General features: G+C 42.8%; 5 protein-coding genes and 1 long non-coding RNA gene across 9 annotated transcripts in view; 4 read left to right on the top strand and 2 right to left on the bottom strand.

Annotated features, from left to right (window-relative positions):
• Positions 1–4,780, top strand: part of sympk (symplekin) — a 20,600-nt gene extending 15,820 nt beyond the window's left edge. For both annotated transcript variants that reach the window (XM_015977310.3, XM_015977312.3), the window contains exons 14-27: positions 1,162–1,397; positions 1,475–1,556; positions 1,628–1,741; positions 1,822–1,969; positions 2,235–2,395; positions 2,533–2,641; positions 2,731–2,831; positions 2,913–3,003; positions 3,090–3,191; positions 3,291–3,478; positions 3,570–3,746; positions 3,832–3,921; positions 4,009–4,182; positions 4,464–4,780. In XM_015977310.3, coding sequence (XP_015832796.3) covers positions 1,162–1,397; positions 1,475–1,556; positions 1,628–1,741; positions 1,822–1,969; positions 2,235–2,395; positions 2,533–2,641; positions 2,731–2,831; positions 2,913–3,003; positions 3,090–3,191; positions 3,291–3,478; positions 3,570–3,746; positions 3,832–3,921; positions 4,009–4,182; positions 4,464–4,631 — 1,941 coding nt within the window. In that variant the 3' untranslated portion in view covers positions 4,632–4,780. The remainder of the gene's footprint in view (positions 1–1,161; positions 1,398–1,474; positions 1,557–1,627; positions 1,742–1,821; positions 1,970–2,234; positions 2,396–2,532; positions 2,642–2,730; positions 2,832–2,912; positions 3,004–3,089; positions 3,192–3,290; positions 3,479–3,569; positions 3,747–3,831; positions 3,922–4,008; positions 4,183–4,463) is intronic.
• Positions 4,781–5,193: 413 nt separating this feature from the next.
• On the top strand, positions 5,194–10,974 carry zgc:136439 (glucose-1-phosphate adenylyltransferase). 2 transcript variants are annotated; one of them, XM_054734323.2, is made up of 10 exons: positions 5,194–5,509; positions 7,380–7,469; positions 7,595–7,674; positions 7,741–7,856; positions 7,922–8,019; positions 8,419–8,487; positions 8,567–8,625; positions 8,710–9,221; positions 9,531–9,612; positions 9,717–10,974. In XM_054734323.2, the coding sequence occupies exons 1-8, from the start codon at positions 5,318–5,320 to the stop codon at positions 8,828–8,830; spliced, it is 825 nt and encodes a 274-aa protein (XP_054590298.1). In that variant the 5' UTR covers positions 5,194–5,317; the 3' UTR covers positions 8,831–9,221; positions 9,531–9,612; positions 9,717–10,974. The 2 variants fall into 2 exon arrangements, with proteins under 2 accessions (XP_054590298.1, XP_015832800.1); XM_015977314.3 differs by having other exon boundaries at positions 9,693–10,974.
• On the bottom strand, positions 8,501–20,193 carry asnsd1 (asparagine synthetase domain containing 1). 2 transcript variants are annotated; one of them, XM_070552923.1, is made up of 6 exons: positions 19,776–20,193; positions 19,573–19,626; positions 12,971–14,185; positions 11,469–12,902; positions 11,163–11,344; positions 8,501–9,231 (listed from the first exon to the last, which is right to left on the bottom strand). In XM_070552923.1, the coding sequence occupies exons 4-6, from the start codon at positions 12,849–12,851 to the stop codon at positions 8,985–8,987; spliced, it is 1,812 nt and encodes a 603-aa protein (XP_070409024.1). In that variant the 5' UTR covers positions 12,852–12,902; positions 12,971–14,185; positions 19,573–19,626; positions 19,776–20,193; the 3' UTR covers positions 8,501–8,984. The 2 variants fall into 2 exon arrangements, with proteins under 2 accessions (XP_070409024.1, XP_015832799.3); XM_015977313.3 differs by having other exon boundaries at positions 12,971–13,046.
• A 9,440-nt stretch (positions 20,194–29,633) lies between these two features.
• On the top strand, positions 29,634–34,397 carry slc40a1 (solute carrier family 40 member 1). Its single transcript, XM_015977316.3, has 8 exons — positions 29,634–29,900; positions 29,977–30,044; positions 30,333–30,492; positions 30,572–30,687; positions 32,231–32,357; positions 32,618–32,863; positions 32,951–33,571; positions 33,864–34,397. The coding sequence occupies exons 1-8, from the start codon at positions 29,867–29,869 to the stop codon at positions 34,178–34,180; spliced, it is 1,689 nt and encodes a 562-aa protein (XP_015832802.3). The 5' UTR covers positions 29,634–29,866; the 3' UTR covers positions 34,181–34,397.
• Positions 34,398–39,599: 5,202 nt separating this feature from the next.
• Positions 39,600–56,034, bottom strand: wdr75 (WD repeat domain 75). The gene is made up of 21 exons (XM_015977315.3): positions 55,916–56,034; positions 55,562–55,691; positions 54,923–54,988; positions 54,615–54,714; positions 54,365–54,489; positions 54,137–54,207; positions 50,994–51,110; positions 50,486–50,574; positions 50,238–50,396; positions 50,094–50,153; positions 49,639–49,754; positions 49,029–49,204; positions 48,785–48,942; positions 48,490–48,670; positions 46,081–46,175; positions 45,707–45,802; positions 45,128–45,297; positions 44,837–44,896; positions 42,100–42,231; positions 41,935–42,026; positions 39,600–40,014 (listed from the first exon to the last, which is right to left on the bottom strand). The coding sequence occupies exons 1-21, from the start codon at positions 55,999–56,001 to the stop codon at positions 39,795–39,797; spliced, it is 2,499 nt and encodes an 832-aa protein (XP_015832801.3). The 5' UTR covers positions 56,002–56,034; the 3' UTR covers positions 39,600–39,794.
• Positions 56,035–56,175: 141 nt separating this feature from the next.
• LOC139070650 (uncharacterized) lies at positions 56,176–58,664 on the top strand. The gene is made up of 4 exons (XR_011521135.1): positions 56,176–56,304; positions 57,338–57,395; positions 57,473–57,533; positions 58,473–58,664. It is a non-coding gene; the product is annotated as an uncharacterized lncRNA (long non-coding RNA).
• The last annotated feature ends 10,462 nt before the right edge of the window (positions 58,665–69,126 follow it).

Genomic DNA, 69,126 nt, shown 5'->3' with positions numbered 1-69,126 from the left:
AAGAGCTGTGGGGATGGGATCGAGCCCACCGGAGGATGGTTTGGATTTGAGGATGGGGGGGGGGGAGAGAGTTTATAAATAGTTGTTTTGATTAGAATTAATAAAATCAGAATAATGAGCAGATTTAGTAGATGAGAGGTGGTCCTTGTAGAGCATTTTGTGAGCCGAGTACGTTTCTACGTGTATGGTTAGTCCAGTTTTCTTTGACGTCCTTGGGCTTTGAGCTGGCGGAGGGCAGGGGTGAACCATGGTGACGAGCAGATGGATGAAACGGGTCTGGTCTTTAGGGGAGCGTGGGTATTCAGAATAGAGAAATTATTTTTAAAAGCCGATTAAAAAAATAAAATTAAATCGGTCACCTGTGTGGCCAACTGCCGCCACTACTAGACTGAGGAAAGGACCCAGTTTTTTATTTTATTTTTAAATGTTTTGAGTTTGTTTTATATTTGAAGTTCAATAAATATTAAGAGATTTATTGACTTATTTCATTTATATTGCACACAGTGAGTGTTCATTTGACTTTCACAGTTAAAGTGGTGCTAAAACGAATATATATCGGCCTTAATAATCAGATTTAGATTTCTGCTGCAAATTTCTTTAAAAATCGGTATTGGCATCAGCCTTAAAAAAACAAAAACCATATCGGTCGGCCTCTTAATTCAGAAGGTGGAGAGGTTGCTGGTGTAGCTGGAGACCAGGTCATCGGGTGAACTGTTGCTTTTGGGACTGGGAAGAGTTTTTGCTGGAAGAAAAGGTGTCAGCGTTTATTTTTTAATGTTGTGGAATAAAATAGTCCGAGGAACAATCATTTTGAACAGAGGGAGGTTGATATCAAAGGTGGCGAGTAAATGATCAGAGTACGGACAAGGTGAGAGTCTGGGGGTGATACCAGAGCAGCAGACCAGATCCAGGATATGACCTTTACAAAAAAAACCACAATTCCCTTTTCTATCAGCGCCCGTGTGGCACCATTTAACATGTCTCTGCTTGAATGAAACCAAAGAAACGATTAAGGCCAGAATGAATGTCTCCAGCTGATTAACTTTCAGAGTAGATGTCTTTAACCAGGTGAGTCTTACAGATAGCTAAAGTCTGAGGTGTTGGTCGACGAGTCGTCATGAAGTCTGAGCGATGACAGCGTGAGGTGTGTGCCTGGTGCAGGTCAGGGTGAAGCTGCTCTCCAGGCTCGTCACACAGTTTGACGGGATGATGAAGGGAGACGTCCTGGAGTTCATTCTGGATGACATCAGAACAAGAAGCGACCTGGCGTTTTCTCTCCTCTACCAAGAGTACAACACATACCTGAGCCAGCTGCCGTCAGGTCTGCTGGACAGCTACGACCACTGTCTCTACACGCTGCTGTCGGGCCTGCAGGAGAAGCCTGAGCAGAAGGACGGGTGAGAAAATGGATCCCTTCTGCTTTTAGCCGTTTAGCTGTTGGAACAGAAGGATTATGAGGTCGTCTGTCTTTCAGGCTGTTTACAAAGTTGGTTTTGGAGGCTCCCATCATCACAGAATCGGCTCTGGAAGTGATACGACGTTACTGTGAGGACGAGGTAAGACAACAAAAAACACGCTGCTGCTCAGATTCTGATTCCTGTAACTGCTCACCAGCCGTTTGTTTCAGTCTCGTGTTTATTTAGGCATGACGACGCTGAAGGAGCTCATCATCAAACGACCGTCCAGACAGTTTCAGTACCTTCATGTCCTTCTGGATCTCAGCTCACATGAAAAGGAAAAGGTGATGCTCCACACAGACAGCTGAAGAGCACGCCCGTTCCTGAGGAAGTTCTGTGCTGAAGCAGCTGTTGATTCTTTCAGGTGCGCACCACCGCACTGGCTTTCCTGAAACGCATGTATGAGAAGGACCATCTCAGAGACTACATCGAGAAGTTCGCCCTGAACTACCTGCAGCTACTGGTTCACCCCAACCCTCCCTCTCTGCTGTTTGGAGCCGATAAGGACACAGGTTCACACCACTGGGAAAGCGTCGATTTCACTGCAAACTGATGTTTTCTTTTCTTTTGGGGTTTTATGCGTTTTTCTCCAGTTTAGATATTTTGGAACCAGATGATGAAAAGTTTTAGGTCTTATATGGTCCACTACTTCCTGTTATGTTTCATTCAGTAGTGAAACTGGAGTTCCTGAAGGCCTCCTCTGTGCTGTTTTTGGTACCAAATCACATGAAAATCTCCTCTGTGACTTTCTGAGTGCTCTCCTGTTTCCACTAACAGAGGTGGCTGCTCCCTGGACCGAAGAAGACGTCAGACAGTGTCTCTTACTCTACTTGTCTCTGCTTCCTCTGAACCACCGGCTCGTCCACGAACTGGCTTCTGTTTACACCGAGGCCATAGCTGACATCAAACGTAGTGTGCTCCGCGCCATCGAGCAGCCCGTAAGTAGCTCTGATCGCATCTGTTCCGTTTGTTTTGCTTTTTGTTTCAATTCTGTTTATTCAACAATTTCCTTCAAACCAAGTTTAGATGGAAACTTGCATAAAAAATGCCGATTATCTGTATGTGTTTTGGGTAGATCCGTGGAATGGGGATGAACTCTCCTGAGCTGCTGCTTTTGGTTGAAAACTGCCCAAAAGGAGCAGAGACTCTGGTCACTCGCTGCCTGCACATTTTAACAGATAAAGGTGAAATGAAAGGCTGCTGCTGTGTGTTCTTCTGCACTTGTTTAACCAGAAGCACAAACTGACTCTTTTTTTTTTTTTTTTTCTTTTAGTGGCTCCATCACCAGAGCTGGTGGAGAGGGTCCGGGATCTGTACCACAAACGGGTCGCAGATGTTCGCTTCCTGATTCCGGTCATAAATGGTCTAGAAAAGGTGACGTTTTCTGTGCGTTTTGTCTTTATTATTCTTTTTGTCTACATTTCAGTAATATTTTTTTCCGTTTTTGCTCCTCAGGCTGAAGTCATTCAGGCTTTACCGAAACTGATCAAACTCAACCCGATCGTAGTGAAGGAGGTGTTCAACAGACTCCTGGGAACGCAGCACAGTACGAGCAGCTTTGTCCTTCAGTCTCGCACCATTTTTATTTAACCATCACTTCCTGTGGATGAAATATTCTAACTTTTGCTGCAGGTGAAGGAAGCTCGTCGGTGTCTCCTCTGACTCCAGGAGATCTGCTCATTGCTCTCCATAACATAGACTCGAGCAAACGTGACATGAGGTCAATCATTAAAGGTCTGTGTTGATGAAAGAAGAGGCTGAAAGTTTTCTATGTTGAATTTAAACCCGTCGTCGCTTCACATCAGCTCTGCTGTTTGATGTTTTTTCCAACAGCAACTAACCTTTGCTTTGCGGAGAAGAACGTGTACACATCGGAGGTTTTGGCGGTGGTGATGCAGCAGCTGATGGAGCAGAATCCACTCCCCATACTCCTCATGCGCACCGTCATCCAGTCGCTCACCATGTACCCCCGACTGATTTTATTTGTCATGAACATCCTGTCCCGCCTCATTGTCAAACAGGTCAGCCCGTCCATGAATACGTTTACAGAACTGCAGAAACTCACTCAGTAAAAGTGTTTATATACCTGTTAAATGATGTTCTGCCCTGCAGGTGTGGAAGTATCCGAAGGTGTGGGAGGGCTTTGTGAAGTGCTGCCAGAGGACCAAGCCTCAGTCTTTCGCTGTGCTCCTCCAGCTGCCTTCTGCTCAGCTAGAAAGTGTTTTTGAACGCTGCCCAGAGATGAGAGCTCCTCTTCTGCAGCACGTCCACTCCTTCAATCCTCACCAGGTCAGAGCTCAACCTTGTTTCTGTCTGAGCTTTTCACCTTCATGAACAGTTCCTCGTCATCCGATCGCTCTTTTTTCTACAACAGCAAGCTCACATACCCGCCTCCATTGTGGCCGTGTTGGAGGCAAATAAAACCCCAGAGCCAAAGCCAGAGGAACCAGCTGTGGAGGAAGAGGTAGCCTGTGGAGTTTCGTCTTCCTGTGGTAATGTCTGAGCGTTTAAATTCAGAAAGAGTTTTTTTATGTTCTGTTCGATGTTTCAGACGGACCAGGCTTTGGATACGCTGGTTGTTGAGGAGCCTGTTGTCAGGACACCAGCAGACCCAGACATCCCTTCACAACAAAATCTAATGATTACAAAAGTTGACGAGGAACCGATGGAGCAGGAAGAGGCCGACCACATAGCTCAGGAAAAAGCTCTTCGTGAAATATTACAGGTAACATGAACCTTCATGGAGCCACATGTAAAAGTAGATATTTTTTTCTCTGCTTTCTCAAAACTTGATAATTGCTTTATATTGATAATGTGCTGATATATCAGTTCTGTTATTGATAAACAATGCAGAAGTGATCAATTGCTTTATATTGATAATGTGCTGATATATCAGTTCTGTTATTGATAAACAATGCAGAAGTGATCAATTCTTATCTATGAAAACGAGATGCCTAAACACGGTTTGGTTTGTTTTTAATATCACTAAAACTGTGATTTTTACAGGTGGAATTGGAAAAGGCATCCGAAACATCTCACCCTGATCCAGACTCGGCTGAGGAACCGATGGAGGAAACCCAACCTGAACCATCTGATTACCAGAAATCAGTCAAGGATCCTGAAAGCAGCATCACAGAAGCTGAACCTGGAAGTGACAGCGAGGAAGTGGTGTGAACAAACATTTCTTTCCTCTGCAAATCTCACAGAATTTCAAACACATTTTCTTTCCTTTGTTAAACAGATTGTTGAGACACTTTTAAAGTATTTTGTCTTTATGTTGGAAATGAGTTGGAAAATTAAATAAAGACAGTGATTTGTGTGAATCTGAGTTTTATCCACCTTTATAACATGCAACAGATTTTTTAAAATCATGACTATTCTATTAACTTATTGTTTCAATTTCACTGTGCTGCTTAGTTTTAGTTAGAACCAATGAAATTATCTGCAATACCACGAAACCCCATTAAAACATCAAAATGTCCCAAGTAACTTTTATACAATAAATTTAGTGTTCAGCTGGAATCATATCAGCTAAATTTAGATCATTTCAATCTAATCAGTTGCTTGTTTAACAAAGAAAGACTGCCTGTTTTCTTTAAACAAAGTAATTATTAATCTAAACAAGATTAACATGGTGGAAACAGTTTGTTTTATGTAATGTCCAGTAGGGGGCAGCGTGGTTCCGCTACAGCCCAGTAGAAGGCACTGTAGTTTGTCTAGAAACCAATAGGCGGCAGTAACGCGCCTTTTAGCGGATGGAACCCAACAGAGAGCCTCAAAAGAAGAAGAACAACGTTGGAACAGCTGGTGGATTTCTGATTTCTCTGGTGTTTTTGAATTTTTTTATAATCTGAATTTAAATGAAAGCTGTAATCCTCGCCGCCGGATACGGAACCAGACTGCAGAGGGATGTCGCCTCCGACCGCAGCGGGAGGTTTGTTCACCTGGCGGGGATACCGAAGCCGCTGCTGCCCGTGGGCCGCTCGGCTCTCATATCCCTCTGGGTCCGGGCTCTGACACGCTCCGGTTCTGTGGACCGCATCTATGTGGTGGTACGGTCAGCAGTGACTGTTGCATTTATCTTCTGTTAGAACGTTTATTTAGTCGTGAACCGTTATAATTGGTAGGTTTCAAAGTTCGTCATAAAAAATGTTCGCTTAAACGAAGTTTGTCCAAAGTAGCTTACAATCAGTTTTTGTCAAAAACGTGAGTAAACACGTGGAGTATGGTAGCTGCTGATTGTTTTACTCTTTATGTAAATATGTAGCCGAACATGTTGCAGAGCGTTTGAGGTTAATGGTGGATTACTGCTGAAGACGAGGCTGAAGTTCGCTTCCGATTCGGGCTTTGGCTAAAGGGCAATTACACCAATTTTTTCCTCCCTTTTTCAACCTTTGCACGTGACGTCTCGCCACACATGTGACCGCCCCCTTCGCCATGATGGACGGCAAAAAGACCGTTTACACCCGTAGAAACTGAAATCATGTTTTCTGTAATCTGCTATTAGTCTAGAATAATCCAGTACAGCTGTTGTAGTTTTTGAGCTAGAGCAGATTAAAGACGGTCAGAGTAAAAGAAGATTTGGGTGTAATTGCTCCATTTGCTAAACTTCAGCCTCATTGCTTCTTGTAGAAAACACCAACCTAGAACAACAGTAGCAAAATATTTCTCTATGCAACCATCTGATATGATTACATGTATGTACAGGATGGCTTGCTAGGCTGACTATCATCATTCGTAAACATTGTTTTCCTACACAATAACGCTAAATGGAGTTTAGGTTACTTTATAAACTGTTAGTTTCCGGTGTGTGTAAAGGCATTTAGGTTGTTTGCGCTGAAAGTGCCTTATTTAATCAGGAAGATTAAACATGTTAAAGTCTTTTTCCGGAGTACTTCTCTTATCCGATGGGACCATCTAGTGGCTGACAAGCATATCACATAAAAAGTTTGTCACTCAGTTTTTTAACCCTCCCACTGTCCTAATGGGTGTGACCCTGTGAGGAAAGTTGATCATTGAGCAGGGTTGATGGTTTATCCCTTGGGTCCATGTGGCAGGGGTGAGGAGTGAGCACCACCTCACCCCTGCCAAGTGGACCTCACGTGGCAGGGGTGAGATCAGCCAAACCAGCTAAGATAAGGATAAGGAAACGCCATCAGGGGAGCCGTCCGCCCCGACAGCAGCAGCCGAGGCACCGACACAGAGCGCCCAGAGCAGGGACCCCCACCTCCACCCAGGCACACCTGGAAAGCATCCAGGCTGCCACAGCCGACCACCGCCCCCGGGGCAGAGGGCACCCACAGAGGAAGCACTGGAAAAAGGTTAAATTAAGATTAAAATAAGAGCTACAATGAGAGATGTAATTTAAAAAGTTATATAGATATTAAAATAATGTTGATCATAAATCTATGGTAAAAAAAAAACGGTTTAAAAATTGCACGTATAAAGAAAGAATACATAAAATAACCTAATTATTTTTTTAAGTGATAGTAAAAGCTAAGCTAAAAAGACAGGTCTTGAGCCTGTTTCTGAAAACATGAACGCTCTCTGCGGCCCTGAGGTCTCCTGGCAGCTCGTTCCAGAGGCGAGGACTGTAGTCCTGGAAGGACGCCTCGCCGTGAAATGTGTCCTGACTTTAGGGAAGACAAGGAGACGGCTGCCAGAGGAGCGCAGAGACCACCTGGGTTCATACGGTATAAGCAGTTCTGGAAGATAAGAAGGCCCAAGACCGTTAAGACACTTAAAATCCGTTAAGTGTTTTCCTGAAACATGCGGGAAGCCAATGCAGTGATTCTGAAACTGGAGTGATGTGCTCCCGCCTCCTGGTCTTCATCAGGACGCGTGCTGCTGAGTTCTGTAGAAGTTGTAGACCTGAGGTGCTCTTTTTAGGAAGAGCAGAAAAATTCTGTTTCTCCTCCACAGACCAACGCTCTTTACCTGGAGGCGTTTGAAGAATGGGCCTCAGATTTTACAAACGTTCAGATTCTCAGCGACCAAACAAAAACCAATGAGGTAAATAAAACTTTGACCTCCACTAGTTCTCCAGATCAGCCTGTAAATAACCTCCATGAGAGACCTTTAGTGTTTCCACATTTTGGGTCAGGATGAGTTTGACCTTTAACCTGTGTTCATCTCAGGAGCGTCTCGGCGCCGTCGCCTGCCTGCAGCTGGCCGTCAAACACTTTAGCATCCAGGACCATGTGGTTGTTGTTGGAGGGTGAGTTGCTGATGGTAACCTCTGAGCATCACATGTACTCGGATGACGTAAGTCCTTTTTTACCAGTGACACGCTCTTCAAGGAGGATTTCAGCCTAACTGAAGTCCAAAAGATATTTTGTGATGTGCAAACAAAGTGTGAGGACAGCTGTCTGGTTCTGTCGTACCAGTGCCGAGATGAAGGTGAGACTTTTATGAATCCCTCAGACTTGGTTCCAGTTAATCATTAACCGTTTGTTTTTCTGCAGAAACCCAAAAATATGGAATACTGGAAGTAGAAGAGGAGCTTCGTGTCGTCTGCATGAAGGAGAAGCCTCTTCCTTCAGAGACGGAGTCGAGGAGAGCAGTAAGTGATGATCCAACAGAAGTTCTGCTTGGTTATCTTCTGACCTTTGGACATCTCCCACAGGGTCCTGTTTTATCTCCAGGGTTTATTTCCTGCTCAGGTCTCTGCAGGTCCCACCAGAGCATCTCAGTTGGGATGAGCCTGGACCGCTGCAGAACCATGGTTCTGAGTTTTAGGTGTTCTGTAGATGAGCTACTGCTTGGGTTCTGTCCTACTTCTACCTTTTGTTTTTGTTAATTATTGACATGTTATTGTCTTGTTCTGCTCTAGTTACTCTAGTTTATGACTTGGCAACCAGATGATTATGTTCTGACACCCGAAACCTCGTTAATCAGGTCGAAGTGAGTTTTGACAGCTCAGTCTTTAGTTGGTCTTAGCCCAGTGATCTTTCTGTTCCAGTGCCCTTGTTTCTATGTGTTTTCTGAGAGAAGCCTTCCTCTGCTGGATGCTTTCCTCGAAGAAAAGAAGGTGAGTTACACAGTTGGGGAAATGTGGTTTATTTCAAATCTAAAAGTCACATCTAAGCAGAACGGTCTTGTCCCCACAGGATGCTCCTATTGAAGAAAAAGACGCTCCTGGAAACTTTGTGTCGTGGCTCATTCTAAGGTAACTTCTGGTTTCACTCTCAGAACATCTGAGAATAACTAATTAACTTCTCTCCTAAAGACAGATTTTCTTTTCTCCTGTTAGGAAACCAGTTTACATTCATCAGATTTCTGGGCGTTTCGATGTAGGAAACTTGCCTTCGTACATCGAATGTGACCTTTACTTCAGAGAGAAACTCAAGGATGTTGAGTCTTACATGGTTTAGGAAAAAAAACAGTAAAATACTCAATTCATGGATCCAAACATGTCTGAATCATTGACTGACTGTTTAACTTTAACCCAAAACCACGTACAGGATTACTGTAACGTGCATGTTGATGACTAAATGATTAAAACTGAATGTTTTCTAATTAAATAACCTATTCTGTGAGGAGTCTTCTGCATCTATCAGAGCCCTTTTCACAGCCGTCCTCCATCTTTGCGATCCGGGAGCCAAACTGCATGGCCCTCTTAGGCAGGACAGCCGACTGGCAGAGCCCCAGCTGCCTTGCCACCAGCCTCAGGAGGAGCTTCTCTCCAACGCCTCGAGGAAGTGACAGATCTGCTTTCTCCCATACAGGAAGAGAGTTCAGGAGACTCACAACATCCTCATCCAGGTAAGGAAACCTGCAGCCAGACATGGATCTATGTAAATCCACACACCAGGTAGATGGATCTACCCAGCTCTATTGGGTGGACCATTTATATGGATATGCCCTAATAAAATGGGAATGGTTGGGGATATTAATAAAACCACCGCTATTGGTCTGACACTAACCCACATTGGATAGATCCCTCCAAAAGAGATCTTCTGATGTGCAAACGGAGTGTGAGGACAGCTGTCTGGTTCTGTCGTACCAGTGCAGAGATTCATTAATCCATCAAACTTTGTTACAGTTAATGATTAACTGTTTGTTTTTCTGCAGAAACCCAAAAATATGGAATACTGGAATATTCCTACTGCATGAAGGAGAAACCTCCTCCTTCAGAGACGAGTCGAGGAGAGCAGTAAGTGATGATCCAACAGAACCTCATCTACCAACAGAAGTTCTGCTTAGTTATCTTCTGACCTTTAAACATTTCCACAGGGTTCTGGTTTATTTTCTGCTCAGGTCGACTCTGAGGGTCCCACCAGAGCATCTCAGTTAGGATGAAGTATGGAACAGTCTCTGAGATCCCTCCAAGACTGTTGGAACAACAAGTGATGGCGTGGCGTGGTGTATGGGGTACAAAGATGGTGAAGCCATTCTTCATCAATGGAAACTTCAAGGCCACTGGATAATTGAAGTTGCTACATGATGAAGTGTTTCCCTCTTTATGCACTGAAGCTGGCACGTTCCTTGAGTTTTTCCAGCCCGATGGTGCACCACCACATTAAGGCTGTCCGGTCCGAGCATTCCTAGATGAACAGTTTCTTGGAAAGTGGATTGGTCATCGTGGGCCAGTTGAATGGCCCCAAAGGTCTCCTGATCTGACCCCCTTACCCCCAAATTCCACTACCTCCGCTCCGCTCCGGCACGTACGCCGGAGCAAAATCGGTCCCGTTGTAGTCAATCAGAGCAATTCCACTACTGCGGCCGTGCTCTGGCAGTGCGGCGCCCTCTGTTCCGGCAAAAATAGAATCGATCCTATTTTCGCCGGATGCCGGAGCACCTCCGCAGTAAATGGACAGAAATCACAACTGCCCAACAGGAGAAGGAGCAAGCACAACTTCCGTTTTTCACAATAAATCGATAAACAAAAGGCGTTTTTTGTTTCATATGCACAGGTTTAACAACTTTTAACAACTATCAGTGGTGGCTGAAGTTTAAATGCACAAAAATAAGCCATAAATACAATTTCTACTATCAAAGTAGTCACACTTTGTTGATCCAAACACTGCTGATGTCTCAACACAAATGATGGGCAGATTAAACAGCTCATGCCGATGCTTCTCTCACACAACGGGTGTTTGGATCTAACTTCCGTGTTTATTGCTCGGACTGTATCGCAAGATCTCGAAAGTCCCGCGCATGCTTGTTTGCCCCCTCAGGTCTCCGCACCGGAGCGGAGCCGTTGTAGAGCGGGTACCAGTAAAAATTGAGTTTGGAAGCGAGCGGCTGCGGAAGGCGGGGGCGGACCGGAGCGGAGCGGAGGTAGTGGAATTTGAGGGTTACTCATGTTTGGGGTCATCTGAAGACACGAGATGTGTAACATCTGAAACTACGGCTACTGGAAGCCTGTGCTGGCATTTCTCCTGCAGCGTTCCCATCAGTGTGTGAAGAGTGGGCACTGACAATCCAACACAATGGGCAGCACATTGAACACATTTTCTAATTGGCCAGAAACTTGTAAATATCTCGTTAAAGAATAAAGTTACGTTCAAACCAAGCACACCATTGTTTTTCTTGTGTCACATGACCTTTTTCCTATTGAAAAAACAAAAGTTGGATCCAAGATGGCCTATCTTGAAAAGTTTGCCCCCTCACATTTATAATATCACCAACCATTCCCATTTTATCAAGGTGTATCCATATAAATGGTCCACCCTGTAGATAAACATTAAAACATGCTCCTACCTGGCTTCCTTCCCGTGGTCTCCTATCACTCTGTCATCCCTGCCTAGGTTCCTGGAGGAGATCCGGCTCAGCTCCATAGCCAGTTCCTGGATCAGTCCTTCGTGTCCTGATGTTTTAAATCGAACTCTGTGTCTGGAGTAACCTGCCAGCTGCTCGTCGGCTCCTAGTCCTGTCAGAATTACCTGCAGGTATCAAACGAAAAACGTATTCTGGGTGTCACATTGGTGGTAAAACAATCCGAATGTTCCAGGTTCAGGTCAATATAAAAGGACGAGTTACACTTATGGAGGCGGTAGTTTGTCTCACCTTTGCTGCTGATGAGAAGGGTCGCTGGCCCTCGACCTCCGGGATGACCCCTCGACCTCTCGCTGCAAACCAAACCGCACATCCGATGCTATCGTCCAGAACTGTATCCAGCGGGTGCACTAAATGACAAATGCGCGCCTGACGCATCTGTTGCAGCTCCTCTTGTGTTACGTTGATCTCAACAAAGTTCCACCGTCTTTCAGGATTCAGGTCTTGTAATTCCTTCAGCCCGGCTCGTCCAGTGAGCCGGTCAGGAACATCGAAGTGGCTGAACGCTGGGACACAGTCATTCCTGGAATCTCTGTTTTTGTGCTTTTTCTGTTTCTTTACAGACTCGTTCTGCCTTTTTGGTTCCTGCTGCCTAAACGCGACGTTAAGAAGATCAATTGGTTGATGAGAAGGAATGTGCTGGTCCGCTAAAGCGGCCAAAATCATTGAATCAATCCCTCCTGAGAAGAGGATGGCGACACTCGCACCATCACTAACAGGGGAGGAGTCTTGTGGCCTGAGAGGAAGACACTGAACTCGCCTCCTTACCGCTTCACTAAGGACATCCATCAGTCTGTTGACCTCAGCGGGGTTCTCTCTGCTCCGCAGCAGCTCCACCAGGTCACCGACAGATGGATGTGAGTCTGGATGCTTCTCCGCTTCATTCGGTTCATGTGGAAGTGAGACATTCAAAGAGCAAACAGGAGAGGGGAGTTCAAGGCCAGCTTGGTTTAGAACAACACTGCAGCCAATGGGAACAGATGTGTTTTCATTTGTAGGAGAGGTGAAACGAGTTCCTGCCCAAGGAAATATCTCAAAGCACACAGAGCCAGTACGTTCAACCTCCTTTAGATCGACCCAAAACACACCAGCTGCTGGGATTTCTGTCCAATTAGAGCGATCAGGCGCAGGAATCTGAGCTGCAACTGAAGTCAGGGTCAATGTCTCTCCATCAAACTTCCACAACAAGCTCCGCCGTCCGAAGAAGTCTCTGCCGAACCAGAGGAAATCTCCTGCCTTCTGGTAGTACACAAACCCCCACGGGCCCTGGACGGCAGACAGGACAGCGAGGATCTCTGAGGGAGCTGTGCACGACGACAACTTCCGGCAGATAACAAGAGTGTCGTTCTCCTCGGGCATCACCGGAAGACCTCCAAAAATCTCTCCGTTCCACATCAGGACATTTCCCACATCGTCCTGCAGTGGCTGGGTGGTGAGGTGGCCTCTCATGTGGAGAACATGGGCTGAAAATAAACAGTGGTAGCTGGAAGGAGCCCCGGTGATGGTGATGTCCCGGCTCGAGTCGGGTCCTCTTCTCTGCAGGTATTCACACAGCGTTTTGTCCCGCTCACATCGAGCTCCGGTCAGACTCAGCTGGCAGAAGATCCCGCACATTGCTGATGTCTTACAGCTCCTGAACTTCCTGTTTCATATAATCCAGCTCCTCTGGAGAAAGGAAACAGACCCGTTACATTCTTGCTCTACATGGTCAGCGGTTTGTTACGGTGACTTACTTCTACGTGAACTCAGAGTCTGACTTCGGTCGGACAGGAAGAAGATGTTGCTGTTCCTCTGCTGGATGTAGACTTTCTAAAGGAAATTAAATTAACGGACAAAACTAAACTTATTTCACAAAACAAGGTTAGGAAAGAAATCCTGATGTGATGCACGCAGCAGTGGATAGCTGCAGCTCAGGTTTATATCTGAATCTGGAGTTTTATAAGAGCAGAAACACTTCACTCATTCCAGTAAACAAGGAGTGATCTAAGCTGAGCCAATCAGATCCACCAGCAAATAACGACGGGAAATTAACCGGCTGCTTTTCCGGACATCTGATCTATTAAAGCCAAACTGGAATAAAAAACCTGACGTGCTTTTAACCTTTTGGTAAAAGGAGCTACGGAAATAACTTTACTAATAAACCTGACCAGAGGCCTCATGTGTCGAACGTTCGTAGGAAAAGTCCTAAATTCATTCCTATGAAGGAAATTTAGAGTCAAAATCCTGATGTTCCAAACATGCGATGGCCTCGTACACATGTTCCTTTGCCCTAATCTGCTGATAAATCCCACCTGTGTGTACACAAGTGCTCCTTCTCAGTCATTTACACACAGAAACGCCCTCAATTAACCATCAAAAATAATAAGTTGCGAGATCGAGACACTTTCTGCAAAAGAACCAAACAAGTTACAGAGGTTGTAAACGCGGTCGGGACAAAGGAGAGGTTCCTGTCAGGAATACATCAGAACTTTAATCTGATAACGTAATGGGTTGTCATTTACATTTAAGGAGTCGTTCTGGATCCTTTTGTTTTATTTGGAAATGTCTGAGATCAGCCTCTTCTAGTTACCATGACAACGTGTGTGTGATCAGGGAGCAGAGGAGGTTCTCGTAGTTGTAAAATAGAAAATCTAATCAACTTTATTTATAAAGCGCTTTCACATGCCCAAAACGAACAAACACCAACAACAACAATAAAACAGACATCTAAGAAATCCCGAGTACAAGTTTGCAATCCATATCGGTCCTTTTTCCAGAATCAGATCCAGAAACATTCACAGTGATGCTGCACACGCAATCCCAACTTCAGTGTCCAAACGCCAACGAGAACAGATGTGCTTTCAGAGGTCTCCAATGACTTGGCCTGCTTTACGTCAGCTGGCAGCTCGTTCCAAAGACTTGGTCCGAGCGCTGAAAAGGCACGACTCCCACAAGACTTCAGGCTGTACCTGGGCACAGTTAATAGTCTCTGGTCAGGTGACCTAAGGGAACGCACCGGGGCATGTTGGTGGATGATGTCAGAAAGGTATTTAGGTGCCCCTGAGTTTAACGCCTTAAACACAAACAGGATGACCTTAAATGAACTGGAATCGGATTTGGGAGGTTTGTCTGTAGCTCCACAAAGGATCCCAGATCCCAACAGCGTTCCAGACGGATCTGCTGTCAGCGCCTCACGGAAACGTGTTTACTCCAGAGAGCTTCGACAGATCCTTAATAATGACATGGAAACAATCTTTTATCCAGCACATCTAAAGCAAATCCACAAGGCGTTTCACAAGGACTAAAATATAATTAAATTATTTAAAAAATAATATTAATCAATTAAAAAGATTTAAAACATAAAAATGGAGGAGAAAAAAATTGTGATTACAAAAAACACAAAATCCATTCTACGGCGTAGATTCCCGTCGGCTCAGGGTGTGTGCTCAGATGTTTTTCCACAAGAAATAATTATTTATTGGGTAAAATAATTTAGGGATGAGGAACGTGTGTGGATGACTGAGCTCTTCGATGGTGCGGTTCCCCTGTTCTACCATTAGATGCTGTTCCTACGCATGGTCTGAAGTTTTCTGATGGTTAGGAACATTTCCAGCACAGGTACAAAAGGATGAAATCCACACAGTGCATGTAATAGTTCCCACTCACCACACACACACAGATCTGTTTGTAAGTACAGCTGACACATGAGGCCCCTGGGCCATGCACACCTTCATTGCTAAAAAGCACAATGGCACCTTCACATCTTACGGAGGCTATAGGGAGCCTAAATCGCGACCACCTACTTCCGGACCACGGGTCCCCAGAAGAAGGAAAAACTGAATGCAAACCAACGGGGCTAAAAACTCTACGTTCTAATTCCACTTGTTTTGTGCCATGGATGTCACACATGATGTCTGTGAATTTTAAAGACATATTTTGGTTCTAATAAAGCACTTATTTTACAACGGGGGGAACGCTATTTTAGGTTTTGTGTGAAAATAAGTCCAGGACTACAAATGAGCTTCACCAGAGATGTCATCGAAGCAGACACGAGGAAAAACAGAGACAATGGCTGTAAGTTCAGCAAACTTTCAATCCTTCCTTCAGGAGGAAAGAAACACCAAAAATATGTCACCATGTGGTAAGTAGCAACTACGCTGGGGGGGGGGGGAATTCTGATGCGACGTACCCAGCTGGGGCAGCAGTAACTCAGGAGGTAGAGCGGGTTGCCTCATGGGTTCGATTCCAGCTCCCGCCAGGGGTATCCCGCTGTTGTGTCCTTGGGCAAGACACTTCACCCAACTTGCCTGTGTTAGTGGTGGTCAGAGGGGCCGGCAGCGCCAAATGGCAGCCTCGCCTCTGCCGGACCTCCCCAGGGCGGCTGTGGCTACAAGTAGCTTACCATCACTAGCAGTGTGTGAATGTGAGAGTGTGTGAAAGCGTCTTTGGGTGTCTAGAAAAGCGCTATATAAGTTCAATGCATTATTATTATTATTATTATTACCTATCTCTGATTTGTAGTCATGCTGATTACAAACTTTTACAAGCTGATGAATCTCAAAGCACGTGACTGGCGTGGTCGAAACACCCAACATGACTTTTCATTTAAGGGCCTCGTGTGTGAAATCCATTGAAATCATGATGAAAAAATGCGAATCTTTAGCACCGTGCAGTTCAGAGAAAGTATTGCCGCTACAGTGGCTCACTCATGAGTTTGAGTGTATAATGGATTTCCAGTCTAGCCTAACCCACACAAAGCTTAAAACTAGCAACTCGACCACTTTGAAGCATTTATAATTATAACTGTTTATCAACCTACCAGTCCTGAAGGAAGCAAGCTAGTTCTGTTAGATCTGGAAGCGGTCACGATTCACACACGGGGGAGGGATGATGTCAGCTGGGAGGTCAGGTGTTGTGGGGAAATTGTGTTCCCCTGACATATTCTGTCTCCTCGTGTCGGGAGATTGCACTTCTGGCTGTTTTCACAACATCTGTGATCAACTTTAACGGTAAAATGATGTAATGTAATGTAATAATGTTGTGCTTGTGAGTTTTATCTATATTTCCTCCTAAAAACAATAAAGACAGTAAAAACATTCTTGACCACTCTTTTGCAGCAAGCTTATTTATCATTTAGAAAGTTATGTAAAAGGATGTAATCTCATCAGTTTAACATCTTTTATTTGAGGTAGTTTAGTCCTCATGATGGACAAGACGTTCTGTGGATTTGGAAATATGTGTTCTTGACTGCCTTAGGAGAAACTGAATATTTTAGGGGAACATAATTTCCCACAACACCTGTTTCACGTGGATCATGGTGCGCTCGGTGTGAACCAACTGGCTGTCGCTACAATCTATGGAGCGATCACTGGCTGCTCGTTAGCCACAGCTGGTGAAGGAGGGTTGGCAAGCTGGGGACACGCTGTGGGGATCAAGTAACCCGTGCTGACTTATCCACCAGCTTATGGTGGCTCACGGCTGGATGGTGGAGATGGATGTCACTAGCTGCTTGTTGGCCATAGCTAGAGCGGGGGGACACGCTGTGTATGCTGCGCGTAAACTCCCACCGATTACCAGCCAAAGGAGACGCATGTCTAAAGGTCACGTTTGAGGAGTCAGAGAAGAGCGTCATCTCTGTAACGTGTGGAGAACTACATCGCTGTTAGTAAGCGGTGTGGAGATAAGGTAAACAACGCTGATCTAGCCACTGGCTAGCGGGCGAGTGTGTTGGGAGACGGCAGGCTGCAGGAAGAGAGGAGACTTGAGTAGAAGGATTTTGGAACGGACACGTTGGGACCGGATCGGGAGTTCTGGTACTAGGAAAAGATGAATGAACATCTTGAGGTGAGTTTGGGAGTCAGACACTAATCAAAGGCTGGCGTCCCGATAATAGCGGGTGGAGGTCTGAACATATGCAGCTTCCTTGTGTTTTATCTGTATTTTGATTTAATTGTTTATTATTCAAACTAACAAGTACAGCAACGGTGTAGCTATTCTTTTCTATTTCTTAGCTGAATTAGCAGACTTCATGCTTCCAGGGCACACTGCTGCCCTCTGCTGGTTCTTTCAGGTTACAGGTTACTTCAACCTAGCTTATACCACATAATTATGAACCTCACTTACATCTGCACTGTTTAAAAATGGACTCCACAATTATCGACTTCCGTACTATTGAGGTTCTTTTTTAAAATGTTTGTCTAATTTTTTATTCTCCCTGTGTCTTATTGATTTTTAGCTGTTATTTTTGGGAATTTTGTTGTATTTCTTTTTTATCTTTTATCTGTGTTCGACATGTTTGTATAACGCCGGTTTAATTAACTTACATTTTTAGTGTACAGCGCCTTGTTTGGTTGTAATGCCTTGTGAATGCGCTTTATAAATAAACTTGGATTGGCTTATAGTCATAGTCCAAAGCATAACATGGAGCTCGTATGTCCCTCAACAGCTACTGTATTTTAAGATAGTGGATGACCGTGGAGCCTCAACCACAGTTTACGTATTTAAAAATGTCAAATTTCAAGTTGAGAGAAATATTTAGAATTGATGTTGGTGATAAATATTAGTGAAAAGGACAAGTTTGTGAACTGGTAATACAAGATTTATAGTAAGCAGGTAAAAATATCACACCCTGGGGCTTTAAACTGCAGTAAGTGTGATCCAGGCCCTAAGGCAAAGTGGATTAGAAAAATAACTCTTTTCATTCCTTTTTTCGTCTTTCGAGAGACCAGAAAGGGAGGAGACTTAAGGTTGGTTTATGCTTGATGCGTCCGCGAGGTCCGCACGGCTCCGCGCGGAAAAGTTGCGTCATTTTGCGTCATTTTAACAACCACGCCCCTCCACCGCGTCTCCGCACGGCCCAAGATTTCCGCAACGCGCACCTCGGAAAATTTCTAACCACGCGGACGGTCGGACGCAGAAAAACATGGCGGACCGGCACGGCAGAGGTTCGTAAATACAGACATTTGTATGATTCAGCTCTCAGAGATCACCGTGATCAACATGTTGTTAATAATTCTTGGAGAGAAATAGCTCGCACTGTCGGAAAAGACAAGGACACTGTTAAAAATGCTGGAATGCCATGTTGTAAACAGTGATTTCTACTTCTACTATGGTGTAGTGTTGGATGCATGCTGTAGAGCTCCATGCTGCCCCGTTCAGTTTGGGAGAATATTGGCTCACCGCAGAGACGAGCCGCACGAACCATAAACGCTGCGAGTTGTGAAGCGTGTTCCAGCCGCGAGCCGCATCACCGCGCGGAAAGTGAATGTGTCAAGCATAAACCAAGCTTTAGGCTCCCTATAAAGCCTCACACTAACCCATCTGTCCTCGCCACCTTCTCCAGTGGCACCACAGCGTGCGGACTAACAAACATCTCCCTGAGCCGTGAGAGCAGCAGCGACCCAGACAGAAAGGCTCTGGAGAGTTTTGAGAATGGCAGAGATCAGACTGCCATCAGCAGAGGACCTGGTCCAACAACATCAGGACCACAGGCTGTTCTCGCTCCTGCCCTCTGACCAAGGTTCAGGTTCTAGAGATGTTTCTACTCTGTCACCATCAGACCACCTATATGAAACATAAACCTCAGTCCAAAGAAATCTGAATCTGAAGATAGTTCAGTTTGATCAATAATGGTGCTTGTGATTTGTACATTTGTGAAAATGTCAAATACTTTGCAGGTGTTTTGGTATTTGGATCTTCTTGGACCAGTAAAAATTCTGATTGTTTCACCCACTCCTTTGGTGGCAGCTTTACCTCTTTACTAGCCAGATATTTGATTTTGTTTAAATGAAGGCAGGGTTCCCCCAGAAAGGACTCCACTCCTCCATCACAACACCACTGGAGCAGAGACGTTATGCAAATCGTTAAACTGGGAATCAGATGTGCCCAAAACGGCTCCATCAACAAACCCCACAAAACTTGGGACCCCTTTAAGAACCTATGTGGATTATTTAGCTGCCCCCACATCAATCTTGTAACAACTAATGTTTAGTTTTTGTTTTCTTTCTTCGTTGTTTGGTCTGTTTGTTATTTTCTGTGGTGGTTTTTGAAGAAAGAATGATTGTTTTGACAATTTTAAAAACTACAAAAAAGAGTTCAAAAACAAAATGGAAACATATAATTTTATCTCTAAATTAAAAGGTTTAAAGTCGCATAATAAAGCTCTATTTAACCCAACCGCCTTTTTATTTCCTACTTTATCTTCATTTTACCGTTTTTTTGTTCATTTTGATGATGTTATAAATATGGAATAAATGGGCTTCTGCGTCAACCAATTCCACTTTCAATTCAACTACTTCACAATCGATAAATGTTCATTAAAAATACAAATCTAAGTAACTCATTTCTGACTTCTTACCCTGTTTTTCCTCAGATTTGAGAGCTCGTCCACGATAACCTTCTGCTCTTTGATCTGTGAAGCGGGAAATAACGCAGTTTATTAATTCATTAATAAATCGTATACCGTATTTTAATGTTGATATGAGATTACAAAGAAACGTGGACTATGTGGCTATCTGTTAGCCACTTTAGCATTAGCAACCGGAGACATGTTTGACAAACCTTTTGATTGAGTTCCTCTTTTAACGCAGATTGTTCGTTCAAACTGTCGCTGCTGTTTGTATTTGAAGACATTTTGATCGAAAACAACAAAACTAGTTTTACCAATTTTTTCTTAAACTGACGCCAGAGAAATACCAGTTTAGACCGCTGTGCGTGAGGTGTGTGTGAGGATTAAAACGGAAGCTGATTCTGGTGACACTGCCCTCTAAGGGCGGGGGGTGTTACTGCCCCCTAAAGGGGGCAACCGTTGCCCTTTTGTGGTAATGTGGTGGTGACATTGCACCTTATGCAATAAAGAAGAAAATAAATTATTCTAGTTATGGACATTGAACGTAATCGGGTTAAATTAAAAACAAACAAGTACTGAATGTGATAATTGTAGAATGTAGTAAATTTAATTACATAAAAAAGGTTCATTTCCATTGATAAACAAGCCAACCAGAATTACATCTCGGACTGCAACAGTCATTGATAATATATTCACTAACAATAAGGATGATGTCAGGAAAACAGGGATATTAATGACGGACATTAGTGACCACCTACCTATTTTCGCAGTCTTCAAACATTCCATCAAACAAAACATAACCATGAACTACAGAAGAGATAAATCAGTTAAAGCCATGGAGGCATTAAACAAAGATCTTAATAAACAAAACTGGAAGGAGGTATACGTCAGTGATGTCAACGCTGCATACACATCCAGTATTTTATGAAAATACTGTTGAAATCATATAATGATAACTGCAAATTAATCAAATCTACAGGTAAAAGGGAAAACCAACCTTGGATGACTAAGGGTTTAAAGAATGTTTGTGCAAAAAATAATAATTTATATAGGAGTTTTTTCAAATTGCAAACAAGGGAAGCAGAAGATAGATATAAAAAATATGAAAATAAATTGATGATAATTAGGAAGCAAAAAAATATTATTATGGTAATCTGTTGAATCAGAATAAAATAACACAAAAGCTACTTGGGGAATAATAAACAGTGTGACTAATAGAGAGAAAACAAAATCCAGTATTCCAAATCACTTTGTCAAGGACAAAAAAGATATTTATGATGATAAATAAATCACTGATGAGTTTAAAGGGGCATTATGGAAGTGTGACAGCCAAACCATGTATAGAAATAATAAATGTCTTCTTCATACATTCTCCTGCAATGCCCTGGTCCTGTAGAATGAGCCCTGGCATTTTTACTGTGATTGCCTGTTTTTCTGTAAAATCGCAGAAAAAGAGAGATGCTCGGGTCGAGCAGGCTGCTTCATGCGCGTTCACGGATGTAGATCTTTACGGTTCATAGGAATCTTCTTGCTCATTTAAGTATCGACAGCTATCTAAAATTATTTTGTTTTGCGAATAAGATTGTATGTATTACATAAAGATCTTTTTTGTTTTGTAAAGTTGTTTTCTTTCATTAAATAGCTCAGCACCCATTTAAAAAATCAATTTGTTTCCAGCAATCGTGAATCTGCTTCTAGTCTCTGGGTCTGCAGCCACACCCTTCTCACTAACCAGCACGTATGGTAATGTCAATCAGTTGCCACTGGAGGGCGACAGAGTTCCCAAATGAGCTTAAACCAAAGATTAAAATTACAAGAAAACTGTTTTCGTCATAGCTAAATAAACTGTTGCAACTCGTTCTCAGATATCAAGCCTACTAAATAAATAAATAAATGTATTTCCTTGTGACGAGCCTGCAAAGGTTACGAAGAGATTTAATTTGGACCTGCTATTTGGCAACAGTTTATAATTTAGGCCTTCTGGGGTTGCCAATGATTTTTAGCCCTTTACAAATAACTGAAACTCAACTTTTTCATCAGAACTAATGCAGCAATTATAAAAGGATAGTTTTATATTTTTTACATAAATATGATTAAATATTCACATAGAAACAGAGACAGTAGGGAAATAGCAGCAGCATTTTGGATCAACCGGAGGATGAGATTATGATAGAGATGAAAAAGACCTGGACAAACGTTTAATGTTGGAGTTAAAAGACAAACGGTTAAGAGGGAGACTCCAAGGTCTCTAGCAGCAGCAGAGTCAAGTTATCTAAATTACTGATGTGATCTTGAAATGAGGCTCTGGGTGTTTTGGTCGTACAATAAATGATGTGTCCAGTTGTCTCAGCCACTCTGACAGAGTTTCCGCCTGAAACAGACCTAAATAGTTTTTTTCCTAAACGGGATAAAAGACTCTTATCACCTCCAGTTAGTCATTAAGTTCATATGAAAGCCTGGTGGAAAAGTTTGCTGTTTCCACGAAAATAAAACAGCGTAGTCAGAGGAGAAAAGAAATAAACAGTCATGACTGCAAAATGTTGGACCGCAACAAGATAAAGATAATTGATTCAGAGAAACATAAACAGCTCTTTGATCCCCTCTTGAGATCTGGTAAACACTCTGATTTTAGGACATCTTTGATGCTTTATTGCATTTTAAAATTATTCACTGATTTTATGTAAAATATTTTAGTTGGAAAGAAAATGGGCTGGTGACCTCCTCTATCTAAACTCTGTGGTGCAGATAGAAAATGAGCCACTCAGCACTTGGGGATTCAAACCGACAACATTCCTCTGAAAAGCGCCCTTCAGCCTGTTTTTGCTCGGTTTGCAGGTGCCTTGCCAGATGTTGATAAGCTGTGGCAGCTGGTCAAACACCTGTGTTTGCAGCTGCAGAGGTACTAGATGTCAGATGTTTGCTGTTTCTTGTTCGGACAACCAGGGCTGTCATTTTGGCAAAGGCCAGACAGTGACCTTTGGTGTTTATTGTTCTCAGGCAGCGTTGGTAGGCCCATATCAAAGTCTTATGCCCCAGGCAAGCGGTAGATATCCGCAGGAACAATAAGACCGCAGCACTGTTATGTCTCAAAAATGGGTAAAGGTCATAATCACTGTTTCTGCTGCTCTTTGGTCACTCACATGCCCACGGTCAGATTTGTGGGAACCTCAAGAGCTTCAGCTCATTTTTAATTAAATAAATCAGAAAGTTCTGTTTTTAAATATCCTTTCATCAAGTGCATGAAGAACAGATGAATGATCTGCTGTAAACGGTTCAGATGAGATTCTACATCCACCTCTATCCTTTCTTTAGCCGTGGGCTGTGAGCGAGAGGCCACAGGAGGACAGTCATTCTCATATTTTTATCCCTCAGGTACAAATTTAGCCAACGCAAACACAACTTGTTGTCACGGAGTCGGGCTGCAAAAGGAGCAGACATACCTGCAGCTCACACGGCCACAAAATAACAGAGCAGCTGTCTGACCACGGATGACAACTACCTGGCTGACACACACCACCCACTAATCTGTTTGCACCAGCTCAATGTGTGCTGGTTTTCACACGGCTTACAGCTCTGTGAGATCCCTGAATAGATCACAAAGGAAAAGATGTGCCTATTGTTACCTTATGGCTCAAAATATGTGCTTATCTTACTTTAGTTTTGCTCCCTCATGCCATGAGACAGCACTGAGGAGTCCTCAGCTGCTGCTCCCAGTCACACTTTGATCTACCACCCATTAAACCCACAGTGTCTGTGGTTACAATAACACATCAGATTTGATCAATTATGCTTGACAAATAACTTAGTGAATAAAACAAATTTGTTGCTGGATGTTTTCACAAATAGATTTTCTCAGAAATTATAATTTTTTTATTTAGATGGAAGAAAATCAAATCAGGATGCACTAAAAAGTGCCTTCAGTTTCTAAAAAATAGATCTGAAATATTGATTTCTACAGTTTCTAAAGGGAATAAGGTAAAAAAAAGTTTGTATCTCTTGTGCACCAGATATCATCACCAGATAGCATCGCTTGTGCACCAGATAGTATCGCTTGTGCACCAGAAAGCACCCCGTGTGCACCAGAAAGCACCCCTTGTGCACTAGATAGTATCTCTTGTGCACCAGAAAGCATCCCGTGTGCACTAGTTAGTATCTCTTGTGCACCAGATAGCATCCCGTGTGCACCAGAAAGCATCCCTTGTGCACCAGATAGCATCGCTTGTGCACCTGATAGCATCCCGTGTGCACCAGAAAGCATCCCATGTGCACCAGAAAGCATCCCATGTGCACCAGAAAGCATCCCATGTGCACCAGAAAGCATCCCGTGTGCACTAGATAGTATCTCTTGTGCACCAGATAGCATCGCTTGTGCACCAGATAGCATCCCGTGTGCACCAGAAAGCATCCCGTGTGCACCAGAAAGCATCCCGTGTGCACCAGAAAGCATCCCGTGTGCACCAGATTGCATCCCTTGTGCACCAGATAGCATCGCTTGTGCACCAGATAGCATCCCGTGTGCACCAGAAAGCATCCCGTGTGCACCAGAAAGCACCCCGTGTGCACTAGGTAGCATCTCGTGTGCATATTATCTTATGTCCCTTTAGGGAGTCAGTGGACTTCTTGGAATGAAATCTGAACTGAAGCTACAGGATGGGTTTCAGACACTGACAATGTCAGAAACTTCAGGAAACCTGACCTCAGAATTTGGACTCCACACAGCAGGAAAGAGTACACAATCAAGCACTCAAAACAAAGAAGTTTTACAAACATAAAAAACTCAAGTCAAACTGGAATTTAGCGCCAATGAGGTCATTTCAAATCAAGTGATCTGACCTTCACTCTGAGAAAAGTTGAAATAAACATAAAACCTTAAAATCTCTCTATGGCAGACAAAAACTGATTACCGAGAAACATTTTTGAAAGTTACATGAAACAATTGTCTACTTTAAAATTACTTTAACAGCTTCCTGTAAGATCTATCAGTCTCTGCACAGGTGAGGTTTTCTGCTAATTAGTTCAATCACAGAAACATGAATCTCAATCCTCTGATCCTATGAAAGCCTTTAATAGAAAAATGTTTGTTTTAGTATAATAGGGATGCAGAAGACTGCAAACAAGACACAAGTGTTCACATTTTACATGCAAGAATATTACTGTGCTGTGCATAATGCACAATCTGCACTTTATTGTTTGTACGATTGTGCAACAGGGTTGAATTTAGTAACAAATCCTGGATCAACAACAAAACTACTTTAGATTTAATTCTTTTGGGCCTGAAAAAGAACTTTAACGTGGCAGAAAACATTTGTCTTAAGCTGTCGTAACACCAGAGTGACCAGTAAGGAGTGTTTGTGAGTTTTATCATCGCTGTAAAAACAACAGGATTGTATGTGTAACTCATTAAAAAGTCAAAAACCTTCTTCTCTGTGACGTGAAAACCACACAGAACCTGCTGAACCACAGGATGAAACACGACTCTTCTCTGAGTATTCATCATGCTTCGTTGAAAAACATGCCACTAGAGAACTGAAATGAGGTTTAAAGTAAAGACGTGCCACAACGGGAGTCCCACTCAGCTGATTAGACGTGTCTAAGGTTACTTTTCCTTCTGAATGGGACATCGATACGTCTTTATCACAGTTTATGGACGAGAGTTTCTTCCTGCAGCCTGTAAATATAGTTCTGATTCTGCTCTGTTGACAAAAGAAATGCAAGTCATCCTAATGGGAAACACACACACACACACACACACACACACACACACACACAAGGCACACACAAGTAAAATATGTTTCTTTCGACTACAACTAATAAATATTTCAGCTAGTTTGCAATAATTTATCCTGTGAACAGTTTTTCTATTGTTATCTAATAATTATGGGAAAATCAATAAAACTATATAAAAATCTAAAATCCTGCATTTTAAAATATTTCAACTAAGCTGAAAACTCAAGAGCCCAGCACTTGAAGCTGGAGAGTTGTTCTGTATTTTACCCAAAAAATGCAGAGTCTGAAAAGTATTTCACAGCTCTTAGAGAAATTACATCAAATGCAAATTTAAAAGCTTGAAACAGCTTTGTGACAAAACTGCAAAAACTTTGCCGTTAATTCACGTTTTTACCCAACATGACCTCGACACGTCCTGAAGTTTAATAATATTTTGAATTATTAACAGTCAGCCCAGAGGGATTCTGCCTTTACTGGACACATTTCTGACACCGTTAGTTACACAAAATAAATTCAAACTACTTTCATATGCAAGGAAACTTTTCGAGTCGACCTTATGTTCTGAACTTCTGAGGCAAAACCCAGCCCTACTGTTGTTTGTGTCATTTCCTTTCTGATAATTCCTGTCTGGTTGTAAAGCTGTGATTTTATAAACATACGTATATGTATTCATGAAATAGGGTATAAATCTGCTGAAATTACCACTTTTTGGAAAATGTTTTCTAAATAAGGAGAAAAACTAAGACTGAAAAACCTTAAAAATATTTATATTTTACATAATAAAACTGTAAAATTTTAAATTTATTTAAAAGATACATAACTCTGTGGAAAATATGTGTATTATAATATTTTTTCTCTATGTATTTGTGTTTAATTTATGCAGATAGATGTGGAAGCAGAAGTCAATTTATTTACATTTTTACCAATAACCATGACAACCACATGAACACCATATTATTGGAGGAGCAAAAACACTGGTCACAGTCATTTGTAACCACAGAAATGTCAGAAGGCTGCACATTTCCCTTCCTACATAATAAAAAGCTAGCACCTTGTGGCCTTGAAGATTGCCATTAAAGATTTCTGCAAAGATTACGCAGCAATGTTTTCCCTCCAATTTTACAAGAAAATGCCAGAGAAAAATATAAGTCAGCACTTCAAACAAAACGTTATTCTGTTGTCAGATTTCGAGCATAGTTATTGTAAATTTCATATTAAATTTAATATCTACACAAAAGGAAAATGTTTGAAAATGCGGAAAATCAATCAATCAAAGCTTTATTTATTTATAAAGCGCCTTCTGCGACCCTGTTGGGAAGCCCAAGGCGCTGAACACGGTACATGAGAGAAAGAGGTAAAAACATTAAAGTAGAAAACAAATGGGTAAAACAAGAGATAAAGAGACCGAAGAATGCAGGGAATTAAAATCAACATGAATGAAGGCCTAACTCATACACATTTAGGGAATGCCAAGCGGAGGAGGTGCGTTTTTAGGCGACTCTTAAAGGCTGGCAGAGATGGGGATAGCATGACTGAGGGTGGCAACTGAGTCCAGAGTGACGGGGCTAGGACTGAGAAAGCCCGGTCCCCATGAGTACGACACCTAGAATGAGGGGCAGCGAGCAGGCCTTGGTCAGAGGAGCGCAGAGCGCATGATGGGGAATGTCTGTTCAGGAGTGTGGCCAGATAGGGGGGAGCACTACCCAGGAAGAAATTGTAAACAAAGACAAGTAATTTAAAGTGTGAATGATAACAGACCAGAAGCCAGTGCAGGGAGGCCAGAACCGGACTGACGTGGTCCCATTTCCTGGTCCCAGTCAGGAACCTGGCTGCACTATTCTGCACAACCAGTAGGCGACACAGTGATGACTGACACAACCCTGCATATAGAGAGTTGCAGTAATCAAGCCTAGAAATTACAAAAGCATGGAGTACCCGCTCCAGGTGGGCTATCGACAGCATAGGCTTGATTTTTGCAAGGCGTCTCAGATGAAAGAAACTGGACCGGATCACAAAGTTGATGCGAGCATCAAATTTAAGTCCAGCGTCAATTTTCACCCCCAAACTGGTGACAACTGGTTTTGAGTAGGGAGAAAGAGGGCCAAGATCAACATAACGACCCACATTCCTGCTGTTGGGGTGAAAAACAATGAGCTCTGTCTTTCCCTCATTCAGATGTAAAACGTTAGCCAAGACTTCACCTCATTAATACAGGACACAAAGGACTGGATAGAGTGACCTTTCTCCTGATACAATGGAGAGTAAATCTGGCAATCGTCAGCATAGAGATGGAATGATAGGCCATGTTTACGAAAGATTGACCCCAGAGGTAGCAGATAAATGGCAAACAAAAGAGGACCAAGGATCGATCCCTGGGGGACCCCCCCAGTGGAGCCCCTCCCAAGAAGAAAAAACATCACCCAGTTAAACACAGAATGTCCTGTTGTGGAGATACGATCTAAACCAGTCCAGAGCTGACCCTTTGATCCCAACCCATCGTTCCAAGCGATCGAGTAGAATTGCGTGGTCAACTGTGTCAGATCTAACAACAGAAGCACCACAGAAGTTCCCTGATAGATATCATTTAAGACCTTCAGTAGAGCTGACTCTGTGCTATGGCCAGACCTGAACTCTGATTGGAAAACCTCAAACAGATCAGAGTCAGCTAAATGTGAGACCAGTTGCTGATAAACGACTTTCTCAAGCAGTTTTGATGTAAAAGGCAGGGTAGAGATAGGCCTGTAATTTGCGATCACAGAGACATCAGCACCAGGTTTCTTCAGGGTCGGCCAAATAACTGCTGCTTTCAAAGCAGCTGGGACCACACCTGTGCTGAGGCTCCCATTGATAATCTGACCAAGTGAAGGGCCAAGGCACGGAAAGGCAGCCTTCCAGAGGCGAGGCGGCAGAACGTCAAGTGGAGAGCCAGATGGCTTCTGCCTCTCAACAAGCTTACTCAGCTCAGAATAAGAAACTGTACTGAGGGAGCTCAGGGTGGGTGGTGATGGAGGAACTGGAACAGGGTCAACAGAGTTACCAGAAATAGCTGCTCTAATGCCTGATACTTTATCAACAAGGAATCTGTGAAAAGCTTCAGAGTTTCCAGCAGCTGTAGGAGACATTAAGCTAGGCTCCTGATACACCAGAACAGAGTTTAGTGTTTTGTAGAGAATCTTGGGATTTTTGGAGTTTGTTTCAATGATGTCGGCAAAATAGGCCGTTCTGGCAGCCCTCTCAGCATCCTGATAAGCAACCAGAGATGCTCTGAACAACTCACGCGAGACCTGTAGGCCATCCTTTTTCCACTTTCTCTCAGAGGATCTACACGTCCGCCTAAAAGCCCGTGTGACATCAGAGAGCCAAGGCTCCCTCCTAGGCCTAGACTTGCAAAGCTTGGGAGGGGCAACCACGTCCAGGACCTGATTACATAGTAAATCAAAGTGATGTAAAGTAAATCAAAGTGTTGCGAGTAATGATCAATGTTAGATGGATCTGGGTTAAAGGTCTCTAACCTTACAGACATACAGTCCACAAACTTTGCAACAGTTTCTGCATCCAGGGCTCTGAACCTAGTAGCTGGAGCTTCACGCACAGGGACAGGACATGGCAACGTAACATCACAGAGTATTGGAGAGTGGTCAGAGAACACAGGAGGCAAAGTCTCGAGGTTCATGACAGGGAGACCAAAAGAGAGAACCAGGTCCAGGATGTGACCCCTGGCATGAGTTAGGGACGACACCCATTGAGTTAAATTGATTGAATCTAGCAAATTCAAAAAGCCTTTAGCAAGCACATTGTCAGGACAGCAGATATGGATGTTAAAATCACCAAAAAATAGGACATGGTCAAATTTTAGGATACAGTTGCCCACAAGATCATAGAAATCATTTAGGAAGTTAGAGTCAGTCTTTGGAGGGTGATAAATCAGCACAACGAGCAGGCGGGGGGAGATGCGCAGTTCAAACTGGCACAGTTCAAAGGAAGAAAATGACATAATGGGTGTAAGCTCTTTACAAGGAAAGCTGGATTTAAGAGTTTAAGAGAAATTCCTCTGATTTAAATACTTAATTTTTAAATTTCTAAATTAAACATTAATAACGTCTGATCTTTCTCACAAACTAAACCAGAGGATGAATAAAGCTGTTTTCCTGCTAGCTTTAGCTCTGGTAAAGCCCGCCCTTTTCAGCCAGGCTTTCTGAGCGCGCGCGGTGGGAGGCGATACCGTGACGTCATGTTGCAGCGTGGGTATTTAAGAGAAGGGACGTAAACAGAGAGCAGTAGAGGGGATTGAAGCGTCCATCGGTGTGGGGCAGACTGGACTCTCTTCCGGTTCTGTTCATGTGTTTTGTGGGACCGAACCGACTTTTAGTTCATAAGATTATTTCTTTCCAACTTCAGCTACAGTGATAGCTAAGTTTGGAAGGGAGGAAAGGGGAGAAACGCCGAGTATTCTTTTGTTTTTATCAGTTTCTGTCCGAAGGTTGAACGCGGAGGTAGCCGAGCTGCCCCTCTCCACGGTCACAAAGAAGGAAGATTAAAAAGCCCCCTGGTTGTTTTTAGTTTGACCCATTTCGGAATGGCTACTACTGCAGCTAAGAGAACATGCTGGGGTGAGTTATTAATGATAATGTGTTATTAATTACCAAATGTACCGAAAGGGTTATTTGTAAGATATTTTCTCTACAGAAACCCTCCAAGATTTCTTCTCTTCAGCCAAGTTTCTTATTTACATGGGCCATGCTCTGTCCACATGGGTAAGTACGGCTCTATTACGACATCATTCTGTAAACCTGAATTATATATATGTCTGTTTCTAATTTTACTAAATAATTACTAAATACTAAATAATATTAACGTTGGTAAGTGACATGTATTAAGAGTTCTACAACCCCATTGTTACATGGCATTGCAACATCAACCATCAGCTCCAGCTGCTCAGAGCTGCTGCAGCAGGAGCAGTCTGGTTATTTATGCAGCCACCACCACCTGGACGTGTTGAGGTGTCATCCAGTCTGTAAGATAATCACAATAAACCTTTGCAGGGTGACCGCATGTGGAACTTTGCGGTGGCAGTTTTCCTGGTGGAGCTGTATGGGAACAGCCTGCTCCTGACTGCCGTGTATGGGCTGGTGGTGGCCGGCTCTGTGCTCCTGCTGGGGGCCAACATTGGCAACTGGGTGGACAGAAACCCTAGACTCAAAGGTAAAGCAGCCTTACACCTTGTGGGTTAAATAACAAATGAGTTGGACTTGTGTCCTTCATGCTGCTCGTCTTTCCACAGTGGCCCAGACCTCACTACTGGTCCAGAACAGCTGTGTCATTGTGTGTGGGGTCCTCCTCATGCTTGTGTTCCAGTACAAAGAGCAGCTCACTGAGCTCTACGATGGGTGGATCCTGGTAAGATCCTCTCCTGCACACGGCCCGTCTCTCTGAAACCGTTTCTGTCACTATCTGGTCTCAGACCTGATGGTCCAGACATACTTCACTCTACTGATACAAGCTCCCACATCAATATGATTTATGACTGCTCCAGCAGAGTCTTTAAAGAGTGAGTGGGTCATTGCCAGAAGACCGTTAACCAAATGAAACTAAAAGCGCTCATGTGTAATTTAGGCTATTTTCACTATTTTGTGGTTGTTAAAAACTTGATTATTTCTGAATCACAGAAAGAGAAAGTTTTAAAAGGAAACGTGAGTTTTGAACAGTAATTACACAGATTTCAGAACGTTAGTCCAAAGGAAGAGCTAACCACATTGTTTTTATTTGTTGAGCTGTGAACTTTACAGGTTGTGTCTGTCAGGATAGAGAACTTGCGTTGAAACGAGAAAAGCCGGTCCACCAGCTGTCTGGGTGTTTGTGAGGTGGAGAGAGCTCGATGAAGCGGAGGGTCGAGGGTATTGTCCAAATCAGCAGGCTGAGGATTGACATGTGACTCAAACAAAAAAGGTTTCAGGGAAAACGTGGCTGGTCCTGTTGGAGCATTCCTGTAGCTATGCTGAGCACAGATCGATACCGGCTCTTGCACACTTATTTCACAAGTGCAACGAGCTTAGCCTTTGAGCTGCCTTATGTTTTATTTACTGCCGTCGACATGTAGAGTACTTTATTAGCCGTTTCTGTGAAGTGGTAATGATTTACTGGGTGTTATAGATCTTTTCAAAAGTAGTTTTTAATTTATTTTTTTAGTTTACAGATGATAACAGGACGTGACCTTTGAGTTAAAGGGTGAAATATTTTTGTCTCCAATATTAGTTTTTACCTCCATTAGACAGCTGTTTGGGTTTGAGTTTTAATGGCGCTTAAATACATGAAAAACAAAAATCCTGAGACTATTTCTCAAGATACAGTCTTATAAAATGTAGCCCAAAAGGGCTCAACATGTTCTAATTTCAGATTCACAAGTAAAGTCTGATGCAGATTAGCTATTGTATGTAGGGATGCACCGATACGATACTGGTATTGGTATCAGCGCCGATACCAATACCAGTATCGGTAAAAGTGAACCGATACCAATGCAGTTGCTTGAAAATGGCTTCACTGTAACTTGTCAGGAATGATTTCCATTCCTATATTTCACTTTTTGTCTACCTCACAGTCTTTTCCTGTTGAAAGCAGAGAAGAAAATAAGATCTGTATTCCAAATCATTGCATTTTTTGGGTGTGGTAGAAGTATCGGTAATGAGTATCGACGAGTACCCAGATCCAAGTATCGGTATCGTATCGGTTTGGAAAAAAGTGGTATCGTCGCATCCCTAATTGGATGATGTACTTTTAGGGATTTTCCTCCTGAAAAGGACATGAAACATTTCACAGATCTGCTCGTGTACGTTTGCTGTTTCGGTGTCTGCATTTACTTTTCTTCCTCCTGTAGAAAATATCAACATATTGTCTTTATGGTGGAAAGTAAATACATTTATGACGAGGTTGTTTTCTTTCCCAGACCACCTGCTACATTCTGGTCATCACCGTCGCCAACATCGCTAACCTGGCGAGCACGGCGACCTCCATCACCATCCAGAGGGACTGGGTGGTGGTTGTAGCAGGCCAGGACAGCAGCAGCCTGGCAGGTTAGTGGTTCCTACCAACCCTGGGTTCACATGACACTTTATCAGATCTCTTCTGAGGGGGAGACTTTGAACTGTGGCTGCTGACTCGGTCTCATTTTCCATGTTTTATATCCCTGCTGTTTCCACCTGATTGTTATAAGCCGTTTAAAAGATTTACTCGTGTGCAGAGCAGTGAACTCGTTGACCCCAAAACCTCAAATCTGAATCCACTTCAGTAAAAGTGGCTGACAAATTCATGATCTGTATTGTTTCCTCTTCAGATATGAATGCCACGGTTCGGATTATCGACCAGCTGACCAACATCCTGGCTCCTATGTTAGTGGGTCAGATCATGTCCTTCGGCTCCCATTTCATCGGCTGTGGCTTCATCTCGGGCTGGAACCTGTGCTCCATGTGCGTGGAGTACGCTCTGCTGTGGAAGGTGTATCAGAAGACGCCGGCTCTGGCAGTGAAAGCAGGACAGAAAGAGCAGCAGCAGGAGCTCAAGCAGCTCAGCCCCACCAAAGGTACAGGATCATCACAAACTACCATTCAGAACCTGAAACCGATCGGCATTCATCTCCATCAATCTGCAATTTTACTCCTTCTAATAGATCTGGAGAGTGGTCAGAGTCCTGAGGAGTCATCTCAACCTCTGATGAATGAAACTGTGAACACTCCCAACCCCCCCGAACCGCAGGGCTGCTGCTACCGTGTGACGGAGCCCTTGTGCACCTTTAAGGCTGGATGGGTGGCCTACTACAACCAGAACATCTTCTTCGCTGGGATGTCCCTGGCCTTCCTCTTCATGACGGTACTCGGCTTTGACTGCATCACCACGGGCTACGCCTACACACAGGGCCTGAATGGGTCCATGCTCAGTCTGCTGATGGGAGCGTCGGCCGTCTCGGGCATCTGCGGCACCGTCGCCTTCACCTGGATTCGCAAGAAGTGTGGCCTGATCCGTACAGGCTTCATCTCCGGCATGGTCCAGCTCTCCTGCCTTACGCTGTGCGTTATCTCTGTCTTTGCTCCTGGAAGCCCCTTCGACCTCAGTGTCTCACCCTTCCAGGACCTGTACACCCACCTGGTTGGGCAGCAGAGCCTTCCAGAGGCGGACCACAGCCTCACCAGTGGGAACGCCACAACGATGGAACCAGCTGAAGAGTTCCCTCCTCTACAGTCCTACATGTCCGTTGGGCTGCTGTTTGCTGGGGTCATTGCTGCTAGAATTGGTGAGTGAAAATGTTGCCGTTCTGAGACAGAAGTCTTGATTCAGTCCTCCTTCTTCCTCCAAGCAGCCAGCCTTTCTTTTGGTTTTGATGAATAAATTAGATTTTGTTTTGGAGTCAAACAAAAGCTCAAAGTACAAAAGATCCCTGAGCTGCGATGTTCTATTGCAGAAGGTTCACTTCCTTCAGACCGTATAACTTCATAAACACGACTTCCTGAAGATAACCTTTGATGCCAATAATGTTGCCCGATACTTTGACATTAATGTAGCTGTAAACCTCTTCCGTCCTGCAGGTCTGTGGTCGTTTGACCTGACTGTGACCCAGCTCATCCAGGAAAATGTGATTGAGTCAGAACGAGGTGTGATCAACGGCGTCCAGAACTCCATGAATTACCTCCTAGACCTGCTACACTTCATCATGGTGATTCTGGCTCCAAACCCAGAGGCCTTTGGCCTGCTGGTCATCATCTCCGTCTCCTTCGTGGCCATGGGTCACATGATGTACTTCAGATTTGCCTTCAAGAGCCTCGGCAGCCGCCTCTTCCTTTGCTGCTCACCGGAGCAGAAGGTGGAGACGGAGGACAGCCCCTCACTTCCGACCACCATCTAACCCTGTTAAAGAGACTCTGTGCTGGGTACTAACCCCACCCCACCCTGCATCTTATTTCTCCAACTAACACCACAGCTTGTAGCTGGTAGAGCGCTGATGCTAACCAGTGTTGCCATGGTTATTAACAAAGCATTTGCAGAGGGAGCGTAGACGGCTTTTAGTCACTAGTGTAGTTTTAGATCAGGTCAGGTTCCTGTTAGAGCTTCTGCTCCTTAACTCAGACATGTAGTCCCATCGAGGGTCCATCATGGCCCCTCCTTGTGACCTCATGGTGGTGGTGGGCAGAGCTCTGTAGAACCTTCTCCCGTTAGCTCAGCTCGAGCAGTAACAGCTCTCAAATGGTGCTTCAGCTACGAGCTGGTAAAAGAGGAAGAAGCCGGCGCTCCCGACGGCGGCACCGGCGTCAGCTCCGCCTGTACATAAACACGAGCAGGTCGGAAACGTTTTACTAACCAAACACATAACTAGTCTCTTTGTGGTGATGAGGGTTACACGTTTAGCTGTATTTACTCAAGACGGTGGTTTTTATAAGAACTTTATCATCAGTATTGTGTTTTTTTTACTGTTGTGCCAATTGAAACACTCGAGCGTCTACGCACCGTTACGACCAAAGTCTATCAGCGTTGTGGTTCAAAAGGAAGTGAGGGAAACGGTTCTCTGAAGCGTCCCGGTGTGTTCTACATCCGGTTTCTTTACCCGCTGGGAGACAAAATTTAGCTTTTCTGTTTAAATTGTTTTCATGTTGAGTTCTCCAGTGATTTGATGTTGTGATTGTCTTTACTCAGGCACTTTAAGTGATTGACACCTGTCATTACACACGGCTAATGCGTGATCAGGCACTAGTTCAATATGTTTTTGCACAAGTTCCTACTCCTGACCCCCCTCCACTAACCCAGCCAACACATTCTCCTCTCCCTCACGTGTCGTCTGAGAGGATTGTGGTTTTAAACAAAAAGGCACATATTGTAACGCTCAGCACCGCATGTGCAGGTGGAAAAACCTCAATGGGTGAGTTTACCTTGGAAACCACATTTCCTCAAAAATCAGTCAGTCAGCAAACCAGCCGACAACTCGCAGAACGCCGACCACAGTCGGGTTTTTGTTCTGCAGCAAAAATCTGGACTCAGTCCTGCTTTCTTCACATTTTCTTCCACTTATTCAGACTTTCTTGTGATTTTTTTAACTTAACTGGCAGGTCAGTATTCCAGTACAGAACATTTGAATAAAAAAAATGCAAAGAGAAAAATAATCTTATTCCTGGATGATATTCTGGTTTGAAAACAATCTAAAACACTTCCTGCCATTTTTCTGTTTTCAGTGAGAAGAAAATGTTTGTTATGTTGCAACACTGGTTCATCTTTTGAGTTCAGAAGCATTTTGGTGCCTGAATGACTCAAAGGTCAGAGTTTAAGTAGCTTAACAAACAAAATCATCAATCAGGCAAACTTTAACAGATGACCAGAAAGTCTGGCTGCTTGAAGGGGAAATGTAAAGAGCACCAAATCAGACCTTTACCTAATGGAAAGTCATCCAATCCAGACCAAATCTCTGCTTTTCATTTTTCCTCTCATGTCTGTTTATATCTAATTTTATTGTTCTACCAGGAGTATCTGATGTAGCTTTATCTTCTTTAATGAAAACGTGTCTTGACGGCTGTTTAACGCACACATGACCAGCCATTGTGTCCTTAAACCTTAAATAATTCAGATACATGTAACTTTTACTGTTTTAAATGAAACCTTGGAATCTAATTCAGGAATTTCACTCATAGCCATTAAACACATTTAGACTGACTATTGTAGGATAAGGAAATATATTAAAAGGTGTGTTATTGTTTGCCTTGAAACTTTTTGAAGTGGTTTTATATTTCTTATTGAGTATTTTTGTGGAAATTTGTTCATGAAGCTCATCTGCTATAATCTGACGAACGTTTCTTTACATTTATACATGTTTAAATATAAATATATATATATATATATATATATATACATACAGTATTGTAGTTTGATAAGTAAAGCTTGCAATCGTGAAGAAAACCTATTTGCTTTTGTGTAAAAAAACAAATCACACTCCAGGAGAAAGGACGTGGTACTGCATGTTAAGTCTGGAATAAAGAATTTGCAACAAGGCATCATCGATGTGGTGTGTGTGTGTGTGTACTGCCCTGTGAGGTCACATACCACAGCAGCTCATGACCCCCCCCCCCCGACTCTTTTCTTTAGGCATTCAGAGCCCGACTTACAGCCAGGTCTAGACCTGCAGACAAATGTGACCTGGATCTGTTTGCTACATTTATTCATTTGTGTTTATTCCTACATGAAAACATTCAGGATCCAGCTGCTCCTTCAGCAGCCGCTGGTCTTCTTTTGGGACCTCACCGATCCCTTGCATGGTTCTGGTGGAGTTCTGGTCCACTTTTCACAGTGCAATCAGCTCTCTTCAGGTCCCAGTCTGGTTCTAGTCTGGATTCTTGATCCTGTAAATCTGCTGCCAGACTTGGATCATGGTTCTGTCTCGTGACCCGGTTCGGTCCAAGCTTTAGACAGATGGACTCTCAGACATTCCTGCCCACCAGCCCTCCACCCTCATGCTGACAGCTGGGTTCAGCTCATTGTGCTGCAGTGCATTATGGGTAACCAGCTCCATTTCAGTTCCATTGTCCCAGAAGCTCCGTGGTTCAGATGAAACTACCAACCCGATATGGCCTTTAAAGCGCAAGTCACCCCAAATCAACATTTTTCTGCTGATAAACTATACAAACGAGTGTCTGATGGTGCTGTAGACAGATGTAGTCAATAATTCAGCACTTTAGTGCATCTTAAGTCAAATTTAAATATTCTGCCTAAAACTGTCAGTGTTGCATCCTCTTCAGCTAAAAACTCTGCACTGCATTTGAATTTAAATTTGCCATCGCTGTTGGCTAAGAGGTACACTATGATGTTAGCTGGTACATTATGATGTCACAATGTCGTGTGTGTATTTGTTAGCGGCTCCACCCTCTCGTTCTGCTAGGCAACAGCATTTGTTGCATTTTTCAAACAGGAAGTGGGAGTTGAGCAAGAATTTGGTAGGGGGTGACTTGCTCTTTAACCTTTCACTGAGACCTTTGGCGAGTTAGATGACGTTTTCCTTGAGCGCTGACCCCTGACCTTTAAGTAAGCCTGCTGGGATGCCCACTCCTTCAGAAGTCATAAGCAGTGTAAAATGTTTTCACTTGTAAATATGTTTCCCTCTAGACTCCAAATGACCTTTGACCTTCTTAACTCATTCACTGCCAGCGTTTCTCGCCGTTTTTACTGTTTTTTTAAGAGTCACAGAACGTTGAGCACTAGGATGATGTCAACACCAAAACAACCAAAACAAAGCAGAGACTCACCTCTTACATCAGGAAGAATCCGCGTGTTTCAAGCGTTATCCGTTCTTTCATAATCTGTTGTCGAATTGTGATCGGTAGACGCTTTTCCGGTTGGCGCCTCACTTTTTTTACAGCAGCGGTCCAAAATGATCTCCTAACACACGGATGTTCTGCTTCCTGATCATGTGACGTGTGACATATGCAGATGAAGATCGGCTTCAGAGCGGAGATGTTTGTTCTCTCTGCCCGGGGGCTCTTTCCGATGCTCACACAGTACAAAAAATGCCAATGACGACTTTAATCGTCATTGGCAGTGAACGAGTTAAATGGCACCAACAGCTTCTCTAAGGCCGATTCTGATGTCGGTTCTCTGGTTAACACACCTGTATGCTCCAGAGCTGCTTTATAAACTACGTTGTGGTAGCCTGGCAAGCCAGACTAAATAAATGTATTATTTAGTCTGGCCACGCTCCATTGATGGCTCTCGGTTGTGGGGCGGGCTCTACCGTTGTCATTCAAATGATCTCTGCATTCCACTGGACAATGAATGTGACATACTCTTGTTTCACTCTGTTGCATCATCCCACCCACCAGGCATATAGAGTGCCCTGATTGGCTCACAAAGTGGATAAAGCTCTGTGATTTGTTCACTAAGCAGATAGAGCACTATGATTGGCCCACCATTATGGACCAATTACAGCTCTTTGTGTGTTTGAAACCCCTCTAGAGAGCTGGGATTGGCTAGCCAGAGTCCTGGTAGGAGCTGTGGAGGTTCCAATGGAGCATGCCTAGACCAAACTTTGCAAAGCAAGAATTTGGTCTAGTTCACTAGGCTAACGCTGTGGCACATGGGGGGGGGGGGGGGGGGGGCACTGTTGCTTTGCAGCAAATAGGTTTCAGGTTCAAAACCCATCTTCTGTCTTTCTGCATGGAGTTAGCATGTTCTCCTTATTGATGCATGGGATTTCTCCAGTTTCCTCCACAGATCAAATACTAATTCACTGCTTTTCTATATTTATAGTTAATAGGAATAATTAAACATTTAACTATAATTTTTGACAATTTTTATGACTTTGACCTTAAATAGCTTTTGACACAACCCATTTCACACCAGACCTGCAGAAACCAGTGTCATAATTTCTGCCACATGTGACCCCAAAAACCAACTACGAGTGCTTGATTCAGGACCTTCTTCATGCTTGCTGTGCAAACCATGATGGAAACCATCCTGCTGACTACAGCGAAAGTAGAACGTCTACAGGCAGAGCTGAGACTAGAGACAAGTTAACACAGGAGAAATCATCATACTTTTTTTACAGCAAGCAACACATAATTATTTTATGATAAAATTGATCATTTAAAGCAGGATTATAATCCTCAGAAGTCAATAAAAGAGGACATGCACGGGCGACCCCGTCTGAAACCAAAGAGGAAAACTTAAAGCACCCAGTCGAGATGGGAAGTGAAATATGCTGACATGGAAAGCTGCCGTTCCTGGGAACTAAAAAGGGATTTTATGAAATAAGCTTATTATGAAATTCAGAATTCTGCTGGTGTGAAATGCTTTTTTACTGAAAAGAAGAATAACCTAAAACAAAAACCAGGAACTAAACATGCAGCCTCTAATACCACAAAGTTAGAAAGTTCAACAGGATCTTTAATGCTTGGAGTTCTGAACCACGCAATGCTGAAATGTAACCCGACTCGACTGTGGAATAAACCAAAAGCTGATGCCTTTTTTATTAAATCTTCGTAATAAAACAACTAAAATGCACACATAGTGACGTTTTAAACCTAAAAAAGAAGTGTCTTAATTCTCCAAATCTCAGTCCAACCGAGAACGTCCTGGACCTCCTGCAGCTTCTCAGGGGAGATCCCCACACCAGAGATGGTGCAGAACCTCTCCAGCAGGCTCAGAGGTCTTCTTCTGGCCACATTCCAAAACTAAAACCCATTTCAGCGCAGCTGATTTATTATTACCTGCAGGAATTAACTCAACTAGCCTAAAAATTATGAGGAAATAAAGGATTTGATTTTATAAGCAGGATGAAAGACTGAGGCAGGAAAACTTGAAAATGTATTTAAAAATAAATCTGCAAACAAAGGTGAAACAGATTAAAGTCTCAGAAGCAGGCAGAATGGACCTCAGCTCAGTCCACACGTCTAACATCAGAAACAAACAACGTTTAGCAGGTTCGCTCCTAACTAAACGTTTGTTTCATCGGTTTAGATAATAAAACAGAAAGAGTCTTGTTGTGTTCAGGAATCCAGAAGTCCCGTGATCCAGCTGAGGTCCTGTTTTCTCACCCTCCTCAGTTCCCTAACTTGGGTCTTTGTTAGGGTGGGGGCAGTGCTCTCCCCCCCCTGAACTCCCTTTGCCTCCTGCTCTGGTCTTGAGATCTTGGTTTCCACTTCTTCATCTGAGTCCTCTTCCTCTTTTTCGCTCTCCATTTCCTCATCGACGTGTTTGTTTTCCTCCCTGAACCCATGAGAGCACACATCGGAGAAAAAAAAAAGGTTTGCATGACTCAGCATGTTCTTAGTTGACATGACTCTGCATGTTCTTAGTTGACATGACTCTGCATGTTTAGAGATAAACAACGTGGCTGGCCTCTTCTCGTGTGTTTCAGCTGAATCACACGAAGCTCTGGTTTCCGCAGTCTTTAATCCGGTCACGCTGACGGCGTTAAACCTGCGGCTCGTGACGTTCAAACAAAAACCAGAGTGGCTGCATTAGCTGCTACGAGGAAAACGTCTTTTTCCTGATTGTTTGTTCTTGTTTTACTATAAACAGACATTTTTCTTCGTATTTTCCTCCTAAGCGTCCAGACGTGGTTTAAATAGTTTTATTCTGTGAATGTTAGCAGCCTTCATCCCTTTTATTTATTCAGAGCCCAGAGTTGGTGTTTCCACCACAACGAGGCAAGTTTCTGTGTAAAAGTTCCCATCTCACCTACTACAGACATCAATCAGGGGTGATGAGCTAACGGCTAGTTAGGGTTGGGCATCGAGCATCGACTGGAACCAGTTCTGTTAGTTTTTCCCGGAATCGTTCAAAGTTTTTTTTCCGATTCCTAGAATGCCGATGGAAGAGGAAACCGCGGCTGATCTCCGCAAAAAATTAAAGTGATCTGCAAAGTGTGATCAATGCTTTTCAGAGCTGATCACACCAGCTGTCTGTGTGCAGCAGTCCCCCCCCCCCCCCCGGCACACAGCGGCCGAGAATAAACAAACGCGTCTGCCGAACTTTTACCCCGTAATGTAAACTAGTTTCTGCAGCGCAGAGGAAACGTGTTAAATACGTCAACACGGAGGATTTAATAGAAGCTTTAAAGAACAAACTCTGAATGGTGTGAGGTGAGTTTGTCTCACTGCAGAAATAAAAACACACACGGAGCATCAGCAGTCAGACGCAGCTGCTCACCAACACTCGTGTGTGTGTGTGTGTGTGTGTGAACGTCAGAAGGCTGAACAATAACCTGTAGAATAATTAAAGTCATCATGCTAGAGCAGCTTCTCTGTGGTGGACCACACCAGCTTCTGCCACAATAAATAATAATAATAATAATAATAATAATAATAATAATAATAATAAATCACACACAAAGTTGTGAACATTTTAATTTCCTTTCTGAACTATTTCTGTTGAAAGTTTTAATGTTTAAACCTGTTAGCTTGTTACTGACAGCAGCTACGTTTAAGTTCCATTTCCTGTTGTGACTGAAGCTGCTGCAGCATGGAGGTGTAGTTCTCAGTCATCCTGGACATGATCATCCTGAGAGTTGTAGCTGAAAACAGCTGGACGTGTCTGGATATGTTGGAGACATTTAGCCTCTCATCCCAGAGGATGCTTCCAGACTCTGGTTGTGGTCAGAAACAAACACACTGGTTGTGCTGCAAGTCTTTTTCTTTTTTAATCCAAAACATGTTTTAGTCTAAATGAAGGTGATGTTGTTGTTCATAGAGTTAAAATTCATGTTGAAGTTAAGATTATTTCATCAAGTAGGACCTGTGGTTAGCTGGCTCGTGTAAAACATGTCATGTCTTCAAAGAATCGGAACCGAAACGAGGAATTGGAATCTGAATCGGAATTGTTCAAATTAAAACGATGCCCAACCCTACGGCTAGTCATAGCTTAACAGCAACAGCACTGAGAACAGCTGTAAGCCCATCACCACTACAGGAAGTAAGCTATTTCTCTGAACAGAGGCTGTTCATGAAGCTATCTTTAATGGGTAAAATTTGAATTCTTTATAACTTTTACACCAAAAAACACCTGAAAATGTCAAAGATAGAGCTCCTCTGTAAAGAGAATGGCTGATCTGGACCACTGAAACGCTAGAAGACAGGAAGCAGTGGTGGCTAGATGAAGACTCGCAGTAGGGATCAGGTTACTGACCTGGTTTCTGTGACGGAGATCAGCAGAGATTTGGCAAACATGGAGCAGAGGAAGGAGGTAGCAGGAAGGACGTGGGCTGGGGTCTGCAGGAGCTACAATGTGGATAAAGTACATCAAACCAGTGTCGTGTACTTTTACTGATTCGCTGTTGGTTGAAGCACAAACCTCTTTGATGGCTACAGAGCTCTGAGGAAGAGGAGTTCTCTCAGCAGACTCCTCATTCCCTAAGTGTTCGTGTCGATGTTTCCCCAGCAACAGGTAGAAAGGTGTCATGGCAACAGTGTCATCTATTACAAGCTTAGAAAGGAACAAAAAACCATCTGGGTCAATAAAACAAGAAATATCTCACAGTAAGAACAACATAGAAACAGACTATAAATAAGTCCTTCTTGTGTTAAATGAGAAAAAAGACGTTTAGAGAAGTTGAAGTGATTTTCTGAGCCTTCTGTAACTTACCGGCGAGGCGTCCCTCGCCTCTGGAACGGGCTGCCGGAGGATCTCAGCATCGCAGAGAACGCTCATGTGTTTAAGATCAGGTTCAAGACCCACCTCTTTAGTTTAGCTCTTAACTCAGGGGTCCTCAATTATAACGGTCCGAGGGCCACTCACAAACAAGGCCCAGAAGCAAGAGGGCCGGACGGGGGCGGGGGGGTTCTGTTTGGATGCTGGCTGTAATGCACATAACACATAAGCTTGCAATATAAAGCTGGACAACACCTGTCCCCCTCCAGCTCGGCTGTGGGACCCTCATGTCCATGCTGTCTCTGGAGGAGCAGATAGGAGACAAGATCTCCTGTAGCTTAAGATGAACCAAAGCTTCCTCCCAGTTCCTCTTTCAGCTGAATTTAACATCAGTTTATCATCATGAAACAAAAGAATCAAGTGGAACAAGAACTTCTATCTTCTATTTCTCTCTCCTTTTAACTTCTCCGTGTCCCTAAATAAGAGACAGATTAAACAGTTTCCCTTCATGTAGGCTAGGAACATTTCACCTGCCGTGGCCCGACCGCTTCTGCTCCACATAAACTTTGTGCGTGATCAAATGTCTCTACAGGTGCTTTCTGAGCTGAAGAGACTATTCTGCCTCAGACTGGATGCATCATGCGTCTCCATATTAGAGACGGGAACAAGCGCTGTTCAGCCAAAGTTTAATAATCAGAACATTTATCCAAGTGACACATCCTTCAGAGAGACCGGCTTTCCAGACCGCTTCAGTGGGAGGAAATCTTACCGCACCGCCGTGGTTCTGCGCTGCAAACCCCTCTACAGATCTTCAGCCCACTGTCCACCGTGTGCGCTCTGAGCTGCGCTGAACACAGTGTCCAGTATAAAGCTCTGATGTTCTGATGGGAATCAAGTTACCTCCGCGATGTGTGTAACGATTAAAATGTCAGCTCATCTGTGTGTGCATCAGTGTGCGTCGGGGTAATTCTTTCAAAAACAACCAACATCCTTGAGTTTATCCGTCAAAATAAACAGTCAAAAGGAAATATCTGAAACCTGCCATTTAACTGTTTTGCCTTCTTGTGAAGATTGTTGCAAAGAGAAACAATTAAACCTGATTAACCCCAGAGCCGTGCGCAATGCGCTGTACTCCTGACTGTAAATGAGGGGGAAACGATTTAATCGGATCCTTTTCTTTTCAACATGGTTTAATGTAAAGTTTCATTCAGTACAAACTTCAGTTACACCAATCTAACGAGACAGAGCCTGGATTTGTATTCTGAACAGTTTAAACATGTTTAAAACGGAGACATGCGTGACGCGTCTAAAATTCGCACCTGCACCGCTATTATGGAAATTAAACTAACAAGATGAATAGCATGAACTTATTTTAGGCACAGACAACATCTCCCACACTTTTGAAAATCTTGCGACGCGCCTGCGTCCGTGGTAGCACAGAGATTGCCCCTTCATACCGCCATCGCCTAATCTTTTGTAGAAAGAACACGATCACCCCAGTCTGACTACAGACTGACATACTTCTCCGCCAGCTCTCTGAGGGAGAGACGCACTGACAGAAACGTTTTGCTTTAGACATCTGCATCATCTGGGGATAGCTGCAGAACAATTCCCCACCAGGACAACAGAGGGCGTAGCGCTGTTCTGAGGTATCCTGCCACCATCACAGTCACGTATCTGGACCACGACAGTGTATTGACTATTGTGTTAACATCGTTTTAATGCAATGTATGTGACAGTGTGAGCGTCCAGTCACAGTGTCCCGACTGATCATGCACCCTGGCTACTTGCACAAGGGGATGTCCCTTTGGCTGACTGGTTAGCGCGCGTGACTCTCCCGGGAGTCTGGGGATGGAATTCTGCCCAGGTCCTCGTTTCTCCACCTCGCCACATTTAGAAACCTTTTAACACAAACGAATGTGTCCCTCATCCCTCTCCACCTATCACTGCGATCGCCACCTCTTAACTCACGTTTCTCGTCTCCTCTGCCCATGAGTAAAGCGCATGCTGCAGATGTTTGTACTCCTTCAGTCACGGGTGAATGAGGTTCATATTTTCAGACCTTTCCCATAATGCATTCTTCAGTCTGTTCCGTGTCTGCCGCTAAATATCTTTTTATTTTTTGAAGCGGCAAATGCGGTGCTGTCGATGAATTTACAGGAAGCACCCGACCAATCACAAGCTTGCGGTGTCTGAAGTTAAAAGTTGGGGCATGTCTCCATCAGCCTCTGTGAGCACGTCAGAGAGCTCTTGCGTTGACCAGCGGCGTCGACGCACAATGGCGTTGCGTGTCTCAGATGGAGAAGTATAAAAAAGCCTCAAGGCTCCCTGACGCCGCCAGTGTTGCGGCAGATTGATGGCATTGTTTTGTAAAAACGCCTTAAGTTACTGGTTTTGTTTGTTATGAATATTTTTGATTTGGTGTAGAAGTGAGAGTCACCTGTTTGCTGGAAGCCATCAGCTTTTCTTCTTCTGCCTTGGTGGAGAACGTCAGGAGGTCCTGCAGGTTTTTGATGGAAAACAAAACATTAAATGAAGCTGTAGGACCTTTCTATGAAGACGTGTTTAGTGTTCACGTGTGAGTGAAAACGTCAGGAACAACCTTTAGATTAAAATATTAAAAAATCTGATACCAGGAATCAACATTTTTGTCTGATTCCTTCACATTTGAGTGTTTTTTTGTTGCATCGTGTTTTAATCAAATTTTTTCCCAGGATGCTTTTCTGTTTACCATGAACTCTGTGAGGAAGTAGAGCTGAGAGCGGTTGAGCCACTGGCTGCTCTCTTCGCTGCTCTCCAGCATCACCTCCCTCGGCGTGAAGACGGCGTGAATCACCCTCCCTGAGCACACGGCCTTCTGGGAAAACAGCGGCCGAGGCTCGCTGGGCTTGAACACAAACACTGGAAACACAAAAACACAATGGCATCGTTTTTATGAACATGTGAAGATGAATGGCAAACACAGTGGCACATGATTTGGGACTAAGTTGCTAATAAGACAATTTGCCCTAGAAAACATAATTTATACTCAGTATTTGAGGATTCCCACACAGTTTCACATCTTCTGCTAGCTGCTAACAGCCACACCTGAGATACCAGCTGTTGTTGCACATCTATTTTGTATGTGATCAAAAATCCTGAAGCAAATGAGAGCTATCGCAAATGATTTGAGACATATTTGAAATTCTCTAAAACGTTTTTGCACCAGTAAGGTACTCAGGGTCACATGTTGAGCAGCTAATAAACATGAGCATTATTATTAACATGTTAAATAACCCGCCTCTACTGCTGGCATCAAGTCCAAACTCACAGTCTGTGGATCCGTCCTGACAGCAGAACGCAGCCATGTTCTCAGAGCGTGAATCAACCAGAAGCAGGCTGACATCCATGGAGGTGCTCCACTCCACTGAAACACCGAAAACAGCAGCTGATTTAATAACTAATTATATATCACAGCGAATCAGAAATAAACTAAAGAGCTGAAATCAGCACCGCGATCATCCCGCGTGTTCATCTGGTCAGATTTAAATCGGTGTGTTTGTTTACAAAGACTCCAGTCTAGTTAGATGTTAGAGCATGAGTGTTTCAGCTGAGGCTGTTCAGAAATGATTTATACCAGAAACACCCAGAAACAGGCAAAAACACCAGTAACGCGGTAGGATAATGAAGCTGGAACGTTCATACAGGAGCAGGTCAGGAGGTTCCAGCAGCAGACCATCTTCTTGTTGTTGCTTCCCAGCAGATATTTGGAACAGCTCAGCTGACCAAAACACAGATTCCTGATGACGGGAATAAAAGAAACGAGTCACTTTTCTGCAGGCTGCAACGTAAACTTCAACCACTCAGATCCTCACACCAAACGTATCTCAGGAGATTAACTTTTAATCTCCATGAGAAAAACGGAAAATTCACAGAGTCAAAAAGACAGAAAACTAAATTCTGGAGGAGAAATAAAAAATTATCCAGCTTTTAAAAGACGTCTCCTACAGGGTCTGGGGTTAAAAAGCTGTAACCAAACATTAATTAATCAGTGAAAAATACAGTGTGAAGTGGAAGAAACACGGAGCGGCTCGAGTTCACCGCCCTCCTCATCTATAGGCAGCGGTTATATAAAAGAGGCACCGCACAGCTGTAAAAACAGCTGATTACCGTCCTCCAGTTATTCTAATTCAGAACCAGAACTTACACAGAAAGTCTTTTCATCTGCCTCTCTGGGTGTTCTGAGGAAACTCGTCTGTTATTACTTGCATCAGAGGAAACTTTGACACATTTAAAAATAACCCAAATGCTCATTAAACAGAAAATCCAACGGTTTTGATATTTTAGATTTGAAATGATCTCCGTGTGTTTATAAATGAGTTTCAGGGATTTTCAAGTTTCAGTGGAGAAACTAGCAGGGACAGCAGCATGTCCTCGGTGACCCGAGAGCTTCTTCTGAGCAGAGCAACAGCTGCCAACATTTGTCCAGCGACGTTGCGAAACTTCAGCGTGTCTTTTTGTTCTGCTGGCTGACAGGAAGACCCGCTCAGTTCAGTTCAAACGTTATTAATCCATCAGGAGCTTTCACAGGAAAACAACACTGGTGCCAGAGTCTGGAGGATTTTAATGACCACACTAAACAAAGTGTGTGTGTGTGTGTGTGTGTGTGTGTGTGTGTGTGTGTGTGTGTGTGTGTGTGTGTGTGTGTGTGTGTGTGTGTGCGTGTGTGTGTGTGTGTGCGTGTAACTGTAAAGAACTGTCTATGCTGCAGCAGATGGAGCATCAGTCCACAGATACAGAAAACAAAAGTTCCCACGCTGTGTGTGATTCTGCAGTTAGAAGGTGTGACCTTTGACCTTTTTTTTCATAACCTCAAACTGATTGAAAGTAAAAACTCAAACTGTTCAACCAGAGAACAAATGGATGTCTCAGAACTGGAAACAAAAAGAGGAGAGCTTAATCTGAGTACATTTATTTGACATAACTTCTCTAGTACTACTAAGCTTTACTTACGTATCGCCTTCACACGGCCCAAGGACCAAACAACAGGAATGAACATAAAAAATTAAAAACAAATAAAACCATTTAAAAACCAACAAAAACATGTAGATAAAACTTAGGTGGGGGAGCAAAAAGTGCAAAGCCACCTGTTAACAAGACTCCTCTTGAGTAAAAGAATAAAAGTGTGTTTTCAGCTGGCTCTTAAACTTGCTGAGCGTGGTGGTCTGTTTGACCCAAGCAGGTAGCTCATTCCAGAGCCTCGGCCCCAGCACCGAGAAAGCACGACCCCCCCCGAGATTCCAGTCTGTGTTTGGGAACGACCAGCAGTCCTGCTGTGCTGACCGAAGGTTCCTTGCAGGAACATAAGGATGGATCAGATCCGATAGATAACGTGGAGCCAACTCATTTAAAAACAAACACCAGAACTTTAAACGAAATTCTAAAGGAGACTGGAAGCCAGTGTAGGGATGCCAAGACGGGCTGATGTGTTCAGATCTCCTGGTACCAGTCAGTAACCTGGCTGCCGCGTTTGGGACCTTCTGTAGTTTCGCTATGGAGGCCTGCTTGATGCCTGCATGAAGCGAGTTACAGTAGTCCAGTCTGGTGGTAATGAAGGCGTGGATGAGCGTCTCCAGATGTCTGAGTGAAAGGAGAGGCTTAATCCTAGCTATTCTCCTGAGACCTGGCTGTCCAGTCTGAGCTCTACATCCAACTTCACCCCCAGGTTGGTGACCAGCCTTCTCAAAAGGTGCTCATGAAGGAGAGTCAGTCCCTTGGGCTCATCCATGTGTGTTTCTGAGCCGAACAGTATAGTCTCAGTTTTATTCTGGTTGAAGAACAGAAAATTCTGAGCCATCCATCACTTGACCTCCTCCAAGCAGTCCAAGAGTGGTTTAAAAGAACTTGAGTTATACTGGTAGATATCAATAATCCAGTTTAAAATCTGAAGCCTCCTTCCCCGAGTGGGCAAATTTATCTTTTTTTAAAGCAAGAATATAAATGATGAATAAAGAAAAAAAAAACTAATGAAACACAACCTTCCTCCTCATTGAGGCCAGTAAACTAAAGGAGACATGAATTGTGTTTTTGATGCAGATCTTTGTGCTCTCTGACCTGACGTCTCCTGGTGGCTGAGACAGAGTCGTCAGGAGCTCCCAGGACGTGGGGTTCCACACGGTCACCACCTCCTGAAAGCCGACGGCCAACAGTGAGCCGTCAGCTGAGAAACAGCAGCACCTGGGCACCAGGCCGTGATAGGCTCCGACAAAATCACATGACCAGGAAGGCCCTTCATCTGCATTCAAAGAAAAACAAAAGCAGAAATTCAGATTAAAAACCAGTCTGATGAGGTTTCTTTGTTCCAGACTTATCCAGACCTGGAAAAGCTTTAAGATACATTCCTGCGTACCGTCTGTGTGGGCCGGCAACCCCAGCTGCCAAGCTTTAAAGTGCCCGTCTCTGCTGGCGGAGACCAGCGTGGTGGTCTGGCTGTCGGCTGCCTGGCTGAAGCACATGGCTGTAATCCGTGCCTCGTGGGGGGCCGAGACGGTTGTGTTCAGCACAAAACTGCAGGTCAAGGGTGTGGATGGAGATCCAGACCATCAGAACAAGAAGGTAAAACAGTCCAGCAGACTGAGGGAGAAGAGCCATACCTCTGAGTTTGTTCATCAAACGACCACAGCTTAAGGTTAAGCTCCAGCTCAGCAGATTTCTGCTTCCTTTCCTCCACTGTGGCCAACCAGAGACCAGAGGCATCGAACGCTGCTCTGACCACCTCGAACTGCTCCAGACCCGCCTCGTGGATGTACTCCTGCTGCACAATGTCCAGCTGCAGAGAACAGAGCCGGATGAACCTGCATTTCTGCAGCTTTGCACTCAACTATGTTGTGTGTGTGTGTGTGTGTGTGTGGGGGGGGGGGGGGGGGGGGACAAGTGTATACATGCATGTGTGTATATATGTATATAACTTTATTCTTCTTTCTGTGTAACTTTTTTTCTCTTCATGGGTGGAGGTTGTGTCGGCCGACCAGTCCAGAAACTGGATTGTTCAAATGGATTAAGAACCATCCTGTTGTTTCATTTGTATTAATGCTGTTTTAGTTAAAAGGGGCAGATAACATACGTTTTTCTTCCTTCTGTCCCCTTTTCATTTTGGGTTTTAGTCATTTAGTTTTGTATTTAGAGTTTAATGTCAATAAATGAAAATAAAAGAAGAGGAAACTAAAGAACTAATCTTCTACAGAAAGAGAAAAACAATCCTACGTGGAACAGGAGTTTGTCCCTCTGTAGAGAGTAAAACTGGAGGTGTCCCGGTCTTCCATTCAGAACCAAAGCTTTGCTGCGTGGATCCACCAACAAGCCTGTTGTGACATTTTCCCCTACAGAAATAAATAAATACATAAATAAATAAATACAGTCTGACCTGCTTGAATCATCTCTGGATTATCCAATAACATGAAATATTTGGATCCATCCTTTATTTCTTTAGATGTTTCTTCCAGGTTGTTGGCGGCTCTAGGCCGGCTCTTTAAGCTTTTCTATCAGTTTCACTTTCCAAAAAATTAAAATGACTGTTTTTAAAATGTTTAATGGCGACTTTTACATTTTGAAACCTCCACATCATCAGAACGCTGTCTGTTTTCCCAGGAGCTTAAAGGTCATTTATGGGATGTATTTTAAGTTTAGGAGGTGTTCCTGTATGTGTTTGTTTAACTTACCTTTGACCAAACCCTGAATAACAGCTGATACTTTCACACAGCTCTGGATGATCGTAATCTCTGAACAAGGAACATAAACAGGTTAAATAATGTGGGACACTTATAAAGAAACAAGTCCTGACGTGGGGAAACCTGGATCCTTACTGTTGTCGCTGTGCGACGTACTAAAGAGCGCTCCGTCTGGTGACACGGTGACGTGTGTGATGGCGGCGCCCAGACGGGGCAGGAAGTCTTTCTGGTTCTCCTGGTTGTATCTCCACTGGACCAGCACCGACTCGACCCCTCCACTCAGCAGGTTGGTGCCTGATCAAACGACCCCGGGGAGGGTTAGGGTCAACCAGGCAACTAGATCACATATCAGCTAAAACAACACGTCAGCAGGTTAGCTTTACCTTCAGGAGTGAAGCAGAGTGAGCTCACGGCGCTGTGGTGCCAGTGCAGGGTGGAGTAGGTGTACTCCTTCTTTTGTTTAAAGTTTCTCCTAAAACCATTCACAATATTTTTAAGTGGTGTTTTTGTAGAGCTTTACTGCAATAAACACACTGAGAGATGATTTTAAACAGAAGTACAGAACTAGGCTGATAAATTAAGTGATTTTTAAAGTGTTGAAGTAAAAATGATAAAAAAAAATTCCTACTCAACATTTAATGAAAGTAGAAGTGGAGATTAGTGGTGAAACAACAAGAACAGAGACCAGATCCTCTAACCACTTCTGATTCTACTATGTAGAACACAGCAAGCAGCTTCTTTTACTCATTTTTTACCCAACTATAACAAAGTGGTGCACAGCAGCGCACACATAAAAAAAAAAGAAGTTTCAGGTCTAAAAACTGCAACGAAATCCATCAGAAGACCTGAAAGGTGCTTCATCCTTCAGTGTGTGTGCTCTCGTTGACTGACCACAGTCTAATTTTGCCGTCATCGTGTCCTGTAGCAACACAGTCGTCTTTTGGGTGACAGGCGATACACGTAAACGTGTTCTTGCCCCCGTTCTTGGTGTACTCTCTGAGGGAAAAACTATAAATGCACAAAAAGACTGGTGTTAAAAAACATATTACACAAAACACGAGTTTATTACTACCAGCATTACCAGATGATGACCAAACATAAGAGGACGCAACTATCCTGCTTCCTAACAGATGCAGTGATGTAATCTAAAACATGCAGGTGTGCTTTATGAATCATAAATAAAAAAAAACACAAAACAAGTTCTGAATCTCCAAATATAAACTAATGACTTCCACATCTTCACGAGATCTGAATTAAGAAGATAACTGAACTTTTGGCAATGAGGGGTCCACCCACTTTGTTTTCTAAAGATTCCCATGAAATACTGATCGACCATACCAGCTTGTTTATTTCTACACATGAATGTTCTGTAGTATTAGTAGGGCTGGGCGATATGGCAAAAATAGAATATCACGATTTTTCCAATATTTTATCACGATTTCGATTTTATCACGATTTTTTATCCATGAATAGCATAACTTCAATTGCGTATTAAAGAAGAGAAACATTGAATAAATAAACATTTATTCATATTAGGGATAATCAGCACAGTGCTAACACACTTATATTTTAAACTCACACCAGAGATGATAAAAGCCCTGAGAGAAACAATTACAAAAATCAGTTTTTCTCGTTTTTCAAGTAACTTAACATAAATTAAAATCGTAAACATATTTAAAGTGCAAACATGTCAATTGCAAACGTATTGTGCAAACATTAACTTGTTCAAAATACTATGTAGCTCCCAGTTGCTCATGTAGTGGATAGTTAAGCTCAAATAAGGCTCTGATGTGCGGCTGGACCAGAGATCGCTTGTGGTAGCAAAAAACTGCGCATTCTGAATATTTTCTGCAACAAGTCTCTAAATAAAGTAAAATTTTCCAGTGCAGATTGGAGACAACCCATAGAAGCACTGATTTGATCTCATTTCAGAGAAAAATAGAACAGGTCAGATGCACCTAATAAATAAAATTACTAACAAACTCAGGAATCTTTCTTTGCTTCACTGTTCTGGTGCTGAGAATATCACTAATGCGGATCAAAGGAGATACACAGATGAATGCACCTCTTATTATTTGGAGACTACATTTACTGCAGCTGGCAGAGGCAGAGATTGTTTCTATTGATACACGGATTTACAGAATCATTTTAAATGTTAATAGGGGAAGACTGCAGGAGGGAGCGGTAAAATACAGGGGGTCCCAGCAAAAACAAGAAACTACGAGTTTGATGAAACCCGCTGGTTTTCCATCAGGCAGTCACGGGGCAGCTCCAGCAACCGAGCTCAGTCCGGTACCGACACCGGCTCGGCAGAGGGTGGACGAGCCGAGGCGACATCGTGCTCTGCTTAAGAAGCGGTGTTATTTTCCTGCTTCAGAAGAAGCGTCCAACGTGTTTTTACGCTTTCTCCGAGACATGTCACGTCGCTAAGTTGTTAGCGCCGCGCGCTAAGGAAACCCTGCGTTCCTCTTCGGAACGAAAACCTCGTTGTCGCTCAGCCGCGGCCGAAGCCATGTTTGTTCACACACGAAGTGAAAAAACAAGCGGGGCACTAATATATTACCATGACTCACTCTGATTGGTTAAGGGTCAAACAAAGGTCATTCGCCTGGGGTAAGTTCCATTTTCATTCAGAGGCAGAAGTTTATTGGGGGATGATTTAACCCTCCCACTGTCCTAATGGGTGTGACCCCGCGAGGAAAGTTGACCAATGAACAGGGTTGATGGTTTATCCCTTGGGTAGGGCTGCTCAATTAATCAAATTTTAATCCCAATTACAATCTGAGTTTTGAACGAATTAAAAACAAAACAAGCAGATTATTTGCCCCTCCCACTTGCGCTGCCCTGAGTTGCAAATGAAGCGCTCCTTCTAGGGTGTTGCCAACTTGGCGACTTTGACGCTATTTCTAGCAGCTTTTCAGACCCCCTTATTGACTTTTTAAATCTTAAAAGTACCTAGCGAACACCTCAGAAACATCTCTGGTAACCCTTAGCTACTTTCTAGATAACTGTCGTCGACATTTCCTGCAGGTTAGCTAAACACTCCGCCTGCGCTCCGGACCGTTCTTCAGGACATTAGGAAAGGGAATGACGTAGTGATGTGTCAGTCGCTAAAGAAACGGCTCTCAGAGCCGGCTCCCTGATGGATTAACGAGAATGAGTGACACACACACCGTACCTGCGGGCTTCTGAGCCGCTAAAATGGCTAAATGTGCGCGTGCGGCGTGCTAAACACATGTGCAGCTTGCCCCTGATTGCTGTGAGACCGGGTTGGGGGGTGGGGGGGTGCAGCTGTGGTTGGGACAATTATTACATTAACTGATGGACTTGTAAATAAATAGTTTATAAATAAGGTAGAAATAAGTTCCTCACGCTGATAAATAATAACAATCTCTCTGAGGACACGGTGCTAGTGCACGCTCCTACAGCACATTGACATGACTCAATAAATGTTATGCAACATTTTGTGAACATCAATTTATTTGCATTTATTTGTTATAAATGCCACTGTATAATTCTTACTGTCAGTATTTGCAAGATATTGGTATTTGGGTCTGTACTGGTTAGACTTAAATGAGTTAAACCAAGGTCTACAGCCCTTGGGTCATAGACTATGAACTGTAAGTATATTGGTCTTTTTGTACTGGGAATCAGGAGTTATTTTAGTGATCATCTTGTTTTTTTGTTTATTTTTGTCCTGATTGTGCCCTGAGCAATTTTATGACTGAATAAAAACAAATAAAATCAACATAAATTGAAAACTCGTCTTAAATAATCGAGATCTCAATTTCAGTCACAATAATCGTGATTATTATTTTTGCCATAATCGAGCAGCCCTACCCTTGGGTCCATGTGGCAGGGGTGAGGAGTAAGCACCACCTCACCCCTGCCACATGGACGTCAAGGGATAAACCATCAATACTTCTCAATGGTCAACTTTCCTTGCGGGGGTCACCCATAAAGACAGTGAGAGGGTTAAAGCATTTCAAATTCTTGCCGTTTTGTTTTTAAAGAGAGAAACAAAAGGTTCAAACCTGTAGGATTTGTTCTTCTTGAAAAAGTAAATTTCCATCTTCAGATTGTTGACTGAAGCCAGATATTCTCCCTGCGACAATGAGAGCTGATTATTACACAAACGAAGACTGAAAAAACACATGGAAAGTCAAACGAAACTGTAATAAACGTCTCGTGTGGCTGGATCTGTGATCTGTTGCACTGGGTGACACCTCTGACACAGAAGGTGTTTTGGTGGCAGAGCGTACCCCTCGACCAAAGGCGATGGTTGATGGGTTGGAGCTGACATCGCTGAGGACAGCAGAGAGATCTCGGGCTTCCACTAGCTGATCTGGAGTCTGGGGCAGATTAACTGCAACCAACTGGAATAACTCTGCAAAAACAAAAACACACACCTGTTTTACCACAAGTGTCCTGAATGTACCTTTTCTTCTGGATAAATAAAGACCGCTGGTGGAGATCCCGAGACATCAACCAAACCCAGCGGCGGTAACTTACCAGTTCTTTTGTCACTCTGCACGGGGGTAACAATAAAGACGACCTCTTTGTGATTTAGAGAGGCGTAGATGGAGTAAACTGGGTATCCAACAACATAAGTCTGAAAGAGATCAAGCAACTTGATAACTCGTCACACAGATGTGAGCCAATTTCTCAGCATTACAGATTCCTCTGCTTGATTTATTTCCTCCAACCATAAAATCAAAACCAAAAATAAACTCTCTACACTCCAAATAGTTACTGTGAGCAAAAAGAGAAAATATTATGTTGCTCTAATGCTAAAAAACAGCAAGAAGCTCATTTTTTACCCTGACGAGAATGCCATCTGTGAAGTCCCAAAGTCTCACGGTGCCATCTGTTGAGCAGGAGTAGACCTGCAACACAAACAAGTAGATTGTGCTTCGCTCTTTTAATCACCTGTACTGAGAACCTTTGACAACGCGTAAGTTCAGCTGTCATGTTACCAGAGACAGAAGGTTTAAACTAATCATCAAATGAAACAAACATTTCTCTAGAATATCAACCTCAAAATGATTTAGTTTGATCATCTGAGCTGAGAATGGAACAAATGCAGAAATTATCAAAAAAATCTTTCTATATGTTATTTTAAAAACTGTGCAAACCTATGGTTGATGGCTACTGATAAAAGCTCAGAGACATTATTACAGATAAAGATTTAGTTTCAAAGAAAGAGTGGAACATTTCAAATACTGACTTTTGACCTTGTAGCTACAAACAGTTGCATCAAATTTCACTATTTGTGTTAGTGCAACAATGCGCTTCAGTTTTTTTCTGTTTTCCAAGCAACATGTAAACAATTAAGACATTTCAATTTATGATAAAGCTGCTGTATGCTGACAAAACTTTCAGTAACGTGACACATAAACAGGAGCGACGTTACACGACTTCTCCTAATTGTAACCTGCAGACCAGAGGATTAAGGGTACCTGCAGATGATTGGAGGGTCTCAGAAGCACACCTGTCACCTGGCCGGTGTGTCCTCGCAGCTCATGGACACACTCCTCCGTGACGCTGCTGAACACCTTCACAGACTCACCAGAAGCGCACAGCAGAAACCTAAAGCCACAAACACAACCTTTAGTTTACACAAATAAAACATATAGTTTGGACGTGAAACAAACCAAGTTACAACAATAGTAATATAATTAACGACAAATATTAGCCTAAGTATGATAACGTTTAGCCCAAAATGCTAACAGTACCGTTATAAAGAGGCTAACACTAATAATCTCATCGCTTGCACTTAATTTTATTCTTTGCCGGACTGAAAACAAACCAACCTGGAATCGTTGCTTATAACCGGCTTCCTGAAATTAATTTTACTCCCTCCGCGGTAAACCACGCGGATATCCCCGTATTCCACCATGTTTTTACCGGAGTCACTTTTTCATTTTCCTGTTATTACTACGTCACTTCCGTGAAAAGGGTTTTGGCTGTACCGCCACCTGGTGGTGGTACTTCAAAACCCATCAACTACCCCTGACTGCATCCCGGAGATCGGGGCGGGGCTAAATGTGGGCGGGGTCAAACGTTTAGAGGTGGGCGGAGACAACTATTTGACTCCTGCGTCCTGCCCCACTCTCAATGGAACCAGGAAACCGCTATGCTATGTGTGTGTGCAATGCTGTGACAGGTGTCGGGACAGAGGGAAGTAGCTGCCAAAATGGAGGTAAGCTAGGATTTTTCTTTCACTGTTTTAACAATATCGAGGACCAATGTTGGGCGAACGTTTTATAAACTTGGAAATTAAAGTTTTTTTTCCCATTATGAGTTTTAGATGATACATATAGCCTATTTTACACATGCGGGGCGACTTACTTTTGAGGAGAAATGTTTACAGGGTTCCCACGGAGTCTTAAAAGCATTGAATTTATGAATTTGAAAGTAATACCTTTAAAAGACTGGAGAAACCCTTCAATTTTGGCATCTGGGTCTTAAAATTTGTGTTGGATGTAAGTTTTCTGTACTGCATTTTTCTTCTGAAGTTCATCAAAATATTCCAAACAAGTGATGACACCAAGAGAAGCACTATTTTTAGACATTTATTTCAATTTTGTGTCTTTACAGTTTGCACTGTTGCTTTTATACAATAGAAATACTGCAAGAAATTAGGGTAATAAAATTAGCAATAATAAAAAAAATGTCTTAAAATCAAACTAAAATATAGGCAACAAACATTATTAAGGTTCTAATGTCAAACCAGATCGGTTATATTTTTAACCATTTGTTTAAAAATATAACCGATCTTCTACCAAGTGCCCACCCAGTGTTTTGTCAAAATATATTGGTAAAGTTGTATAGATAAATAAATGAAATTAGTTCAATAATTTTATTTTATTTATTTACTTTTTTGCTGATAGTGCCGTGAAATAGGTATTAATTTTCCATATGGCTTTAGAAAGATCTTAAACAGACTTAAATTTAAGTTGAAGAAACCTGTAGGAACACTTTTATAGCTTTGGGGAGATATGTTGTGTAGTCATGATTACTTTTTGGTGGAAAATATATTTTACGGGGGGAAATATGTTAGTTTTTTAAGCTTTTTATGTTCGTATCTGAGTTCTACACCTGATGGGCTTTATTATTATGGTTAGAGTGCTAATCTGATATGTGTAATTATATAAATGTTTTGCTCAGTCAAGTGTCAACAGAATAACATGAATGTTTTCATAGTGAATGAATGTTGTCATTGTATCACCAAGGTCTGAGGAAGACAGAGTGCAGGCACGAAAAAGACGGAGAGAGGAAAGAGTAAAACAGGTGAGAGACAATTTGATTATTTCTTGTAGTTTAACTGTTGCTTGCAGACTGAAGCATAATTTCTTCACTTATTTCAGGGCCTGGAAGTGGTCCCTCCTAAGAAGTCCTGCCATACTGAATTAGTCTGTGCAGCATCAGGTATTGTTCAAACAAGTATTATTGTACACAACCCCCTAGGTTGTCGAAATGGGATGTGGGAATATTCAAGATTCAACCTTTTGTCATATGCACAGCTAGAAAAACACGCTTTCTGCACAATGAAATTGTTACTTTGCCAAGATTAGAAAATTAAGACCGTTCCAGACAGATCACTTTTTTTTTCAAAGCAAGTTTTTCAGTCATTTCTCTATTTTCATTAAACCAGAATACTAAGCAACTGATCTTTTTTACAACTTGCATCGTTAATATGCTTTTTATGAACCACAATCTTTTTCCTTTCTAGCAGAGGCTGAGAACTTGCTGGAACTGTACTTTTCTTGTGTCATTGTTTCTTCTCCAACCTCTATTTTAATTAGAGGTGTCAAATAATTCCATTACTTGCATTTAATTTTTTACAGCCATGATTAACGTGTTATATATTTTAATTATGTTTATCATTTTTAATCTACTGCTTCTTTATGGGACTTTTAAATAAACCAATTTCTTTTCTTGTTCTTGAAGGGTTGATGTAAACTCATAAGTTGAAGGGTTGACGTTACAGTGACAAGACCGGTGAGAGATTAGCTGCAGCAGTGTTTATTTCAGCGACCTTGTTATCTTTACTCTGTTTTTTTCACCCTTCTTGCAACTTTTTCCAAAGTTATTGTTACCATTTGGATGTAATGGGTGTGTCGCTGAGTATCAAGGCTGCTGACAGCTTCTCTCCTGTATCAGACGCACCTCCGTGCTGCAGTTTGGAAAGACCACAGCATCAGCTGTTTGGCTAGTTGTTAGCATTGAAAATAAGGCTTATATTATGTACAGTTATTAGATTAAATTGAAAGATTAGATTACTTTCAGATCATACATAATTAATGTAAAATATGTTTTTAATCTCTTGACAGCAGTAATTTTAATATTGTCTTTATTTTTGATTAGGAGAATTCTCTGCTTGAGGACACCTTTGAGGCAGCAAGGTGGTGTACCACAAGGTCCTTCAAAGGAAGCCTTTCCCTTCCCCAGGTCATCACCATGGACGGGGAAGCTTGCCGGAGGGCAGTGGAGAGGTTATGCTTCTGTGATGGCCTGGATGAAGAGGAGATGAACGATTGCAGGGAACCGTTCCTGTTCATGTTTAGTTTTCAGTCAGACTATGAGGAGTTCTGCAGAGAAATTGAGGAAAAAAGGAAGATGAAGGTGTTTTCTGGTTTTGAAATGCCATAGTACAGCGGTGTCACAGTTTTTGCAATTCTTTTTCCTCCTCACATTGTTTTTTTGGAGGTTCTCTTGTTTTTTGTGTGCTTTTTGGTTCATTTGTTTGTACTTTTTTTTATTCCTGTGTTGGCTGTTGTTTGCTCTATTAAATTTACCTTTTTTGAAAAATTTAGTCTGCATTCTTGGGTGTCTCATACAATGTCTCACCACCCCGCCTCAAACCCTGGCATGTTTTAAGAAGTATCAGCACAATTTAAGTCTCTGTTCCTCTTAATGTAGCTGATATAACTGAGTGTACAACAAATTTACCCGTGTCTGTCTATACTGTTTTACACTCACTTGGGAAATGACTATTAAAATAAAGGCAGCATTGATAAAATCAACTATTAAAATGGTTTTGACAGGTTCAAAGAATAGTCTTATAAATGCTTGAACCTTTTATAGAGGTACCAAAAGTATAGCTAAAAGACACAAATACCTATGTGCTATAAATACACATACCATACAAAAGTAGAAAAAAGAATAAAAAAATCAGAACAGATTGGATCAAAAATGGCGCCTGTAATTATCTGCTCTTTAAAATTATCATGACATCCAGCAAACAAGTCATTTGATTACCAATGTTATGCTTTACATGGGTTTTGTGGGTTTTTAGGGCTTTCTAATCCTTAGAAAGGGGCTACTCGCAGTTTCCTGGTTCCATTGAGAGAGGGGCAGGAGTCAAATAGTTGTCTCCACCCACCTCTAAACGTTTAACCCCGCCCACATTTAGCCCCGCCCCGATCTCCGGGATGCAGCCAGGGGCTACTCAAACCCATTGGAAGAATTGCAGGACGTCGGCCAGCAAATGTTTTTTTTAATTGGCCTTCATTATGGTTAAGTTACAATTAATAAACAAAATCAGTTACATTTGGAATACGTTTTGGGAAAATTAAACGTTAATCGACAATTTGTTTTTTGTTTTTCTAAAAGAAACTTTTTTAAAGTCAAGTTACAGTTAAAGTCCCATAATTGTCGCACACTGGTGTGGTGAAAATTGGCCTCGGCCTTTCACCCGTAAGCTGCAGCTACGGCCGCGCTCGGGAACTATTTGGTGATTTTGTTCCCTATACCCCACCCTAACCTTAAGGTTGGTGGGTTTAAATCATTAGTCTTTGGATGTATGCTACTAGTCTCCTACTCATTGTAAACCTGGAATCTAACCCTCACCCTTCACCCCACCCTAACCTTAAGGTCGGTGGATTTAATTCATTAGTATTTAGCTGTATGAAATAATGTTAGGGTTCCAAGCCCAAAGGGCATTGGAACCCTATTGTTTTTCTACGGATTTTTCATTATTCTTCTTCTCCGCTAATACTGTATGGGGGCAAGAGCCTGAAATTGCCAGGAAAAATCTGATATGGCAGTCTGATAGAAAATCCTGACCGCTACTCAGGTTAGAAAATTTGGACCCCGAGTCACCTAGGTGGCGCTATTGCGGAGGTGAATACGTTTGAGCTACTAGCTCCCAAACCATAGGCCCTACAGTCAAAAAACTTTATATGGACATGATCCTTGGATGATTCTGCATCTTTTTTGTACTGGCCACGCCCATTTCCGCCTAACTAGATTTTTTGCTAGATCTCAAAAAATGCAAAACTTAGTTTTAATCACCTATTTGTCATTTTTCGTCGAATCAACTTCAACCTTTGAACATATGATCTATGGAGGAAGAAAAGTTTTTGTGATGAAGAAAAACGCGGAATTATTGAAAATTGGGTTAATGACACCATGTCAAATTCAGTGCGCTAGCTAGCACATGTCCTAATTGATTATATCTTCAACAATTTTCAAGACAAAATGATGAGACTCTAGACCCTTACAAAGTATGAGCGGGAAACCCTATCTACGCAATTTTGTTTGGATTCACCAATAGGGGGCGCTAAAAATTCAAAAAGTTTGTTTCAGCAAAACGGCTTGATGGATTTCCACAAAACTTGGCAGATATGTTTATCATTGGACCCTTACGCTATATTTCGAAAATGATTAAAAAGTGGGTGTGGCTTATAGGCTATAAATAGGCTTTAAAAGTTTTCGCCCTTTTACTCATGAAATATATATATTCTGTACAGAAAGTTACAAATCAAATCAGTCATAGTGACATCTACAATCACAGAAAAAAATTAGAATTTTGTCCAATAGATGGCGCTGTTGTACCCCAAAAATGTTTATGGCATGTTTCTCCCCATTACATTCGTAAAAAAACAAATGGTCTCATCCAGTATGTTCATTGATTCAGTCAAATTTAGATGAGTATTTTAAAAAATAATTTAAACTTATGCTAATTAGTAGAAATTGGCATAGTACTTAAAAAGTACTTTCGTTAACTCCTCCCGGCCGTCCAACACAATCACATCACTACTTTCCCTGACAAGAGAGGAGGAGCGGCTGACCAAACGTTGTGAATGGATTTTGGATAATTTGCTTATTTGTTTTTATATGATTTTTTAAAGTAATTTTTGGGGAATGAAACTGTTTTTTTAGCATAACTTCAAAAGATTTTGACATTTTTCAAAGCTATTCATAACCACCATACCTAAGGTCAATTCAAGTGGATATCTTGATTTTCAGCTTGATTCAACAATAGGGGCCGCTATAAATAGGAAGAAATTATACTGCTGAACTGGCTAAATGGATCTGCACGAAACTTAGTAGTTGTCATCATTATAGAGTCGTAAAACTACAATATCAATATGGTAATGATTGATCAAAGTGGGCGTGGTTTATGATCATTTAAAATTTCAAATTTGAAAAATTTCCTAAAAATCATTATTTGCATGTAAGAGGCTAAGATTTTCAGGTTGTGTTAACTGGGTAGGCTGGACCTTATGTCACGTTCTGGCCAGAGTTGGGATCAATCCTTCAACCTTTTAGAGCCATTCCCATCTGTACCTGGTCGACCCTGCCCGGAGAGCTCCAGATGGCCCCAGTTTGGCCCGGTTGATTCCACACATCCTTGCTTAGGTATGCAAGGAATGCAGTCAGAGACATTTTTAGGTTCGAGGTAATCAGCATGATAATGAATGAGAATGAATTGAGCATGCCATAAGTCCATGTGGGTTGATCCTACCCACCAATCAGAGGCTTACTCTAATGGAAGGTGTGAATATGCTGTCAGCAGGGGGAGTGTTGGCCCTGGTCAGCCTGAAGCAGACCACCTCAGAAAGAGGGCTGAAAAACAGTCTCGTTGCACCCTAAAAATAGGACGGGACGCCGTCGGGAGAACGTGTCTTTCGGGCGGGGCTGCGTGAGGAGTGGGGAAGTTGAAGGCGGGGGCGGGTGGGCGACTGGCGCTGGTGGCTTGGAACCCGTTGATAACTGCTTGCAGTTCTAGTTATATATTTGTTTTACAATATTATTTTAATTTAGAAGATGTATGTCCAAAAGTTTTTTGGTTATAAAATATTACAAATACTATATTTCCCATTTTAAACTCAAATGATGAAACTCAAGACTCAAAAAACACAATTATCAACAAGAGTAAGATAGTAATAAATTATAAATAGATCTAGTTTCTTAATTTAGTTTTCTATAAAGAAAAAAGCAAGCACCTTTGATAAAATAACAGAGACATGATTTCTATACACAAACATATTTCATTAAATCTATACACACAATTATTTTTTCTAACTTAAAGCCAGTACTAAAAAGTTATTTTGTTTAATCTCACTGAGAACTCAAATTTTGTTTAACAGTGAATCGTAGGAACAATTTACTGTATCTGACCTGCTTTTATTTACTTATTTATGCTTGTATTTTTATTAATGTAGGACTGACTGTTGTCCGAGCTTATGCACCAAACTACAGTTCAGACTACCCACCCCTTTTGGAGTCCTTGGAGGAGGTGCTGAAGAGCGCTCCTTCCGGTGATTCCTTTGTTCTGCTGGGGGACTTTAAAGCTCATGTAGGCAACAACAGTGAGACCTGGAGGGTGTGGTGGGGAGGAACAGCCGCCCTGATCTAAATTCAAGTGGTGTTTTGTTATTGGACTTCTGTTCTCATCATGGATTGTCCATAATGAAACACCATGTTCAGACACAAAGATGTCCATATGTGCTCTTGGTACTAGGATACCTTAGGCTGCAGCTCGATGATTGACTTTGTTGTTGTTTCATCTGATCTGCGAGAGAAAGGTGGAGCTGTCAACCGACCATGACCTGGTGGTGAATTGACTTCAATGGAGGGGGAGGGTGCCGGTCAGACCTGGCAGGCCCAAATGTATTGTGAGGGTCTGCAGGGTCGACTCGTCTGTGCCTGTCATGGTGGAAATACTTGAACCTGCAGGTGGACACTGACAGTTAGGGTTGCCTGGACCAGCTCCATACCCTTAGGCGGGTCCTGGAGGGTGCGTGGGAGTTTGCCCAACCAATTTACATATGTTTTTTGGATTTGGAGAAAGCATTCAACATTGTATGTGGTACCAGGCCCTCTGATACAGGCTGTAGGCCCCTGTATGCAGCTGTAGGTCTGTATGACCGGTGCCAGAGCTTGGTCCACGTTGCCAGCAATAGTCGGGCACATTTCCGGTGGAAGTTGGACTCCACCAAGGCTGCCCTTTGTCACAGATTCTGCTCATAACTTTATGGACAGGATTTCTAGGCACAGCCAATGTGTTTAGGAGATCCATTTTGGTGGGCTGAGGATTGGGTCTAGGTGAAGCAGCTGGGATGAGAATCGGCTCCTCTAATTTCGAGACCAAGGTCTTGAGTCAGAAAAGGGTAGAATGCCTTCTCCGGGTCAGGGGTGAGGTCCGACCTCAGCTGGAGGAATTCAAGTATCTCGGGGTCTTGTTCACGAGTGAGGGAAGATGGAATGTGAGATCAACAGGTGGATTGGTGCTGCGTCTGCAGTGATGCAGGCATTGTACCGGTCTGTCGTGGTGAAGAGAGAGCTGAGTCAGAAGGTGAAGCTCTTGATTTACCTGTCGATCTATGTTCCTACCCTCACCTATGGTCACGAGCTTTGGGTAGTGACTGAAAGAACGAGAACACGGATACAAGTGGCTGAAATGAGTTTTCTCTGCAGAGTGGCTGGGGTCTCCCTTAGAGATAGGGTGCGAAGATCAGTCATCTGGGAGGGGCTCGGAGTAGACCCGCTGCTCCTCCACATCGAGAGGAGCCAGTTGAGTTGGCTCGGGCATCTGGTCAGGATGCCTCCTGGACGCCTCCCTGGTAAGGTTTTCTGGGCACCGCTGACGTCGTTTGGTCCGTTTTAGGGGGGCTTCAGCCCCCCTAAATTAATCACAAGCCCCCCTATCATTTTGTTTTTTTTATTTAATTTTTTTCAGTTAACTTTTTTTTATTTGTTCACATCTACATGCTCAACACAATCACGACACGTGTAGTTGGTACAGGAGTTTTTTTAGTCTGAAACAGAAATAATAATTAATGAATATAGAACTACACCGTCGCACACAGGAAGTATCAAGAAAGGACTTCCTCCCCTTCTTTAACCCCCGACAGCTTTGTTGACAATTCAGGGGCAGGGGCGATACAGCAAACCCTATATGCCGATGAGCAAACCCTGCTCAGCGCTCATTTAAGTCACTCAACATCACATTAGGGTAAGACAGCAACAGCAGGACACCGTTAACATTTCAAGGTTATAGTTCAGACTTCAGCGAGAGGAAAATGCTACCGCACCGACATGCTAATGCTAACTCCGCTAGCATGTTTACATGCCGCAAACCTTAATGAAAAGCTTTGATGTCAAGTAAAATAGTCGGAAAACTCCCCTGAAGTGACATGATTAACGAGCCAGCCAGTTCATTGAGTGACTTAGTGCCACCAACTTGAGCGTACAGTAATGAGTCTGCACAAACAGAACCTGCTCTGCGCTTGTGTGCAGCAGCTGCAGCCCTCTCTGTGGGCTCAACTCTGTCTCTGCCATAGGCGTCATTTTAACCGGGGACGCCGGGGACATGTCCCCGGCAAAATTTGTGATTGGCAGCTGTGTCCCCCCCACTTTCAAAAACGCCTGCTGATGAGGATTTTTGTTTTACCAGCTCAGATCTTATACCAGGGGTCGGCAACCTGTTCCCATCAAAGAGCCATTATTACCCATTTCCCACGGTAATTTTGGACGGACCTTAATAAGCAGTGACTTAAGTGAAGCAGGCAGGTCGCGCTAGAAAATTTAGTTTAAAAAGACGTCATAAATGTTTTCCCCCGTCCTTTTTATTTATAAAATATGAAGTAAAAACTCACAATTTAATTTTCATTCATTTGTCATTAATATGTAGTCTACACCCGTGCGTTAACCATCTTCCAGTAAACGCACAGCATCCAGCCCACCTCTCCAAATGCGTAAAATGTGCATCAGCCGCTAGTTAGGCGCGCCGCGCGCACCATCAGCTGATCAGCCCAGACAAGAGCAGAGCAAATAGAGAAAGAATAGAGGATAATTGTGTCTGGATGTGGATGGAGATTACATTTTACAGCAGCCTGATCTTCATTTAAATACGTAAACCATCACCTGTCTTCTAGTCCACGCTATCAGCATTATTTTAATTGGTGTGTGTGTGTGTTTTCCACTTCAAACACTGGTCTAACCAACCAGACCAGCGTACCCAGTAACACATTAATGTTACAATTAAACAGTTTCACTTCATGTAGGCTAGGAACGTTTCACCTGCCGTGGCCCGACCGCTTCTGCTCCACATAAACTTTGTGCGTGATCAAATGTCTCTACGCGTCATGCGTCTCCATATTAGAGACGGGAACAAGCGCTGTTCAGCCAAACTTTCATAATTTCATAAAAAGAACATTTTTCCAAGTGACACATCCCTCAGAGAGACCGGGTTTCCAGACTGTTGCAGTGGGAGGAAATCTTATCGCATATGCGCCGGTTCTGCACTGGGCTGCGAACCCCAGATCTTCAGCTCACTGTCCACCGTGCTCTCCGAGCCGCGCTGAACAGTCCAGTATAAAGCTCTGATGTTGATGGGAATAATTTACCTCCGCGGTGTGTGTAACGATTACATCCATGTGCATCAGTGTGCGTCGGGGTAATTCTTTCAAACCAAGCAACATCCTTGAGTTCATCTGTCAAAATAAACAGTCAAATGGAAATATCTGAAACCTGCCGTTTAACTGTTTTGCCTTCTTGTGAAGATTGTTGCAAAGAGAAACAATTAAACTTGATTAACCCCAGAGCCACCCAGAGAACCAGAGCGCATGTGGGAAGGTTCCTCCCACTGAAGCGAGTGTTTTCCAAACCCCGTCTCTCAGAGAGACTTGTCACTTAGAAAATGTTCCCTGATTATGAAACTTTGGCTGAATAGCGCTTGTTCCTGTCTCCAATGTGGCGACACATCCAGGAGCCGTCTGAGGAGAATCCCAGAATCTCACATCGTCTTCAGCTCATAAAGTGCCTATATGATTACGCACAAGCGTGACGCGTCAACCCGGTCTCACAGTAAGACCGGGTTGGACCTGTTCAGGTTTACGCAGACAATCTTTACATTTAGAATTGGCATACAGATGTAAAATTAATGCAGTAAAATATAAAGCATTTTATTTAAATATCCATTCATTATTTTACAAGCACAGATGTCAGATGGATGGAAGAACCGCATGCGGCTCCAGAGCCGCGGATTGCCGACCCCTGTGCTAGCCTACTTTATTGTCCCCAGCGATTTTTAAACCCCACTCAAGTGTATGGTTATTGTCCCCAGCAATTCTGAAAACAAACTGACGCCCTTGGTCTCTGCGCATGCAAATCTCTCCCTGCTCTCCTCAGCAAGTAGCCTCTCCACCAGTCAATCACAGACAGCTCTGTTTTATCCAATCAAAGCATGTCCAGGAAACACTGTTTTACAGAAAAACACCCTTTTAACAGCTTATTGAACTGCTTTCTGCTGCTGGTTAGCTACCAGTCACCATCCACTGCCTGCAAAATACTTTGTTGTAATTCATGTGTCATGATTAGAGTGACCATATTTGATTTCCAGAAAAGACACATTGCCCATTCCTAAAACTGTTAAATTGCACTATTTTCAGTTAAAGAGGACTTTTAATTTCAACATATAAAGTGTTTCTTCTCTGTTTGGTTAGACATAAATGAGCCCTTGATGTGTAAATGAAGTGAACAGTGGAAATGTCCCAGGAAAAGAGGAGGGTTAATCAACCTAATTAAATATAATTGTAAGGTTATTCCGTGTTATCGCTGTTATCAGTGATAACACTAATTAATATATATATATATTAATCAGAATTATTATCGCGGGCGGCCGCCGCCAATTAATTGGCAGACCTCGCAGTAAAAACAGGTTCACTCTGTGTGGATATTTCAGCTCCTTCCCAGTCATGGACCAGGACAAACTTGGTATCGATGGATTCGTGGTAATCTCAGGAATGAGAAGCTGCCACTGTTTTTCGTATAGCATGATGACACTGGTGTTAGAGGATTGTTATTGACTTGGTTAGATATTTTGAGCCTATTTTAAATTTCTTTATATTTGATCTTGAAAACTGACAACCTTATAATTTGGCTGATAATGCAGGGATTATAAAATTTAGAGTACATTACATTCACAGAGAGAACCTGGTTTATTTCATGTCATATGTATTTAATATATCAATATATATCAGTATTAGCTAAGCTTAACATCATGAACCATGACAGACATGACTGAAGAGCAGATGAAGATATCATGCCAGGCACTGATGAGAAAATATTACAAGGATCTCACAGCTGAATTTGAGAATGAGATGCTACACCTGAGAACAATATATGGTGCCACATTCGGTCTCCTCTTGAGCTGCTTAATGCCATACAGGATGCTATTACAGAGCATTTTTGGAGAAGTTTGTATTAAACTGAGGATTTTTTGCACACTACCTGTGACTGTTGCTGGGGGTGAACGGGCTTTTAGCAAACTGAAACTGGTGAAAAATTATTTGAGATCAACAATGTCCCAGGATAGACTGAACAGCCTAGCTCTTCTTTCTATTGAAAGCCAATTAGCCAAAGGATTGGACTTTAAAGATCTCATAAGTGATTTTGCTAACATGAAGACCCGTCAGTGGGCATTTACTGGAAAATAAATTCCAGGATTTTTGTTTGAACACATTGTTGGCAAATAAAAATAATTATATGTGAAGTCTGGGCATTTCACTTTTATTATGCTGGCATTTGTATTTGCTCAATATAGAGGTTAAACTAAGATCATATTTATTATCTTGTCTTATAGCATGACAAAAAATGTGTAAGAGAGATATTAAGTAATTGAGCATGTGGGCCACCTAGAAGACTTGTACCTAGGGCCCAGAATTTGGTGCTACGCCCCTGTCTGGCATGACAGCACACTTTCATTTGACATTCACATTAATTATTTACTTTCTAAAGTCAAGAATTGGGTTTCTACACCACAACAGGTCGTCCTTTACTCATTCTGCAAAGCAAACCTTGGTCAACATGACAATCCTTCCCATCTTAGATTACGGTGACATTATTTATAGGACTGATTCCAACAAACTTCTTCATAAACTCGATGTCATCTGACACTCAGCGATCTGTTTGGTCACTGGTGCCCCTTTCACCACTCATCATTGTGATCTGTACTCACTCGTTTACTGGCCATCTCTCCATTCCTGCAGGATGTTACATCGGCATCAGTTCATATACAAAACAGTCACGGTAGAACCCGTCATATCTGCGCTCATTACTCATCACTTCCAACAATTTACGTTCCAGTAACTTAATCTCTATGGTTATTCCCAAAGCTTGCACCTCCTTTGGCCGCTCCTTGCTGCTTCCAACGACTGGAATGAGCTGCAAAAACCACTGAAGCTCACTACCTACATTCCATTATCTACCTTCAATAATTCTTGGTGATCAATAGTTTCTGATCAATGTTCTTCTGAGTATTAAAGACTGTTGGTTAGCTCGATTCTGATTGCTTGTACATATTAGATATGAGAGCAGACCGTTGTCCTTATGTCTACCTGTTTTATCTTACCTGTTGTTCCTTGGTGTCTGTTGCTGCTGCCTCCTGGCCAGATCATCATGCCAAATGAAAATGAGTTCTCAATCGACTCGACTCGGGTAAATAAAAAATTAAATAAAATGGCATCAATAACATTTCAAATTGCAACAAACTGTAGAATTATCTTTACATTTATTAAGAATTTTGTCAGTTAAAGTTTGAATCGACAAAGATGTTTAACCCTCCCACTGTCTTTATGGGTGACCCCGTGAGGAAAGTTGACCACTGAGCAGGGTTGATGGTTTATCCCTTAAGGTCCATGTGGCGGGGGTGAGGAGTGAGCACCACCTCACCCCTGCCACTTGGACCTCAAGGGATAAACCATCAACCCTGCTCAGTGGTCAACTTTCC

This window comes from Nothobranchius furzeri, chromosome 7 (assembly GCF_043380555.1).
Source record: "Nothobranchius furzeri strain GRZ-AD chromosome 7, NfurGRZ-RIMD1, whole genome shotgun sequence".
Taxonomy (NCBI): domain Eukaryota; kingdom Metazoa; phylum Chordata; class Actinopteri; order Cyprinodontiformes; family Nothobranchiidae; genus Nothobranchius; species Nothobranchius furzeri.
The sequence above is the reverse complement of the archived record's forward strand: the minus strand, read 5'-3'. Positions and strand labels throughout refer to the sequence as shown.

Excerpts from the sequence above, each read along its gene's own strand:
- slc40a1 (XM_015977316.3), top strand. The coding sequence starts at position 29,867 with ATGGCTACTACTGCAGCTAAGAGAACATGCTGGG. Across the intron at positions 30,688-32,230 it reads TCTACGATGGGTGGATCCTG|ACCACCTGCTACATTCTGGT; the intron begins GTAAGATCCTCT and ends TTTCTTTCCCAG. Across the intron at positions 32,358-32,617 it reads GGACAGCAGCAGCCTGGCAG|ATATGAATGCCACGGTTCGG; the intron begins GTTAGTGGTTCC and ends TTTCCTCTTCAG.
- asnsd1 (XM_070552923.1), bottom strand. The coding sequence starts at position 12,851 with ATGTGCGGGATCTTCTGCCAGCTGAGTCTGACCGGAGCTCGATGTGAG. Across the intron at positions 11,345-11,468 it reads CCTTCTCATCAGCAGCAAAG|GTAATTCTGACAGGACTAGG; the intron begins GTGAGACAAACT and ends TGATACCTGCAG. Across the intron at positions 9,232-11,162 it reads GACCACGGGAAGGAAGCCAG|GTTTCCTTACCTGGATGAGG; the intron begins GTAGGAGCATGT and ends GTCTGGCTGCAG.
- zgc:136439 (XM_054734323.2), top strand. The coding sequence starts at position 5,318 with ATGAAAGCTGTAATCCTCGCCGCCGGATACGGAACCAGACTGCAGAGG. Across the intron at positions 5,510-7,379 it reads TGGACCGCATCTATGTGGTG|ACCAACGCTCTTTACCTGGA; the intron begins GTACGGTCAGCA and ends TCTCCTCCACAG. Across the intron at positions 8,488-8,566 it reads CTTTCCTCGAAGAAAAGAAG|GATGCTCCTATTGAAGAAAA; the intron begins GTGAGTTACACA and ends TTGTCCCCACAG.
- wdr75 (XM_015977315.3), bottom strand. The coding sequence starts at position 56,001 with ATGGTGGAATACGGGGATATCCGCGTGGTTTACCGCGGAGGGAGTAAA. Across the intron at positions 54,715-54,922 it reads CAGATGGCATTCTCGTCAGG|ACTTATGTTGTTGGATACCC; the intron begins GTAAAAAATGAG and ends GATCTCTTTCAG. Across the intron at positions 46,176-48,489 it reads CAGCCACCAGGAGACGTCAG|GAATCTGTGTTTTGGTCAGC; the intron begins GTCAGAGAGCAC and ends TCCCGTCATCAG.